Source organism: Sceloporus occidentalis, unplaced genomic scaffold (genome assembly GCF_023333645.1).
Source record: "Sceloporus occidentalis isolate IW3139 unplaced genomic scaffold, rSceOcc1.0.p SCAF_2, whole genome shotgun sequence".
In the NCBI taxonomy this organism is placed as follows: domain Eukaryota; kingdom Metazoa; phylum Chordata; class Lepidosauria; order Squamata; family Phrynosomatidae; genus Sceloporus; species Sceloporus occidentalis.
This window is the reverse complement of record NW_028316982.1, coordinates 224,217,755-224,289,843: the sequence shown is the minus strand read 5'-3', so window position 1 is coordinate 224,289,843 and position 72,089 is coordinate 224,217,755.

Sequence of the window (72,089 nt, the reverse complement as noted above, 5' to 3'; positions counted from 1 at the left end):
TCCCCGCTGGATCAGGGTCTCAGTGGCCAGAGCGGCAGCCACTGAGGCCCCAATCCGCCGCTTTCCAGGCCGCGGGGAAGCTGCAAAAGGCCACTTCCCCGAGGCCAGGAAAGGGGTGTCCTTGGCGCTTCAAGCCCCAAGGACCCCCTGCGGTGGTGGGGAGGAGGAGAAAGGGGCCGCTTGGCCCCTTTCTCCCTTGCGTCGCTGGGCGCAGCCATCTAAAGGCTGAGCCCAGCAATGCAAGACTAGGAAGGAGCTCCGTTTCAGAGCTCCTTCCTCCGCCGACTAAAGGGCACACTAAGCGCCCTCGCGTGGTGCGAAAGCGTCACGTCCGCGCTGCCTTGTTTGGAGGCAGCGCGTTTGTGATGCCATCATGGTGGCCGCCATGTAGATGGGGCACTGCCATCTTGTACGTCCTCAGGACGTATTAGGCTTGGGGGCATCAAGAAGTGACACCCCTTTTTAAACCTAGGACGTCCTGAGGATGTCCCTTATGCCTGTCTGTAACGCGCCATAGAATCATAGAATCATAGAATCATAGAATTGTAGAATCATGGAGTTGGAAGAGACCACAAAGGCCATCCAGTCCAACCCCCTGCCATGCAGGAAATCACAATCAAAGCATACCCGATAGATGGCCATAGAACCTCTGCTTAAAGACCTCTAAGGAAGGAGACTCCACTACACTCTGAGGGAGTTTATTCCACTGTTGAAACGCCCCTACTTTCAGGAAGTTCCTGCTAATATTGAGGTGGAATCTATTTTCCTGGAGCTTGTATTCATTGCTCCGGGTCCTAGTCTCTGGAACAGCAGAAAAAAAGCTAGCTCCCTCCTCAATATGGCATCCCTTCAAGTATTTAAACAGGGCTATCATATCACCTCTTAACCTTCGCTTCTCCAGGCTAAACATCCCCAGCTCCCTTAGTCGTTCCTCACAGGGCATGGTTTCCAGATCCTTCACCATTTTAGTTGCCCTCCTTTGGACACACTCCAGTTTCTCCACATCCTTTTTAAAATTCTGGTGCGCAGAACTGGACACAGTAGTCCAGGTGGGGCCTGACCAAAGCAGAATAGAGTGGCACTGTTACTTCCCTTGATCTAGACACTATACTTTTGTTGATGCAGCCTAAAATTGCATTGGCCTTTTTAGCTGCCACATTGCACTGTTGACTCATGTTCAATTTGTGGTCTACTTGGACTCCTACATCATTTTCACATGTAGTCCCATTCGTCCTATATCTGTGCATTTCATTTTTCTGCCCCAAGTGCAGTACCTTACATTTCTCCATGTTGAATTTCATTTTGTTAGCTTTGGCCCAGCTTTCTAGTCTATTCAGGTCATTTTGAATTTTGATCCTGCCCTCTGGGGTATTAGCTAATTTGGTGTCATCTGCATATTTGATAATTATGCCTTCAATTCTGTCATCCAAGTCACTGATAAAGATGTTGAATAGCAGTGGGCCCAGGACAGTTCTGGGACAGAATAGAAGGAACCCCACTGGTCACTTCCATCCAGGATGAAAAGAAGCCATTGCTGAGCACCCTTTGGGTTTGGCTGGTCAACAAATTACAAATCCATGTAACAGTTGCCTTGTCTATCCCACAATTGTTTGCAAGAATGTTATGGGGAACTTTGTCAAAGGCCTTACTGAAATCAAGATATACTATACCCACATCATTCACTTAATCTACCAAGCTGGTAATTTTATTAAAAAAAGGAGATAAGATTTGTCTGACATGACTTGTTTCTCTGAAACCCATGTTGACTTTTGGTGATTATGGGCTTGACTTCTAGATGTTCACAGACTCTCTGTTTAATTATCTGCTCTAGAATCTTTTCCGATACAGATATCAGACTAACTGGACAAAAATGGTTAGAATCCTGTTCCCCCCCCCCTTTTTTTTTTTGAAGTCTCGTTAGCTCTATTATGAAATCCACCATTCTGTTGCTATTTGTTTTACATTTACTAAATTAAATGCAATTTAGAAAGTGCAAAGTTTAAATATTTAGTCCAATGAGTCCTTCTGTGTAGGTTAATAAGCATTGTAAGTTCCCTTTCAGTTTGAATGTTGTGGTTTCCAGTGGGCATGGAAACTATTAAGTTACTTAGTTGTAAACAAGCATATTCTTCTGAGGATAAAAGGGAGATTGCTTCCAGTAACTAATTTTCATTTCAGCTTGTCTCCACCTGAAAAACATTTCTGCAGTTTCTGTTCACTCTGTCATGAAGATTTAACACAGTGTAATTTAGGCAAGCAATGCTCTTGTTTATTTTTTATCCAAATGTTTGTTTTCTTCCTGAGTAATCACATGTCTAGTGTTGCTTAAATGATGCACAAACATTGACCACAAAGACATTTACCATATATGGAGTATGAAATGCCAGATGTCCAAGCTGAGTTGGATAATGGAGTGTACCAAAGAATTTCAAAAGAAAATCAATCTGTACTTTATAGATTATAGCAAAGCCTTTTCTTTTGACATTCTGTGATGTGTTCCATTATCCAGCATATGTTTGCAATATGATCCCTAGTGCCTCTTTCTTTCCTGAAACCAGCTTGGACAGCTAGCATTTCTTGCTCCATGTTTTGTTTGTCTTTGTTGTAGAATTTTGAGCATCATTTTGTTTGAATGGGAAATTAATGCAATGGTCCTATAGTTACTGCAAATTCCTGTTGTCTCATTTCTTGGAGATTCAAAGGCATATTGGGCAATTTCAATCTGTAGGCCATTGTTTTGTTTCCTATATTTGTCAACAGATTTTAGTTAGAACTAGAATAAATTCTGTCTTTGTATGCTGAAGCAGCTCTTTTGGTATGCCATAGGTTGCTGGTGATTTATTCCTTCTAAGGGCTCCAATTTCAGCTTCACTTTTTAAAACTGGAAGTTCACATAGGAGAAAGCAACTAATTGTAATTAACAGTAGATATTATATGTAGGTGGATTAATAAATGTATAGATGCAAAGACACATATACACAGACAAATGTATAAGTAACTTAATAATCTATGATTTGTATACATGAATATGTACAAAACTGTACTTGACATATTGTTATAATTACGTTTTTAATTGGGATGATTGGTATGGATTGATTTGTTTATCACTGTGGAAGTCATAAAATAATTTAAAGCTATTTTTAAAATGTAGAAATGAAGTGGACAGTGGAGACAGAAGATGTGTTGGAAAATGACTGGAGTATACAAAATAATATGACACAGCTCCAGTCATCTAGTCATTCTCAGATGGTAAAATAAAAAGCTAAATAAGATTGGAAAGCACTTCATTGTGCTTTTAGTTTGTAGAATGAAAGACGTATTTAACAGTGAAAGAGTCCCACAGCACACAATTGCACATTGCCTTGTGTCTGGTATTTTTAAACAAAGTCCCATTGAAACAGAATGATAAGAGAAGGATAATTACATATGTCCTTAATTACATAGCATACATTGTGAAGATAAACAGCATTTGCTCATTTTCAAAAGAAAATAATCATAATTACTGTATAGCCTTCAGAATACTTAATTGCTTTTGAGTAATTATCCCCCACCCCACCCTGTATACTATGTTCAGTTTAGTTTCCACAACAAACAACACAGAATAATAAAAAGTAAAGTTGACAATCACATTGTTTTTGTTTTTTAAGTTCTAGAATTTTGGAACTGCATTTTACTTTGTTTTCATATTTCTAATATTATAATTCTCAGTTCTTGCACACAGATTTATATGAGTCTTGCCTTTCACTTTAATATCTAATAACACATTTTCAACTTTCAGTTAGTTGTGTGGATAGAGCCAGCATGGCATAGTGATTTGAGTCTTGCTCTATGACACTGGAGACCAGGATTCAATTCCCCATTTGGCCATGAAATCCACTGGGAAACCTTGGGCAAGTCACACAACCTCAGCCTCAGGGGAAGTCAATGACAAGCCTCCTTTGAACAAATTTTGCCAAGAAAACCCTGTGTGACTTGAAGGCACACAGCAACAACAAATAGACTATAGAGTTGAAAGTGACCACAAGGGCCATCCAGTCTAACCCCCTGCCATGCAAGATGACACATTCAAAGGACTCTTGACAGATGGTCATTCAACCTCTGTTTAAAAACCTCCAAAGAATGAAACACTGTCACATTCTGAGATTCTTAATCTTAAGGAAGTTCTTCCTAATGTTTAGATAGAATCTCTTTTCCTATAGTTTGAATCCATTGTCACATGTCCTAGTCTCTGAAGCTGCAGAAAATAAGCTTGCTTCATTCTCAACATGACGAACCTTCAGATATTTGAACATGGCTATTATGTCACCTTCATCTTCTCTTGCCAGCTCCCCAAACCTCCTCATAGGTCAGGGTTTTCACACCTCAACATTTAGGTCACTCTCCTCTGGACACACTCCAGCTTCTCAACATCCTTCTTGAATTGTGGTGCCCAGAACTAGACACAGTATTCCAGATGAGATCTGACCAAAGAAGAATAGAGTGGTATGACTATTTCCTTCATTCTAGACACTATACAGTATACCTATTGATGCAGCCTGGAATCATTTGGCTTTTTTAGCTACAGTATCACACTGTTCAGCTCATGAGTCATTTTCTGCTTGTGGTCTCCTAACCCTTTTACTATCTGTAAGCTTCATTTTTTCTATCGAAATGTAGTATCTTGCATTTCTTCCTGTTAAAAATCTTTTTTGTAATTTTGGTCCAGCTTTCTAATCTGTTAAAGTCAATCCTAAACTATTTAGATAATTGTATGATCTTGGTCACTTCCTTTCTTTGAATTTAGTGCAATCTCTTCTGTTTCTACTCATGCACAAGTCCCATTGATATTTAATCCCATGTAAACAGGAAAAAGCTATGGATATATGATTGCTTCTTAAACTGATCTGACTAGAAGACAAAATGGCTTGTGAATTAATTTGAAATAGAAACCTCATATTTTCACATGGTTGTTATTGTCTTTGTTGATGTTGTTGTTGATGATGATGCTATTCTAAAAAAGACAAACTTTTGGCCTTCCTAACTTTTTTCTGTTGCAAACTTGCTGAAGTAGTGGCATGAATTCAGTTTTTTTTTCCCTCTGTAGTTTTTTTTAAAAAAAAATTACATTTAAATATTTCGTAGTACCAACTTTTGCTCACTTTTCTTTATACCATATTTTGGGCATCCTGATATAGTGTGCCTTATAATTATAATAATACAGAGAATATGAGGCAGGATCAACTGCTTGAATAGTTCTATATTTCCAGCAGTGGCTAAGTCAGGCAGCAACTTGCTCTCAAAGTGCTATTGACAGAAACTGAAAAGGCTTTGAAAGCAGTTTGTGGTATGGAAGTGACACCTGATATTCTAGGACAAATCATCTTCAAATCCCCACTAGACCTGCCTAACCCATTTTAAGTAACTTTTTGGATCCAAGCCACATTGATTTTTTCTTTTCTTTTCTTTATTTCATTCTAGCTTGGAATGCCATTCATTTTCAGATTCAAGGACTTATAAAAAGGACAACATTATACATGTATATTCTGAATTAGCTCTGATCAAATTTAATAGAGCATATTCCGAGGTAAGTAGGTTTGAAAATGCAGCTTTAATATGCCTCTTAGTACTAAATCCACATCTTGGAATTGTTTAGCGCAGCTGGTGAATTCTTTGCCCCAAATCGATAATTTATTCTAAAGAACAATAAATTTGTTTGCCATGTTTTTACCTCCTTCTTCATTCACACTGTGACTACACCTTAGTGCTTTTATGGTACTAGTTCTAGCACATTAGTTGTAAAGGATCTGCTATAACAGAAGGAATCTTTCATGGATAGGTTCATAGTAGATGTCAGCCAGACCTGGTTTATGTATTGCTCTTTTATTAGTAGTACTACAATGAGCAGTATTACCAGGAAAATGTGTTTGTGTGTGTATTTAAGTGCAGTGAAATTGTTGTGAAAGTAACCCACCATGGTATTTTAAATAAGGGAACAAAGATGTGTGTGTGTGTGTGTGTGTGTGTGTGTGTTTTAAGAGTTTTTTGTATTTTAGATTATGAGATTATGATGTAAAAAATTCCACAAAAAGGTGCTAAGGAGTTATTCAGATGGTAAAAATAATCCAGGTAGAATCTGTGTTGAATCTTTGTTATTCACCTGCATTTCGAATGCATCTGATTAAACTTTTTTGGGGGAGGGACAAAAACCACACTTTACCTGGAATAATCAAAGTTGGATTCTTTCCCCTGAGTTATTCTAAAAGATTTAGATTCTCAGCCATAACTGATGCAATTAGACCCAGGATAAATCGGGATAAAACGCTGCATGACTTGAATGTGCTTCAAAGACATTCACATAATCAGTCCCATCTTTATTCAAATGTTGACATGTATAAGCAATCAAGCTCACAGAGAGGTGCATAGATGTGGTTCTATAGTGTGAATAACAAACCTGGAATGCATGAGTGAGATTATTCACATTGTCATGTTTTTTTAAAAAAACACACACACAAAGTGTGAATGACCCTAAAATTAGCAATGGTTTGAACAATTTTGATTGGGAGATGGATCAGATACTGGGTTAGACTTGGTTCATTGGCTAGATTTTCCTCATCCATATAGCATAGCTGATATCTTAAAGGAAATTGCTATCAATTATCCCTTACCCACTTAAAACTGGACAGATGTAGTGGTGTGACTACAGGGGTGCAAACTGCACCAGGTGACATCTCAGAGTAGGGTTGAAACCTGGTCAGAGCATCCTCTTTCTGCAGGGGGGGATGTATGCCATGAGTGTGCCTCTTGTAGCTTCTCTTCTGCCATAGCTCTCTCCCCAAGGAGAAAGCAGGACCAGTGGAGGAGTTAGACAAGGGACTACCATGTCCCCAATGGCTGGTCTGCTGGCCTGTCTCTCTCCCCAAGGAGGAAACCAGGTTGGTGGTGGCAGAGGAGGGTGAGTGCACCCCTCATTGCTTTTTCACCAGCTCTCTCTTTTCTTCACCTCTCTGCAAGAAGAAAATTGGTGGAGGATTATGAAGAGTGAGTGAGCAAGTGAGACAGCTGGATGGGAGGGAGGCAAGGGAGTCTGCCACTGCTGCTGCTGGCACTGCCATTCAATGGCCCTTGCAAGGTGTGGCTGGGCAGCAGGTGACTAGGTGGCAGGGGAGGGGTGGCAGATAAACAAGGCAGGATAGGTGGCAGCTGTCCCCACCAGGTGACACCACATCCTGTGCCAAAACTGTCATGTAAACTGAATTCAAGGGAGAAGCTATGTGTGTGGGAGGCCCCATTAAGAATTATGTTCCCCAAAATGAAATTTTCCTCTAGTCCCCAAATTTCTAGAATTTCTCATGAGACATTGAAAATTGGTTCTGTATAGAATTCTTATATTTGTTGGGTTTGCATTTCCTTGGTAACTGTGCCTGCCTCTTTTCTTTGGGCGTCTGGACTCTATTTCTCAATGCTCTACTGAAGTTACTGAAATGCTAGAAATCTGGGGACAGAAGGAAAATTTCCACCCACCCCTCCAGAGCTACACCTCTGGTTGGATTGCATTTTGTTAAATAAATGCTGTCTCCCAAAATCAGTAGCTGATATTATATGGCATTAGCTGCAAGCTTCCAGGAAACCCTAACTGAACTCTGCTAAGAAGTGAAATCCAGTAAATGCAATTTTCCACTGGCCTTGCCACTTGCCCTGCAATTAATAGCAATTATAAAACATTGGTGTTTGGATAAGAACTATTTAATTTCTCATCATGTCTCTCTAGACCTTGCTGCCACCAGTTGGCTGAGGTGTGGATTAATCTGTTAGGGCTTTTATTTTGTCTCATATTTTACATTTTTTTTTTTTAAAAAGAGTTCTTTCCACTCTGAAGAGATGAAGATATATGTGAATGTGTGTCCTGGAAAACTGAATGAAAGGCTGTGAAAATGGACCAAAATGCAATATGCTAAGATGCTAAGATCAAAGTGGACTTTGGTTTTATAGGCTTCATAAAACTTGTTAAAGGGAAGAGGCGAGAAAACCATAACATAGTGGAGGTTATGCCTTGTTTTAAAGGTGTTCACCAATCCAGGGGCCCTTTCATATTATGCAATTGTAGTGCTATGATTCCATTTTAACCAACATGGTTCCATTATATGGAATCCTGGGATTTCCTCTTTTGGGAGTGCTATTAAACTTCTCAGACAGAGAGCTCTAGTGACTCACCAAACTACAAATCCCTGTATTCCAAAGATTTTTGTCCAGACACTTAAAGTAAAATATAGTACTATAATTATGCAGTGTAAATGGGCCCCTGGAGGTTTTAAAGTGCAATATTTCAACTTTTTTTGCTATTTTTTCACTGGAGTGTGGGGACTGGGAGGTGATTAGGTCCTGGGTCCATAAAAGAGGTGGTGGCTGCATGTGGTCCATCAGCTTTATGTTCACCACCACTTTCTTTAAGAAATGGAGTCTGTAAGAAAGCAAGTAGAAACCATAATTCAACAGCTTTATCTTTGAATATACAGAGATTCAAAGGCAGACTACAATATACAAGTATGCAAAGATGTCTTCTCTAGCTTCCTCCCATATGTGTTTTAAATTTTGGTTACTAACTCATTAATCAAACAAAATTCTTACCAGTCTCTAACTTGTACCTATATTTTCTTCCCCTTCAGTCTTTTAATAGACCTTGATGTCTTATGCTGTATGGCTCCTTGTTCAGTACTTTATAATGGTGAAGTATCTGAGGCTTTTATTTATAGGCTGGAACAAAAATTCCAGAATGGAGTAACCTTCCAAAGAAATGAAATGTATGTGATTTGAAGTAAGCTTACTCTGTCAATTTAATGTTTAAAAAGGATAATTAATATAAATGTCTTAAGGTACTCCTTGACAGTGACTTTCAGTCAGCTCAGTATTTCACAGCAAGCACTCCTGAATATTCTCAGAGGATGGAAATTTTTCCATTTTGAGCAGCTTATTGTACAATATGTTCCTTTATTCAGTTCAGTAAACCAGTAAACCAGTCAGTTAATGGAGGGATATTAAATTAATACTCTGGCTGACTAGAAGTCAGATACAGAGAGTGAGACCTCTGGATCAATTTGCTATGACATTAAGTATTGCTCCTTCTGTTTCTGTTAGTGTCCATGGGGTCACATCAAGGAGAGTCTATAGCTGAGGTGGGCAACTGTCAATTCTAAACTCAAGATCATTTTTTTTTAAAAAATGGGTGATACAAAAAAAAATTTTTTTTGTTGGTTTTTTTTGTTTGTTTGTTTGTTTTTGTTTCTGGGTCACATTTTGTCTATTGATTAAGAGCCAGAGAAAGATAAGATATGCAAATAATTTAGGTTATGAGGGTCTTGGGGCAAAGCATAACTAATGGATAAAGAGAGAGAGAGAGAGAGAGAGAGAGAGAGAGAGAATGTCAGAATAGCCTGATGAGGACAATATTCTTGAAAACTGCCATGTTTTCAACAATTTTCATACAGTGAAAAGAAAAAAAGTTGTCAAATTATATGGTCTTTCCTATGAGAAGAAAAAATATGAAAATTGACACACCCAGGCCATTCAGTACTAGCCATTTTCTTCTGAAGTGCGACAGCAGAATACAAACAAAAAACCCTGAATGTTTGTTACAGATATATAAATATTCAGTGATGTTAAACAAGAGAAGTAATATTTACTTTTTTTACCATGATAATAGTAATAAACACCAGAGTGATTTTTTAAATAACTTTTTTGGAAAAGTATAAATTCAGATATGTGTTGGCAGGAATTCAGTGACAAATAATCACAAATAATAATAAATGACTTAGGGTTCATGCAGAATTCATAAAGAGTGTGTACTGTGGGGAAAATCCCCTGTTTTTATACATTGCATCCATTTGTGATATAAGAACCTGGACACATAAAGATCCCTAATTTCCTCTTTCTCATAGTCACTTCAGACAGGAAAGGTAAATTGTTCGAGGGATGCATTTGCACTGCATAAATAATGCAGTTTGACACAACTTTAGCTGTCATGGTTCCATCCCATGGGATTCTTGAACTTGTAGTTTGTTGTGACACTAGAGCTCAGTGACAGAGGAGGCTAAATCCCCAAAAAACTAAACTACAATTCCAGAATCCCATAGCATTAAGCCATGGCAGCGATACTAGTGTCAAGCTGCATTAATTCAGCAGTGCAGATGCAACCTAGGAGAAGGATTTGGAGGAATCTAAAAATCTGTTTTTAGACCTCTGTGCTTGCCCTTTCTTTTGTATAGATTCCTTTGGGAGTAGAGGAAAAGATATAAATACATTCCATGGCTCAGTTTGGTTGAGAGACTTAACCAGGAGCCAACTACTCATTTCTTCACCATCAGTATGCTCTTGTGAGAATTGCTTCTTCATCATCCTTATTCCCTATCTATTTTATTAGTAAATGCTTTTCATTAATATAGTGGAATAGACAGACTTAACCTGGATCTATACTGAATAGCTTTAATAGACTAATTGAAATGCAAGAGGAAGAGGATATACTACCTCTGTAGTGCCAATTTCATACCATATAATTTACCACTCTTACGATTTTGACTTGTCAGCCTCATACCATATACTCTGAGTGCTTTCTTTGACTGTACAGAATAATTGCAACCATTTTTTTTAATAAAAAATTAAGTTTCCAGCGTTTTGGTATTCACACAACACAGCTTTCTAATGCATGCTTTATCAGAGAAAATGTATATTGAGTTGAGGAAACAAGAATCAATAGGTTTAAAATTAGTACTGACACATCAGATATCAAATACTGATGAAATTCTCTTCCAGTTCTTATAGAGAAAGTTAAATCTCGATTAAGAAATAGGGAAGTCTTCCTCCTTGAGAATAAGAAAGGGATGGGCAAGTTATATCATCTGTTTTCTTCTCACTGTGAGAAGGTTTTTGAAAAATGAAGTTTTCAATCACTCTTCGCAGTTCAGGACTTATTCTGTGAAGAATAAAAAAAATTGCATAGAAAATAGTAAGAATAGCATGCACTGAAAAGAAAATATTTTCTGAGTAAAATTCCCCCCATTCAAATTTTGTACAAAATAAGCCCAAAACTATGAATGATCTCAACAGACTGTGATTAACCTTGACAGGATTTTCTGACACTCAAGAAACACATTTTTCAAATATTTTCACTTAGTCTTTCTATCCCTAGGAATGATCCACAAAGCATTCCACTTAATCTCGATGGGCAGGATTTGGTGGTAGATTTCCACTTGTCGAGTGATGGATCTGGTGCTCCCCCTCCCCACTGTAGTATCCTGCACCCACTCCCTCCCCTCCACAAAAACAACTTTGAAGTTCTGGGAAACTGTCCAAACTAGTTTTCAGAGGGAAGAAACAGTTTTGCTGCAACTGCCAGCATAATACTGAATTTAGCTGCATAGACTGAACTTGATGCCAACAAACACAAAAGAGAAGATTCTCAACTTCAGACATCCTAACCAAATGAGATCATCACAAAGACATAAACAAATAACAAAAGCAATAAGAGATGTTAAGTAAATTCCATTACAAAATATAATGAAAAATAATCTACACTCGTTATCCAGAAATCCTGGAGTCCCCACCAACAGTGATAGTGTATTTGAGGGAATTTATTAGTTCAGTAGGAGGCCTGTGAGAGGTTAGGTAACCTTGAAGATTGTTTCACCTGTATACTAACTGCAGGAGGACTCCAGGTTTAATGAATAAAGAAGTTTTTATTTAGAAATATTCAAGAGTGCACACAAATACACAGTAGCAATCTAAGACACCATACAAGAAAAACTGATATAGAGGTATGGAAACTGGATAGGGTTGTAGAGAGGGTCCTGCAGAGCAATTCACAGAAAGTGGGATGTGGCTCAGACAGTATGTGATGATAATATGAGAAGAGGAGGCTCTGGATGGTTGGAGGGAGCTCCAATCTTGGCTTGCCGCAATCGCAACCACAAGCATAGACTGGAGATGTGTGGGGTAGATATTTATATCTTGCTTGATGCTCAAGGGATACTCAATATTCCCACACAAAGTTTAGAGTTTGATTGCTTTTCCATGAAGTTGACAAAAAAGGCAATTTTGATAGATGGTCTGAACTCCAGATTTAAAAAAAAGCCATAATAGTGATTGGATGTGGGACTATCCCAAGATAAATGGATAGGGAAATTGTCTGGAAACATGGCAGGGGGCAGTTGGGAGATATGGTCTTACCATCCCTAGTGCAATGGGAGTTCCTTTGTCTTCAGGGCAAGAAGATATGTGAAAAGATGGGCAGGGGGAGGACGGAGTGATCAAAACCATTTAACCTTTATTTAGTATTACCTAGATCCTTGACATGACTTCAGGTCAATGTGCCCATGGGAAACTTCCTAATGTTCCAAAAGTCATCATGGCCTCTTAAAAACATGCCTGACTTAGATATGAAAATATGAAAGTCCATATACATTGGGGCAGGGTTGTAGTATAGGCTAACACTGTCCATACAAATATCAATAACTGTAATTTTAGAACTTACAACACGTATCATCATTATTATAGAAATCCATACCAAGGCCAAAAATAGAGGCTCGGATGGCATTTCACAGTTTACAACAAGGTGAAAGTTAATGTACATAGAACATTAACAGAAATTATAACAAGACAAAAGAAATCGGCTCCAAAGAAATGTAGTTTTGAACAGTTTGAAAATAAATTAGAAGCTCTAATCTGTAGTTTCTTACAATAAACAATAGCTAACTGTTGCTAATGTTTGAATTGACTAGTCAGATTATCTGCTGTGAGGATACATTACATGATTGCTGGAAAAATCTGTAACAGCCTTTAATAGTTGGCATTATATATGATCTGTTACCATTCCTCTAGCATATTTGATTGCAGATTGGAATAAGGATAGGAAGCTGAATTGTTCTTAGAGCCTTAAAGTCAGGCTTTGGGGACTTTTGTACAGCACAACTCTGTCCAATCTATATTTTGTATTCAAGACACTGATGAAATGCAGATGAAATTGTGAAGCCCATTTGTAAACCCATTGACACTATGTATGTAGAATCTCATTTTATAGTCCAAAATGGAGAAATACATCTCAGGAAAAAATAACACATAATTCAAAATTGTACTACATCTGAGTATTAAAATTTGGCAAAGTTATATTCCAGACCAGGTAATTATGGATATTGGCAGTACTACACATGAAAATGATCCTTCCATTCTGAGGAAAGAGCCTCTATGCACATTAATGGCATATGCAGGTGTACCTACACCCTGAGCCAAGTTGGGATAACAAGGCAGTACTCTAACAAGCTTTTATACTGCCAGTGTTTGTTTGTGCCCACCTACTGCCAATCCCTTTGGATTAGCTGCAAGGCTTGCATTAGCAAAATTGCCCAGGTGGCCTCCCTACTTAAATCCCATTTATTGACTTACAGAGTCTAAGTGTGATGAAGTTCATCCTCCATTTTTAGTCATCTTCTAGTTAAAACTGAGAAGGCATTTTGTAAATAATGTTTGAATTATTCAGTTGTGCTTTGAAACTCCTGTCATTTTATGGTGAACTGCTTTTGGTGCTACAGGAAGCCAAAGGTGGCAGGGTTTGTTTGGATTTTTTTTACAATAATAAGGAGCCTAGCAACTTCTCAAGAATGCTGAAAATATAAAAACTAGACATAATGAGTTTATACTATGAAGATGACCCTTATACACCACTTGTTCTCAAGGAAGGTCTGTATTTTCATTAAAAATATAAAGGATAATTATAGCTTGAAGTGCCAACATCTCTAAAAGATTCAAACCAGTGTGCAGAGGAAAGGAAGATGGCTTGCATATAGAAATTTGTCTATATATACACCTGAGGTTACTCTGTTGTTTTTGTTGCTGTTTACATTTCCAAACAAATAGTTGGTCCAATATTTTTTAAAGGCAATAGAAAGTGTTAAGGCCTTGGGTGTGCCCATTGTTGGGGACAACTATGGTTTTCCTGCCCCAAAATGTATATTGCGATTTTTGCTTCAGATTGGCACTCTGTCAGACCTTTGATATGGGGCCTGTCTGCATAGACTGAAAGAAACAGCCCCACACCATTTGGAAACTTATCTCTAAAGATGATGCACTTGGCTGAAATGGATCCATGGCACACTCCAGGGCTTAACAATGGAGCAAAATAAATCCCTAATTACTCTGGTTCAAGTGGAAAAGGGCAAACTATCACATCAACATCGCACCAGTGCGGAGATGCAGAGGGGACTAAGTGGTGGGCAGAAGCACCCTAAGCTAAGTGGGCTACCAACACCATTGCTGTCACATGTCCATAAATCAATCACTCAAATGCAAGAGTGGTTAGCAGCACCATTAAGTGAAGTCTTTGGTGTTTGGCACAAGCCCAGTCCCTATCCATACACATAGCTTGGAAACACCTTGAAATATGGTCTGCAAATTGGGTGGGATTGAGGCTTGTTTACTCTCAGTCACTTTCTACTATGACATACATTCCTGTAATTTATGCTCCTGGACTCGTTCTTGAGTTAAATTTCTTGCTACTCCTACATGGACTCTGCTTTGATTTATGGCTCCTAATCCCTGACTATTTGTTAGCAGACACTTCTTGTGGGTTTGTTTGTTTGTTTGTTTGTTTGTTTTTTGGCTATTGCATTTTAGCACTGTGTTCTGTTGCATCATAAGATTAGGACAGTGGCAAATAAGCAGCTACAAGTAGAAATATCATCCTAGTGAGAAGTGTAAGTCTAAGTCTGGGAGAAACTCAGCCTACCTTTGCATAACCTTTCTTAATGTATTCTCTTAAAACAACAACAGCAACAGCAACAACTACTACCACCCCCTCACAGCCCATTCAGTGAGATGGAACAGGAAGAAAGAGAAAAGGATGTGGCAGAAAGAGAATGAAAGAGGGCAGCAGAAAAAAAAGTGGCATGCTCATGTTTGTTTCTGACTGTACCCACTTCTTGGGTCCCCAACTAGTAAATCCCCATGAGGAACTTATCATTTTATGGGGGGGGGGGGGGAGGCTGCTGCCTTGTCAACTTCACTGAAAACAAGTGTGGAAAGATAAAAGCCATTGATTCACTGGTGTTATCCATCCCTAAAGTATGTAAGTAATTACATAGGTAAGTGATGGTCCTTTAGCTGTATGCACCCCCTGCCTATTTTTATTCCCACAACAAATTTATCACTATGGTGTTCAGCAACTGCAGGAAAAAACATTATTTTCTTTTATTAAAGAATGTAGATTCAGATTCTAGTGGGGCTAATGTGGATCCCCACCCCGTGTAATTGTCCACTCCTGTACAATATGGGAAATCACTGTTCTTAATGTAAATCAGAAGTTCTCTCGAGGTTAATAGACCAAAATAAATCTTCAATGACATTTATACTAAGTTAGCACCACATTTATAGATAAAAATGAAATGGGAAATAGTTTCAGGAGCTAGTTCCCCTTGAAGATTAAATACATTCTTTTGATATCTGCAAAATAAATACTAGTAATAGAGGGATCAATGAGCCAGGCCTCTTTGCAAAGCAGCACACATATAAATGAAAGTCAGCTTCTGAATGTGCAGTTATCTCATCAAGAAAGGTGTCACAGATGGACTGTTGGCAAATCAATTATAGATGTAAGGTCCGTGATCCAAAGGTTTTGCTCTAGCATGATGAATCTTCAAGGTATGATAGATGATAACGATGAAGGAAAGATAAACTGAAAAGATAAACCGAATGAAACCAATAACGTGGTAGTTCTGATGTCTTGTCATTTTTCAGGAAGCAATATAGTTTGCCCTCAAAACATTCTCCATGAATTAGTATTATAACACACTTGATTTTGACCCAAAGCAAATTATACTCAGGAATGCAATCTAGTTAGACTACAAGCAGATTTTTCTTTTTTTAAATAATAATAATAATAATAATAATAATAATAATAATAATGCATTTTGTGTGTTTGAAAATTATTAATGTTCAGAATAAACACATATCCTGGTCTCAGGATAATGCCTCAGAGTAATCATTTAGTAATATTATTTCATACAAATGAGTAGAAATTCACTGTAGCAGGGGCAATGTTGGGGAGTGAGAACTTACTATATCAAGACACCCAGCTGGGCAGCAGTAATGAGCTGGTGGCCAATGATGGAGCTGACATTGGCAGGAGCAGATTTTCCTGGCAAACACTGTGCCTAACCCATGTTAGCCCATAGCATCTGCAGGAGCCAGAAGAAGGGGATGGAGTGAAAGAGAGGTAAAACAAAGTGATAGGTTTTAAGAGGGAAGAAGGAGGACAATGCTGTGAGAGAAGAGAGAAAAGACAGCTGAACATGCTTAAATCCACAGATGGCAAGCCCACCTTGGGGAGGGCAGGCTTTACATGGGGGAGAGCAGTACATTCTCTATGCAAAAGAACCAGGATCTGTGGATGTAATGTGATCATATCCCATCTATTTTTGTATACCCATGTTTGCCCTGAGAAAATGAGAAGAACATTTTTGTAATTTCATTGACAAATTTCTTATTTTTCCCCAGCACACTTTGCTATCCTTACCTCAGTCAATGATGTAAGTTGGTTGGTGAGACCCCCCACTCCGCTATTCTGCTTTTTAAATAAATAAATAAATAAATTCATATCTCCTTGTGGACTCCCCAAATCTACAGTCTTTCATTTGTCCCCCCCCCCCTCCATATTGCCTTGGCTGTCAAGTGTTCCCCAGGTTTTAGTAGCTAGCTTCCACATTAATAATAATAATAATAATAATAATAATATTTATTTGTATACCGCCCTATGGCAAACCAATCCGGGAGGTTGACAACAGTAAAATGTAAAATATAACAATTAAAAACACTTTATCCCTCCCCCCCCCCCCATTAAACATGAGTGCTTTGTAGGTTCTTATCCCTATCAGTAATAACATTTATTCGGTCATTGACCAGTATAAAAACAAAATCACACAAGCAGCATATCAATATAACAATAACAAATTAAAATATAAACTGATGGTAGACTGTACATGTACAGTATCAAACAGTTCTTTCTACACAGTAATAAAATGACCATTTGACAGTTGAGGCACAGTTTACAAACAATATAACAAAATTTAGCCACCTTAAGCCACCTATCCCTATCACAACTTCTGGACATGTATGCTACATATTTCTATGACATTCATTTGGAAGTGTTCAGTTTCCATGGAAACTCCAACAAATGTAGCCAATGGGACAATGATGAAATGTGATTTTTTTAAAAAAATGCAGGAGGAGGAGTCTGATTAAATATTTACCTGTCCTGCAAATATAATTAATACAAAGACTGCCTTTAAACCCATTAATATTGATGAAATTTCACTGACCACCCTACACTCTTTCAAGCATTTTCTTTTTAATAATAAATTGGAGGGGAAACAGGAGGAGGAAGAAGAGGAAATTTGTGACAACCTTGTTTTCATATTTTGCTCATTTATGTGAATCACAAAGAATTTGTGTCTCATATCTAAGGACCTTATCGCACACACAATTTTCAACATTTTTGGGACTGAAGGAGAATGCTCGTGTGTGGGCGCGTCTGGCAGAAAATGGAGTTTATCGCACACGAAGACGTCCTCCAAGAGGCCCTGTTCCGTCCCCCGGTGCACACCCGTTCATGTCTAGTCCTGACGGGCGTGATTTTTGCCTGACGGATTACCTTCCGTCAGCAAAAAATGGCACCCATGTTAACAGTAGAGATAGAAATCATATGATCTATTATTTGTTTCCCAACCAAAAAAATGGGTAAACCTTTTCATGAAGTGTACCCAGTGTCGTACTCAATGATCCTTAATTCTTTTTCCTTTCTTGAGCTTTCCTCCATAGACATGGGGTAAAATTTATTTAACCCCATATCACCCCACTCCACCATCTAATATGTCCCCAAATCTGGAGTGCAATGGTTCTCAAACTGGAGAGCTGGAACCCTGGGAGGGGCATGAGAGTTGATGAAGGTGGGTGGGTGCAAGACATGGAGGACCTGAGCCCTGTCCCTACTGCTCCCAAACCTTTTCTGTCCTGGCATAGAAGAGAAAGTCAATGAGGATGCTTGGAGTATCTGCCTAAGGGAGAAGAGAGCTATTTCCTCATAAGATGTTAAAACAGGAATATATATGAATACATAAACAAAAATACAAAAACAAAACAAAAAATGGACACAGTGCAGCCTTGCTTTATGCGGGGATGCACCTCCCCCCCCCTGCATAAGGCAAATACCATGTAAACTCGAGCCCCATTCCATTGAATGCGGCTTGTGTTTGCAGCACCATGGCGTGCACGTGCCACGTGCACACACACCATTCCCTGTATTGCAGCGTGGCTTCCGCGTAAAGTGGAAGCTGCATATGGCATGCCTGCATATGGAGCAGGCACGCTGTACACATATATATATATTCAGATACAACATCAAGTGGGGTGGGGCAACACCTGGATGTAGATGTAAAGGTGGTCACAAGGGTAAAAAGTTTGAGAACTGCTGCTGCAGTTCATTTCCCTCAAAAAGATGATTTCATCTGATAAATCATTAATTTCATCTGATAAATAGACCCCATCACTGCTAAAAAGGCAGGTACATTTGAAGTGAATGTCTGCATGAGTGAGGGGAAAAAACCCTCATGCTCCTCTCCAGTGTATTTCCAATTTCCCTATTCACCTTCCCTTTGTCCCAGTCCAGGCATCTTGAGTCTTCCTCCCCTATATGATATCTCTGCATAAGTCAGTTGCAGGCCTTAAAAATGAAAGAACAATTAACATAAGAGTAGACTGGCCCAGTTGCATTGTTCCTAAGCAGCAGGCAAATAGAACTCTTAGGCAGATCTCCAACTGCTGATCTTTTGAGTTCCTTCAGGCCTGTTACAGACTGCCAAAATAAAGCTGCTTTGGGTCTCTTTGGAGGTATGCTATTTAAATGATGCATGGGTCCTAAATGTCCGGAGGTCGCGCCAAAGCCACACTCCATTCCTAAGCACTGTAGTGCAGCTTTGGTGCAGCTTCCGGATTCTTAGGATGCATGCATCATTTAAACAGCATACCTCCAAAAAGACCCGAAGCAGCTTTATTTTGGCAATCTGTAACAGGCCTATGTCTATATTTCCATTAAAGCTGAATATAGGCAGTGCCAATGTTAAAAGTGTGAGAACAAAACAGTTATTCCACAGACCCAGGCACTGTAGGAGCTTCCCAGTTACCCTTTTAAACTAGGGGGACAGCATCCCTATGCTGGAAGTGGAAAAAAAACAGCGTAGAAAATTATGAGTCCTCTGCTTTTTCAGAGGAATTGATAAATCTAGTCAAAGCTCAGCCTTGTTGCACTGCAAAAGTTCAATGAACCACCCCTTCTGCTTCTTGTTGGATTTAGGCATGCAAAGCTGACTGCTAATGTGATCACGCTGTACATGCATATCCCTGCACTTGGCACAGCCAGAAAGGTAGTTCTTAAATGACATTTGTTGTTTTTGTGCTCCTTCAAGTTGTTTCTGACTTGTATCAACCCCATGGGTTTCTCTTGGCATTATTTCTTCAGAAGAGGTTTGTCTTTACCTTCTTCTGACACTGAGAGAGTGTGGCTTGTCCAAAGTCACTTGTCCAATTGTAGTGAGGGGGGAAGGGGAGGGTTGATCGGGCAGAGATACAATCAGAGGGAATGGAGGACCTAGAGGAAATGGAAGGCAAGGAGGCGAGACCCTTGGGGAGGGGTACAGAAGGTAAGGAAGAGGATTGTGCATGGTGGAGCAGAGTACGTGGAAGAACTGGAGGCGGAGAGGCGGTCAGAGCAGCCCCTGGAGAGAGGGGTGCCCTGTGACTCTCCAGGAAGGCACGGGCTGCTCAGGGTTGGCCCACACATGGAGGTAAAGTTACAGAACCATAAAGAAAAAGGGGACTTTAGATATCATCAGGAAGGGGAGTGGAGGAAAAAGGAAGGAGGAACTCTGGAAGGGGAGTGGTGGGACTCAGAAAGAGAACTTTGGGAGCAGGGCCTGGTGCCTGCGGAGCGAGACAAGTCGGAGCTGGAGGTGTTGACGAAGTGCTTTGGGCCGACAGAAGAGCTGGGAGAAGAGTCACTGTGAAGAAACGGAAAGTTAATTGAGACTGTGTTTATGTTTGGTGTTTGGGCATTATTTTGTTAAGTTTGAGAAGTTCAGTAAAGTATGAGAGCATCCAACCTGGGGTTGAGAAGCCACGTGGGACCCAGATGTCGCAGGGTGCACTAGCCCTGCCTACACCAATTCATTGGGTTTCCATGCTGAGTGGGAATTCAAACCCTGGTCTCCAGAGTTGTAATCTGATGCTCAAACCATTACATCACACTGGCTCTTAAATGCCACTACTTAGCTGCTCCAAAGAAGACAGCCAGGGATGCAGCATGAGATAAAGAAGTCTTCAACTTCATACTGACACAGCGAAACTCACATGGTAGGTTCAGTCCTGAAGCTGCTTCTTTGTCCTCAGCATCCTCATCATTAAGAATCCCAGGTCAAAATTTTGCAGTGGTAAAGATCACTGAAGTGATCTTTCTGTCAAATAATTAAATACTGTAACCAGTAAAAGGGAGTACATCCCACTAGACCAGTCTTTCTCAAATAGTGGGGCGGGCCCCCCCAGGGGGGGGACGCGAGGCTCTGTTATGCAGAGGTGTACTTATAACAATTTTATAGACAAATGATACTATTTACAGTCACGCGGGGGGGGGGGCGCAAAATGTTTTCTTCTTCCTAGGGGGGGGCATGACAGAAAATAATTGAGAAGCACTGCACTAGACCCAATGAAAATAACCTTTGAGTAAATGGAATTGTGTAGTGAATCCTTGCCATAAGCCACATGTAGAATTTTGCCCCCTTATTTCAGTTTTATTTAGCTTAAAGCCAACATTCACTTCTTCTTTTTAGCTGAAAATTGTTTTCTCAATTTCAACCTGCTTAAATTAGCTGCCTTGTGCTTTCACTAGTTTCCCCATGACATTCTCCACCATTTGAAACCTTTCCTGAATTTAAACACTGATGTTTCTTGAAATTTACATCCTTCCTTCTTTGTCCTTGCTCTGGGCTTTCAATCCTTTGCTTGCATCTATGCGTCCTGGCATCTCCTTCAATTTTCAATCTGTCTATGTGTAGGTAATCCCAATTTCATACCTCTGTTTTCTCCCACGGAAGCTGGGCTGCAAATGGCTTTGTTCACTGAGCAGCTGAACAATGTTAGCCACTAACAGCTGTTCAGCCAATCAATGTCAAAAGATTTGCTGTCATAAAGGCAATAAAATATGGATTTCCACCTAAATCTGCCTACAGTATTTAATAAATCACAAATGTTCTGAGGCATGTCAGAAAAGTCATGTCATTATTTTTTGTTTAAAAAGTAAGTCTTAATTGAAAGTGCAAAGTTTCCTTCCAAATCTTTATTGAGCAATTCACATTGTCATTTCCTCCCCACACACACATATTTTAAGAACTTACAATTTAAAGTAGCTTAAATAACTGCAATTTGTTTTTTAACACTGGAAGGCAATCTAGAATAGTGATTCTGCTTTCTGCATTCCATACTACTAAGTCCTCCCTATCACCTTCATTCCACTCTCCTGCTTTGAAGTAAAAAGCAACAGAAAGTCCATGTAGTGAATCTAATATAATTGAAGCACTAAGTACATTCTGTTATATGGATAGAGTGGGATGAGTGACTGTTTTAACATGTTTTTGAATATTCTTTCTATCCCAGTTTTTCAGTGGCTACTTCTACCCTATAGAACTCCCCCCTAAGGGGGTCTCGGTTGACCCTCTCTGCTCACTTTTCAGTGGCAGAAAAATAGATTTTTAATTAATTAATTAATTAATTAAAATTCTTTGGGTTTCAACTGGTTGGAGCAGAAGTATGTTTATGCTGTGAGTTCTACAGCATACTGTACCTCAATTATCAAAATCTCTGACAAAGGCCCTTTTTACACAGTCTTTTTATAGCTGTACCCAGACACTTTTTTTCTTCTTGTCTAGTTGAAAGGTGTTTTTTTTTTTTAAACTCTGGACAGATGGTGAAGGAGAGCTGGAGAAACACAGGCCTATGTTTGGCCACCAAAATGGAAATTAGTGATTTTTTTAAAAAGTCATCCCTAGAGCAGTTTGGAAGAAGCTTTCAAATGGTCTCCAAAAGGTTGAAAACGCTTTTTTTAAATTTATTTATTCACAGTTTACTTGATAGGGGTGCTTTCCTTTACATGGGCATGTTCTTAGTTTTGAATAAAAAGTTTGCTGAAACATATATTCCTTTTGTTCTGTAGGAACCTATCCTTATTCTTTCCATGTTGTTTCTGCCTGTGGTACAAACTTTTCTATCAAAAATGTAACATCCAGGAACACACATTAACCAAGATATGCTTGTACTTTTACTGTGTATTGAATGTGTTTCTAATGGTTTAAATTACTGTTTTAATTGGATTCATTGCTTAATAATTATTCTGCTCCTGTGTCATCTTACCAAAATCTGTACTGAATGTGAATGGGCACATTCATCATAACGTTCAGAGGTAGCATGACTCTAGATATGAATTACTAGGAAAATACAGGGGAAAAGAGCTTTTCCCAGAAGCATCTGATTGGCAACTTTAGGAAGCAGGATTGTGGTTAAATGAGCCTTTGGCCTGACCCAGCAGGGCTCATCTTGTGTTCTCAGTAATAATACTTCTAATTTGAAATAGACTAAGGAGATATTGTGTATGTGTGAAACAAATTTGAAAGGAAAGTAACCCCCATGTGAAGCTTCATGATCTGCTACCATTCAGCAGAGCTTTGGGAAAGTATTGCTATTGCAGGAATTATGTTACTAGGCTTTTCATTCCTCATTTTTTTGTTTTTGAATCCTATCACCCTGGGGATAAGTCTCACTCATTTTAGTTCTGAGGCAGTAAATCTCCCAGTATTACAGAACTGAGACCATATAGATTGAACAGAGACAATTCTGCCCCTCCCCCCTGCTCTGTAACTCAACACATTTTGCAGTAAAGAAGTTGGAATTAATTAAAGGTGCACTGAAATGTCCAGCAGATATTTTAAATAGCATATGACAATTATTCCAAGAAATATAGGCTTTGTGGCTACATTCAGCCACCAAGCTCAGAGAAAATGAGCTTCTCTTTTGTGAAAAGTTTATCTGAACAGTTCAGCAGGGTGTGGATCAGAGACTGCTGAATACCGACAAGAATGTGTCTAAAGAAAGAAGCAAAGGCAGTGAAAGCAACTGGGAAATAATTCCTTTTAGGCCTAAAAATCAGCATATCTTAAAATGCACCACACTCCCATAAATAGTTATTTGAGGGGTGGGTATTTACAGGGGGTCAATTGCTGCCCCAGTAGAAAAAAAACAACAGTGTGAGAACTGCCTCCTGTGCAACTGAAAGCAAAACCAGAAGTGACTGCCAGTTTCAATTTTTGGCTGTTCAAGACAGATTCTTATGGGCTGGGGTAGAGCATGGTCAAAGTCGGTGGTTTCCAAACTTTGGTTCCCCAGATGTTTGGGACTTCAGCTCCCAAAAATCCTGATCGTTGGCTAAGCTGACTTTGGCTTCTGAGATCTGAAGTCCAAAACACCTGGAAAAACCAGTGTTTGGGAACCACTAGTCTAAGTCTTTACCACTTATGGAGACCTCCAAATAAGGAAAACTGTTTCAAGGTATCAAAGGACATCCCTTATCTCAGCTGATTTTTGCCACAATCCTCCCTTTTTATGAATGCATGGATTTTGGGGTCCTCTGGGGTATCATTGGAGTCACTAGGCTCCCAAAGCTCACCTGAGAGCCCCGCATAACCCACAAACATATCTTTACCAGCCTTGGGTTATTTTGAAGTAAATCCTAATGTGTCCAATAAAGCATGTAAGAATAGCGAGGACTGAAACCTAAACCTAAGAACGATCAATTGGTATTTATCCCTCCCATTGTTATTGCCTCTCAGTTTTGGAGAAAAAGACGAGTAGGGGGAAAGAGAGTTGCTGGTTCTCAAGATGCCAGCTGAAATCTCATGCATTTGCTGTGCTTTATCAGGTTTCTAGGCAAGGAAATAAATCTCAGGGAAAGCAACACTGGAGTAGTATTGTGTTCAATTTTTGTTTATGAGCTGGCTTTTCCACCTGGCCACCACATCCACTCATTACCAGGTGGCAACATGACTCATTGATACAGCTTGAAAGTGTTTAGATGCATTGCAACCCTAGACATGATAGTTATAAAATTATGCATATTGTCAAAGTTTTGGAGAAGAATCTACTTTTCTCCCTTGATAATATTAGAAATTTGGTCATTCACTGAAGTTTAATAATGCATAATTTTGTGAAAAGGAAAGAGTAATACCTCTTCACACAATGCAGTTAAACTATAGGATCACAAAGATATATTGTAATGGTTGCAAACTGTGAAAACTTTAAAGGGTTGGAAAAATAAATCAAGGGCATTCCATCAGTGTTCATGAGGGCTACATATTCTCATAAGTATTGGAAACAGTGGGTGCCTGTATAGTAGCTGCTACTGAGGAGCATGAAAAGATAGATGCTGTTGCATACATATCTAAAATGTGGTCTTATGCTAGCTACAACACTGACCATTGTGTAAACAGAATGTTTGACTAGTGTGGTCCCAGATAGCTTCTGTTTTTATTGCAAACTCACTGGGTCAGTGGCTGTTTAAAGATAATATATATGGATGTCATAATATATTTAATAAATAACTAAAATATACAGAAAATGCCTCCTCACTTTCTCAGCTTAATTCCTGGCATACACTGATATGAAACGCTGTGTGTTCATTCAAAGGAAGGCAGGAGAAATTGTGATCATTTTCTAGCATAAATAAATAAATATTAAATATATAGATGAAGGTGCTACATTTAGGCAAAGAAAATAACACCTAGCTCAATAGCAGTACATATAAAATGATCTAGTACCCTCAAACTGTACTCATGCCCAGTAACCGGGATAGCCTTGGCAACAGTCTCTCAGAATAAAAATGCTGCTAGTGAATACCAGATTACAGACTGGTAAAATTGCTGCCATTCAGGACCTGATCCTGGATGAGTGTGCTGCCATGACGTCTATCACAGAGACCTAGTTGGATGAGGCCACTTTGTCTCTCTCTCTCTGTGTGTGTGTGTGTGTGTGTGTGTGTTGTTGTTGTTGTTGTTGATGATGATGATGTTATCATTTATTTGTATAGGACCATACACCTACATGGCCCTTTATAGAAACAATCAAGTCAAAACATTAAAACTTGCCAAAGGCATTTTATTTCTCTCAGTTTGTCCACCAGGTTGCTCTGTGCAACAGTAAGCAAGACCAGAGAAACAGGGAGTTAGAGCTGCAGTGGCCTACCAGGATTCCATGCCCCTGACCAGGTGCTCTATCCCACAATTATCTGAAGTTATGCCACTGGGACAGATTATTATTATTATTATTATTATTATTATTATTATTATTAACTTTATTTATAAAGCACCGTAAATCTACACGGCACTGTACAAAACCAAGTAAAATCAAGAATATAAAAGCCTGCCTATGGCGTACAATCTAAAAGTTAAAGCAACAAATTAAAAACATCATATGAAACAAGTTAAAACAGCAATATCCACTATTGAGTCAAGCATCTAAACAACCAGGACACAATCACAGACTCCCTGGGAATGCTTCCCTAAACAATATGGTCTTTAATGCAGCTTTGAAGCTGGTTAGAGACGTGTTGAGTTGTGCTTGTAAGGGGAGGAGCTTCCAGGAGTGGGGGGCGGCAAGCGAGAAGGGACGAATCCGGGACGGGTCAGTGAAAATCCTGGGCTGGGGCAGGAGACCTTGGCTACCAGAATGGAGGGAACGAGTGGGGATGTAGGGAGAAATTAGTTCAGAGAGATAGGGAGGGGCCAGCCCATGTAGGGCTTTAAAGGTGAGCAGGAGAAGCTTGTACCGAATGCGGAAGGGAAAGGGGAGCCAGTGAAGGGATGACAACAGAGGGGAGACATGGTCATACCAGTGAGCGAGTGAGATAATACGAGCTGCTGAGTGCTGAACAGAAATCAATTGGTAGAGGTTAGAGAGAGGAAGCCCTGCCAAGAGAAGGTTGCAGTAGTCAAGTCGAGAGACCACTAGGGCATGGACCAAAGTCTTTACTGTAGAAGCAGAGAGATATGGACGGATTTTGGAAATATTATAGAGGAAAAATCTACAGACCTTGGCTGTGGCCTGAATCTGAGGGATAAATGACAGAGAGGAGTCAAAAGTGAAACCAAGACTGCGGGCTTCCTGAACCGGCTGAATAGAGATGTTGTTGACAGAGATAGAAAAGGAATATTGAAAGGTGGGCTTAGGAGGGAAGACAAGAACCTCCGTCTTACACATGTTGAGCTTCAAACGCTGATGGCACATCCAGTGAGAGACAGCTGTCAGACAAGATGAAACTTGCTGCTCAAGTCCTAGCGAAAGGTCAGGGGTGGAAAGATACAACTAGGTATCATCGGCGTACAGATGATAAGAGAAACCGAAAGAGCTGATAAGTTTACCAAGAGACAGTGTGTATAGAGAGAACAAGAGGGGACCCAAAACAGAACACTGAAGAACTCCAACAGATAGGGGAACAGAGGACGAAGTTTGGCCACCCAATACCACTGCAAAAGATCTATCTGACAGGTAAGATTTAAACCAATCGAGAACGGAGCCCGAGAAGCCAAGGTCAGAAAGTAAGTCAACTAAAAGACAGTGGTGCATGGTGTCGAAGGCCGCAGACAGGTCAAGGAGGACAAGGATGGAGTAAAGGCCATTCGCCTTAGCCCGCAGGAGATCATTCGAGATCTTGGTAAGGGCCATCTGCCGTGGGCGGAAACCAGACTGGAAAGGGTCCAAAATGGAGTTAGTTTCAAGAAACTCAAGACAGCGAGAGTAGACGACTTGTTCCAGAACCTTAGAAAGAAAAGTAAGAAGGGAAATTGGACGATAGTTAGACAAGGAAGAAGGGTCGAGAGAAGGTTTTTTCAAAATAGGGGAAACTAAAGCGTGTTTAAAGACTGAAGGGAAGGAGCCAGAAGAAAGAGAGAGGTTAAAGATGTAGAGGAGGGAGGGCAAAAAAGAAGGAGCTATGGAGATTAGAAGACGAGAAGGGATTGGGTCAAGAGAACAGGTTGTGGGTTTGCAAGAGTTCAGCAGCATAGAAAGTTCATCCAGAGAAACGGGAGAAAACGCAGAGAATTTGTTAGTAGGAGGAGTCAGGAGAATAGTGATAGGAACCAAATCAGAAAGAGTCAACTCCGACCGAATGGTAGTGATCTTTGTAAAGAAATAATTAGCAAAATCATAAGGAGAAAATAACTAAGAACAGGAGGAACAGAAGATTTTAGTAGTGTGTTGAAACAAGAGAACAAACGCTGCGGGCGCCTCTCGTTGGCTCAGTTCAATAGTTTATAATAATTCTGTTTTGCCATAGCTAAGACGCATGAGAAGGAAGGAGAATGAACTTAAAATGGATAAAGTCGGCCCACTCCCTGGACTTTCTCCAGAGACGTTTGGCCGCTCGAGAGCAAGATCGGAGGAACCTAATGATGGATTATGAATTGTGTGGCTGTATTGCCCAGCCTGCTATTTAACAGATTATCTTCCTATGCAACCAATATGGTGCAAGGGTTGGTGTTTGAGTCTCTTAAACTTGTAGTTCTATGAGATTGAAACTATCACTTTGAGACTGCCCTGTTGGGAGCAGCCCAAGATTTCGTGTTCACAATGACAACCATGGGTTTGACCCAAGTAGTCCGGTCCGACTCATGGTGCTGAGCCTTTTTTCTGTGGTGGGTTGAGTGAGCCTCTGTAGGAATGGGGGACTTATTAAGATGGTCCCCCACATGAGGGCTATGGATCTGAATGGATTCTCTTGAGGGATTTCCTAATGCCTTGGCAAGCAATTCTGTCAGTTCTGGCTGACTCTTAGAATAGGGAAAAGTCCAGGCCAGTGGACATGACTGTTCACAAGCGTCCTATCTCACAGAGTGGAACCAAACCATTCCCTTGGTTTTCCAGGGAGTTGATGGTGATGAAAGAATTCAGAAGCAAATAGAGTGACATTGGTAGAAAATTCAGAGTCCATCTACTAGAACATAGGTCTAAAATAATCTGAGGCCTTACTCTACAGCAAAACAGTCACCAAAGATAAATTTCTATCCTTTGTCCTTATTGTGTATGCAGAGAGCAAGCCAGTGGAGCTATTTAAAATTATCAGGAGTCTTATACACTACAAAGAACTTGACCATCATTTTGTGAGTAAAGTTGGTCAGATGTACTCTGACTTGGATGCTACAACTGATACAGATCTAGTGTGTGTAACTCTGCCTCCTACTTGTGCAGTGATCATTGATACTTTTCCATTTGTGCAGCCTGAGGATGTGGACAGGATTCTTGGACTGGTGAGAGATGCCACATGTGTGTTAGGTATTTGCCCTTCCTGGCATATTAAGAAAGCCAGGAAGTGATTGGTTAAGTGGGTAGAGGAAATGCCTCACTGAAACAAGGCAGAATTACAGCTTGTCTTATAAAACCATTGCTTAAAAACCATGCCTGAATTGCACCATTCTAGATAATTATTGGTCAGTCTCTAACATTCCATTTTAGGCAATACAATCAGCCCTTCTTATACACAGATTCCAGCATACACGGTTTGAAAACGTTCACCAAAAGTATAAATTTCAAATATCAAACCTTGATTTTCCATTTTTTTAATAAGGGATACCATTTTGCTATGTCATTATATTTAATGGGATTTGAGCATACACAGATTTTGTTATACAAGGGGGATCTTGGAACCAAACCCCAGCATATAACAAGGGTCCACTGTATTCTGGAGCATGTGGCGGCCTCCCAGCAATAAGGGATTCTGGGTGGGACAGAGGCCACTATAGTCACCTTGGTTATGACCTGTGACAAGATTCAGACAGGGGTGCGTGTCCCTGTGGGTTCTGCTGGACCTGTTGGTAGCTTTTGATACCATCAACTATGGTCCGTCTTGCTGGGAACATGGGAACACTGTTTCATGGTGGCTTTGATCCTTCATGGAGAAGGAGGTGCTGGAAGACTTCTGTTCAGTTCCATGACCATTGGTTTGTGGAATCCTGAAGGTCTCAGTTCTATCTCCTATGCAATTTAACAGATACAGTGCACCCTTCCACGTAAAAGACATAGTGTGTATGCTCAAGCCCCATTACAAGTAATGGGGCTTGTGCTCACAGCAGTGTGGGGCGGTGGTGGTGCATGCGTGCCCCAGGTGCACAAGCCATTGTTTCTTCCAGTGCATGGCGCTGCTTCTTCCGGTGCTGCAGAGTATAATGCTCCCACGTATGATGCGGGCACACTGTACACAAAAATACTGGCAGATGTTTTCTGGAGCTTGGATGTTCAAAGTCATCAGTAAGCATATGACACCCAGCTCTATTACACCTTTCAACCACAAGCCAAGAAAGCCATTTCAGACCTAACCATTAGGTTAGGACAAGCTTCCTGATAATCTCTTCAACGGTGGGATCGACTGCCTCACATGGTGGTGGACTTTTTGTTTGACAGTCTTTGAACAGAAGGTTGATGCCCACCCCTCAGGAGTGCTTTAACCATGGATTCCTGCACCAGTGACATGTTAGCCTAGGTGATCCCTTCCAATATTATGATTCTATGGCCCGTTACAAACGGGCATAAGGTACGGACTGGGTCTGTATTAGGATTGGAAAGGGGCATCACTTCTGGATGCCCCTAACCCTAATACAGACCGAGTCCATACAAAATGGTGGCGCCCATTCCACACGGGGGCCACCATTTTTACGTAGCGGACGCGCTGCATCCACACGTCATGCAGCGCATATGATGCTGCGAGTGCACCATTGGTGCCTCGTGGCATCACATCCACGCCACAAAGAGAAACGCCATTTTGGCGCTTTTTATTTGCAGCGCGGAGGAGCCTCGCAGTTTGGACGCTGGGGCTCCTCCACACTGCAAATGAAGGTGGCGGCAGACCGCCCGTTCTGGGCGGTCTGTAACGCACCTAAGATTCAACAATTCTATGGAGTTTATCACACGGGGGAGAAAGTATCATGCTCCCTTTTTTTTTTTTCTGTTACCATTGTACAATTGCCCAGTATTTAAAAAAGCAATGAAACAGTAACGGGAGATGATCACACCTAAACCAAAAATGATGCAGTTCCACTTTAATTACAGAAGAATAGTGTTTTTAGTGTACATACCTGAAGCGTTATGATTCCATTTTTGTAGTGTCTGCACATGTGTAGAAAAAACCTTAGTGAATTGTCACAGTTTTTGCCCGGGTCATAGCTGTGATTTTGCACTTCTGGTTTACCTCTATTGCAGACTTCTGGTATCTAAGTCCTGAGACAACATTGTTGAGGGATGGAGGATATTTTTGGGATTATTTTGGAGATGGATACTGATACTTTGGAGTTATTGGTATGTGTCCTCACACTTATGGTGAATCGTCTGGAAGGGTGGATAAGGAGGGAGAGAGAGGGGCAGTGCCGAATAGCAAACTGGGAATGAATGTGCAATTGCACAATTTCAGAACTGAAGTGCTTTGTAAGTACATACCTGTGCTGCTTATGTTTCGTTCGCGCTTTAGAGACGTTATTAACTATTTAAATCATTAATAGAATCTGATGGGAACATGACACTTTGATAACTTGGTGACAACGTGATCATTCCGAAGTCATGTGATCATCTTCTCCTCAGTTGTGCAATGGTAACAGGAAAAAAAAAGGGGAGCATGAGGTTTTCTCCCCCATGTGATAAACTCCTGTGAGTTCTAACAGCCATACATAGTAGAATTCATAGGAGTCTCCTTTTCAAACTTCCTTCTTTTCTTTCTTTCTTTCTTTCTTTCTTTCTTTCTTTCTTTCTTTCTTTCTTTCTTTCTCTCTTTCTACAATTGTTGCCATTGTTTACATCCAGTGGGAACACTTTTATCTTTCAGAAAGCTAAGTTAAATATTCAGCAGACAGAGACAGTATCAGGGGCTTTTCTAAAACTATTTCTTAGCTTTCTTTTAAATAGTTAAAAATGTAGCATCATTCTTCAGATGCATTGTGGGGGCTCACGTCAAGGAAGATCACTGAGTCTGCAATGAACTTTTAAAAAAACAGAAGAAGGCAAGGATTTTAGCTACTGTATTTGACACCTAAAAGTAATTTTAAAAATGAAGTTCTCCACAGATGCTTCTAAAAGTAATAACAAATTGTGCACACCACTTTTTCCTCTTTCCCTTATAAAAAGAAATAATAATATAAAACTTTTACCTAAGACAATAAATAGTAGGGTTTGTGGCATGTTGTTCAGCTCTTATTGTATTGTATTCCTAATGCTTTTATGTGTTTGGATGCTTTTCAGTGATGTAATCAATTGAAACCTGGAACATTCTGCAGACAAAACATTGCTTATGGCCCATGTACTTGCACATCCCCACCAGAAATGATTCAAGACCCTTGGTGACTAACACCTAGGACAAATGGAAAATTTACCACTTCAGTTATTTACTATTACCATATACACTTGAGTATAAATCAACCTCATGTATACGTCTTGGTCAGGTTTTGGGGGCAAAATTAAAGAGTTTTATATGACTTGATGATAAGTCGGGGTGAAACTTAGGAAGACAGCCAGATTGAGGAGGAGTTGAGGGCAAATGCCCACTCTTTCTCCCCCTCCTCAGCCTGGCTGTGCCCTCAGGACCCAGCTGGACTGGGGAGAAGGCTTGAGGGGCAAGCCTATTGACCCATGTATAAGTCAACCCAGGTTATTTGGGTCAATATTTGGGCATACATTTCTCAATTTATAGTTGAGTATGTATGGTATATGGGGTGAAAGCGCAGCAGATAACTGTCCCACTCCACTATTTTCTACAAAAATTAAGTTAAAATTATCTCCAATAAACTAATCTTCCAGCCCTTTTCTAAAAGTTCCACAGACACACCTTTCCATAGCATGGTTTTATGAGACAGGTATAGTTTCTCTTTGACACAACAGGTGTAAGAGACTTATGGTCTGGAGCAATGAGTGATGTTTTAGATGTGTTTTAAAAATCAGAGCAGCATGATTTTGTGATTTCCCCCTTCAACTCATAAGGTGCCCCCCATGATCATAGCATATTTCTGCAATAAGATCATAAAGACAAACAGGAATGAATTTAATCATCTTCTTCAGATGGAAAGTCGCTGATCTAAAAGCTAGATAAATTAACTATCAGTATCCCATTTCTAATGGAACAATCAAGCAGAGGTTTTCTAGGTCATTTTTTTTTACTAGAATTTCTTGATTTATACAGGACACTATATAGTAAATTGACCTCTCTCTATAACCTCAGCAATATACACTTCTTCCACAAATCACACTTTACTAGTTCTCAAAACCCACAACTGCTAAATCATTCCTTCAGAACAGTTTTTTTGAGTCCTCTAACATTAGCCACACAAACTGAATTAAGGCTGCTTAACATCCCATCTGGGTAATCAGTGCTGCATGTGGGGAGTTCTTTGTGCTGCAGCAGCTTACCATGTGGATCTCCCAATATGATGAGGTTTGTCTTTCCACACCATCACAATCACAAAATATTTCAGTTGATATAGACAACTGTGTAGTGATTGATGGTAAAAACTGTTTGCAGGAGCTACACAGGCTCTGTTTCAAACAGCCCATCCAAGGTTAATTCATGTGAAAGTTAGCAAGAAACACAGTTAAGGAAAGAGTATAAAAACCTACAGTTTTTATATATTTTCCTTTGCTGCTTTATTATTTTCTGTAATGATCAAAACTATTTTAATTCATTTTATTGATGTTCAAATATAAATAGTAGGAATAATAAAGAAGGGGCTTACTTTGTAGAGGCTGTCTATTTTTTGCTTCTACATAAATGCTTGTACTTCTTATAATATTGTTATATTATGTTGATTCCACAATGTGTCCATTATCACATTGTAAACCCAACTTTATAATAGATAACTCAACAATGGAAGTCCCTGAGCATCTATAAAATGTAAATCCATTTTGACATTTGTGAGGATTTGACCAAAATGAAAAATCGCACTAACCACATAATAATAATAATAATAATAATATGGTTTATTTATAATCTGCTTTTCCAAAATTTGATCAAAGCGGCATACAAATGAACTATAAAACATCTCAATAAAATCAATTAAAAACAGCATTAAAAACAACACAGTAATCATAACAACAAAAGGGCCAGTGCTCCTGTCCCACAAACTGGAAAATGAAAGTTCTGAAACTGTTATTGCCCACAGTTTGAAAGTTTGGGGGGGAAATGGCTTTGGTGTCTTTGAACCAGTAGCTTTGAAAGTCTCTGTGTCTTATGGGCTAAAAAAATGGAAAGGAATAACCAGGCTGATCCCAGTTTTTATTAAAGTGGTGAAAGCCCCACTGTCCACATGGCACACTCTGAAGGCAGTCCAAATGCCCATGGGTAATCTGCAACACACAGCATCAAACTGCAGCTCTGAAGTTTTTTTCCAGCCTCCCCCTCCCAAGCATGCTTAGCCCCACATGAACATACCACCTGAGACCAAAATTGTCTCATTCTTTCTGTCCAGCTGCCATCCATTTTGATGCCTTGTGTGACTAGTTACATAATGGCACAAGTGATACATCATCTGTACAGTTCATCAGTGCACCCAGTGACACATTGAAAAAGCACAGTCATTGATGCCCCCTGTACACATTCCCTTTATCCCCCTCCACCCTATGTCCCTCTGTTGGACTGTTTGGTTTGTGTATGTTTTAATTACATCCATTAGTGACCTGCCATGTTTGCTGCATTATTGTCTGTGTGACAGATTGATGGTTCAGCTGGCCACTCGTGTGCTTGTCTGATCAAATGGAAAAACTGTTTGGACAGCAACGGCACTGGTGGCTGCATCTCACTGTCCCCAGGGCACATGCTCCAGACAGCTTCCATACACTGCCTGGGTATACCCTCATTCCTACACTAATGCCATGCTGTTTATATGCATTAAAGTGGAGTATCAGAGCTTCTTTTTGCTATGGTTTTTAGTCTCAGAGCATGGCTCCATGTCAGTTTCCACCCAGTTTGTCATCATACATCATCTGAACAGACATGCTTCGAGTCAGTTTGAAGTCACTATATTTTGCCAGTGTGAACAACCCCTCAGTTACTATTTCCATCTATCTCACTACTGAATGGTAAAGCTAGAAAAAGATTAATAGTGGGCCTTTAGGCACGTAAGGAATATGTGCTAGGGTTGCCTTGGGGCGTCGCTTACATATGCCCCACAACCCTAGTACTATTCCGTACGTCAAAAGGGAAGTGTCCTGTACACACGGGCGCTGCCCATTTTGACATGACAGATGCTTAGCGTCCGCACTTCGTGACACACTTGTGATGTCACGAGTGTGCTATTGGTGTACCAGAGCATCACAAGTGCGCCAGAAAAAGAAACCACTTTTTGCGGGGGTTTTCTGCCAGCAGGAAACCGCACGGTTTATCCGCTGCAGCTTCCCACCGGTGGAAATGGAGGCACCGGCAGACCGCCCTTTTTGGGTGGTTTGTATCTCGCCAGTAAGTGGTTTGGTGACAATGGAGAAAACAAACTGAGCAGGCTTTTCTTTATAATTCTATTTCATCTATAACTGAGATTCAAACACCGGAAGTTGAAACAAAATGCATCCATCTTCGATGAAGCTGAAATCCTTATACTACCAGGGGCCATAGGATAAATCTCTTTCAAGGACCACAGCATAGATTGGATCTCCCTTGTCACAGAATCATAAGAGTTAGAAGAGACCACAAGGGCCATCCAGTCCAACCCCCTGCCATGCAGGAAATCTCAATCAAAGCATCCCCAACAGATGGCCATCCAGCCTCTGTTTAAAGACCTCCAGGAAAGGAGACTCTACTACACTCTGAGGGAGTTTGTTCCACTGTCGAACAGCCCTTACTGTCAGGAAGTTCCTCCTAATGTTGAGGTGGAATCTCTTTTCCTGTAGCTTGCATCCATTGCTTTGAGTCCTTGTTTCTGGAGTAGCAGAAAACAAGCTAGCTCCCTCCTCAATATGACATCCTTTCAAGTATTTAAACAGGGTTATCATATCACCTCTTAACCTTCTCTTCTCCAGGCTAATTATCCCCAGCTCCCGAAATCGTTCCTCATAGGACATGGTTTCAAGACCCTTCATCATTTTGGGCACCCTCCTTTAGACACGCTCCAGTTTCGCAACATCCTTTTTAAATTGTGGTGCCCAGAACTGGACACAATATTCCAAATGGGGCCTGACCAGAGCAGAATAGAGTGGGACTATTACTTCCCTTGACCTAGACACTATACTTCTATTGATGCAGCCTAAAATCACATTGGCCTTGTTAGCTGCCGCATCGCACTCTTGACTCATGTTCAATTTGTAGTCTTCTTGGACATCCAGATCCCTTTCACACATAGTTTCATTCAGCCAGGTGTCACCCATCCTATATCTGTTCATTTCATGTTTTCCACCCTAAGTGCAGTACCTTACATTTCTCCATGTTGAATTTCATTTTGTTGGCTTTGGCCCAGCTGTCTAATCTATTAAGGTCATTCTGAAGTCTGATCCTGTCCTCATGAGTATTAGCTACTCCTCCTAATTTGGTGTCATCTGCAAATTTGATAAGTATACCTCCAATTCTTTCATCCAAGTCATTGATAAAGATGTTGAACAGCACTGGGCCCAGGACAGAGCCCTGTGGGACCCCACTGGTCACTTCTCTCCAGGATGAAAAGGAGCCATTATTGAGCACCCTTTGGGTTCGGCCGGTCAACTAGTTACAAATCCATGTAACAGGTACTTTGTCTAGCCCACATTTCACTAGCTTGTTTGCAAGAATGTCATGGGGAACCCTGTCAAAAGCCTTAGTGAAATCAAGATATACTATATCCACAGCATTTGCTTTATCTTACAAGCTGGTAATTTTATCAGATAAAGGTCTGCACCTTCGAAGATAGTGATCTGATTTCAGATCCTCTCTCCTAGACATATGCCCTTCACTTATAACTGTTCATATTGTACAGATGCTTCTTTGAAACATTTTTCCATTTAATTTTTTTTAAAGAAAACCCTAGTAACAGCTTAATAAGTGACTTCAATACATATGAGTGGGTGAATCATCGTAAAGAGGGGGGGAATGTATTTTTTACTCTTTGTGAGAGAGTGATGAATCACCATTTACCATACCAACCTATAGAAAACAAAGAAAACCAGTGGAATGTACAGAAGATTCAAAAACTTGACTCATATTTAATTAGCCTTTAAATAAGTTATCCTAGTTGGGTTAAAAAACAAAAAATGAGTCAATTTCTACACAAAAGAACCGTTCCTTAACAACAAATAGGCCACTTCTCTCTCTTTTTTTGCAAGTACAACAATACACATTTATTTCAGAACATATACAATAGCAAAAATGTATCAAGATATATTATACAATCTCAAAACATTTTAGGATAATGCGTTACTTTCAATATATTATAACCAAGATGATTTCAATGCTATAATACAATTACAGAAGTTCTGTCTGCCACACCATCACCACTATGATGTAATGCCATCTGACAGCATCATCATTAAGAAAGTATTCACAAATGAAACAAATAGGCCACTTCTACAGAACAGACACTGCTGGACTTGGGTCAAGAGCCAAGTTGATCATTAGACAGGCACCTGAGACAGACTACTTTGACAGTCAGGAAATGCTATAAAGAGGTTATTACTTTGTTATTAATGCATTATTATTGCTAGTGAGAGGGAGTGATACTTGGGGTTTTGCCTCAGGACAGTTCAAAATAACTTACATGGTTTGGGGTACAGCTCACCTTGTCACTGTAGAGGATGCCATTTCCTGACTTTCAAAATTATCAAAAATGCCCAGAAAATTATGAGCAAAATTATCTTGGTCCAGCTCTATTTATGCACAGTATTATTTATTTTATATACTGTCCTTGGACCCAAGGGTCCTCACAAAAGATTCTTAAACAACAACAACAAGTACAATGTTAAAACACAATTAAAAACACCACATTAATATAACCAGTCAAAAATGTAAAATCCTTAAAAATACTAAGTATATATATATATATATATATATATATATATATATACACACACACACACACACACACACATTAAAAAAAATACAAAAGCAAACATCCCAAAAGAGGGCACCTTGGGGATGTATTGGTAAATTTCAGTAACAGATTGTTTGCAGCAAAGCGTCAGAAACAGGAGACCAGCCAATCCTTCCCACACATGTTATCAGCTTAGTAAAACATGAGACAGAGGAGTTTATCAGATGAGGGACATGATGTCATTGTCCCATCATTGTCCCGTCCTTCCCGCCCAATTGTGGGAAGGACTTTCACACACGAGCTGCATTGACCCATCAGGAAAGCACTTTCAGCTGTCATTTGCAGTCTTTTGTATTAATGGAAGAACCTGTTAATACCACTGAGCGCTTTTCAGGCAGCTGCAGTGTGATAGTGATCACTTTCATTCGGTGTGAAGTTGAAGACAGCATCCATAGTTTTTTGTGGGTTTTTTGGTCTATGAGGCCAGGTTCTAGAAGAGTTTATTCCTGATGTTTCACCAGCAGCTGTGGCTGGCATCTTCAGAGAATGCTGGCATTGGAAGAGAGTGGGGTGTATATACTGTTGGTTGAGAGGAAGCAATTTGTACATTAATCTGTGTATTGTTCTTTTGTTGAATGGCAAGGCCTCAGGTTGTCTATTTAATTAATGATCCACTGTCTGCTAGGAATCTCACACTGGGTGGTTTTCATTTGCTTGGGCTTGATTTTGGTGTTTTTCAGGACTTGGTGCCCAATTTTGATTACTCTAAGGGTTTCTTATTTCCTGTTGAAGTTGTCCAGGTGTTTATGGATTTAAATGGCCTCCCTGTGCATTCTGAACTGATAGTTGTTGGCATGGTCCAGAATTTCAGAGTTTTTAAACAGCATTTTATGCCCAGAATGGTTTATAATGTGTTGTGCTACTGCTGATTTTTCTAGCTTACCCAGTCTGCCGTGTCTCTCGTGTTCCTTGATTCATGTTTGAACACTGCATTTGGTGGCCCTATGTCATTCAACATAACAGGTCTCTACCAAAGGAATAGAACAGTGATCAGCTTGTTATGAGCTGATGGTGAGTAGCAGTGCCACAGGATCAGCCTCAGTTATTCTAATAATAAATCAAAATATGTAACATAGCATCCAAGAGTCATATTTGGTGTATTATTGGATTAACCCTATTCCCTTTTCCAGGAAGTGGAATTAATGGTGTGCTTTAATAGGAGCATTTCATAAATGTTCATATCTTCATAGTTATAATCACTACATTCCATGCTGTGTGTAAAAACCTGTACATTAACAGCACACTTTTTGTATATGTCTTAAAGACATACTTTATTTGCTTTCTGTTTTATTCAACTATTCAGCAAAGGGTATATTAGCACAGATCATTTTTGCACATCTAAAATGAAAAGTACACATTGGGAAGATGGGTTCAATTATAACAGGAACAGCTTGTGCCAAGATGCAGCTCTATTGTTTACTTGCTAGAATTTGAAGCTGATCCCTCTAATTGCATTTTCAATAAACGGTTTCACATCTACATTTTCTTCCATGGAATGGTTTAACAACTTTTATAAACATATTCCAGGTGCCTCTATTTTTCAGGAATGGTCCCAGTATTTTACTTTTTTCCTAATTGCCATTCATATTTTGTTCCACTCTTGGTTTTTTACAAATGCTTTGTCAAAACCTCACTATCATGAGTTGCTAAATCCTCTTAGAGGATCAGGAAGCTGTTGAAGATACTAGAACTGGATGTTGTACCTGGTGCGAGCCATAATTTAAATTTTAGATTGTAAGCCTGAGGGCAGAGAACTATCAAATTGACAATTTGTAAGCTCCCACTTTGGGAGCTTTTCTGGCTGAAGGCAGGGATATAAATACTCTAAATGAATACTCTAAACAAACAAAGAATTTTTTATTCATCAGTTAAGGCATGCTGGTGCTGTTGTGAGTACCTGTATATACATTGGAGTCAAGATTCATTTATCTTGCTGGAGGTTCCTAGCATCATTCAATGTTGATTCTGCTCCTGAACTACTACTTTTCTTTTTCTTTTCTTTTTTTCCTAGTCTGAAATGTTAATTAGCTTTAATATTCCACAATCCTTTTCCTGTGACAGTTGTGAGAAATAAAGGAAGTCCAGTTTCAGCAGTGCCATCACAGATAATCCAGCTAAGCCCACAATTGTTGTTTTATGTGCCTTCAAGATGTTTCTGACTTATTGCACCCTAAGCGGGTGGATTTTCTGGGACGTGAGACATGCTGGATTCCAAGGAAACATCTTCCTTGAATTGCAAACAGATACTAAGGCCTGTTACAGACAGCCAAAATAAAGCTGCTTCGAGTCACAGTGGAGGTATGGTGTTTCAATGATGCATGCGTCCTAAGAGTTCAGAAGTCGCACCAAAGCCACGCTCCAGCCCTAAAGACTGGAAGGTGGCTTTGGTGCAGCTTCTGGACTCTTAGGATGCATGCATCATTGAAACACCATACCTCCACTGTGACTCGAAGCAGCTTTATTTTGGCTGTCTGTAACAGGCCTAAATTTCCTTCTCTTTGAAAATCTGCCAGTAACCTCATGGCCAAAGGGGGAAGTGCCTGCCTGCTGACAGCCCTCCCTACCATCTGCCCTAAGACCAGAAACAGAAAATGCAGGCCTATGACTAACATCTTCCATTTTTTCCTCCTGTTTGGCTGATGAAGAAGCCAGTGTGACTTTGAAAGCTTGCAACATGTAGTTGTGCATTTTGGATGGCCTATCATTGTTTGGATATTATTGTATTTACTTTTTAGTACATATTTATAAAATATTATATTGAGTACACTTTATAACTGAACAAAACCAATTTTAAATTACTGTGGGACAAAAGAAGACTTCCACTCGAGCACTGGACTTGGTCAGTCTACTTCTGAGTTTAGGTACATACATATTGTTGCACTGTAAATATATAAAAAACAAACAAACAGCTTCATTTATATACCCTTTCAGACTGAACTAACAGTGTCTAAGCAGCTTACAACTGTAAGCTAATATAGTGTGCAGAAGCATGTTTTAAAGGAAGCAAATTTAGAAATAAAATCATCAACAAAGTGTAACAGAACTGGAGATGATAATGTTAGAAAAAGGTTTACATATTAAATTAATCAGATCTTTAGAATCTAATTTAACTGTATTTATACGGAAGGAAGAATGTTTTTAACAATTACTTTTAATCTAATCACTTTAATTTTTAAATTGGAATTCAAATTTATGTAGCAGTCTCACACTAAAAACCTCATTAGAATAAAGGTGAGAAACGCTTTTGTTAATTGTCCTCAACTCAACCCCAACTCATGGCAACCTTGCGGGTGACATACCCCAAGACCCCGTATCTTTCACTGTTCCTAGATCCTGCAGATCCATGGCCGTGACCTCCCCTAATAGAGACCACCCCTCTGGCATGCAGTCTTCCTCTCCTTCTGCTACTCTCTATCCTCCCTAGCATTAATGTCTTTTCTAATGAGATGTACTTTCTCATGATATGGCCAATGTACGATAGTCTCAGTTTGCTCATCTTGGCTTCCAGGAAGATTTCAGGTTTGATCTGTTCAAGGACCCATTTGTTTGTCTTTTTGGATGTCCATGGTATCCTTAGCACTTTATTCATCGTCCAAGTTTTCCATCTGTTCATGACTATACAATGGCTTGGACTATTCTAACTTTAGTGTTCAGCTGTATATCTTTACAGTTCAAGATTTTTTCCAACTCTTTCATGGCTACCTTCCCATTCCTATTTCTGATTTCTTGGCTGTGGTCTTCACTCTGATGAATGTTTAATACATGGTAAAGAAATTCTTAATATTTTGATTTATTCATTATATAGGTTGAATGTGTGTAGGTCCTCTGTGATCATTATAATAAAAATAATATATAATAAAATTAATAATAATAAATAGTTTAAAAATAATTTAAAAAGATAAATTGATAAGGAGAATCCTGGATTGATGAGCAGTAATTTCACTAGGATTGGTTTCACTCATAGTGTTTAAAATATGTATCTAATGTACATATATACAGCCCATACGCTGTGAGATGAATATGACACATGAGTTACTGCACTGATATCTGAGTCTAGAATCTTCAAAGATCATCAAAATGTTTCACCAATAATTTTATCATCATCACCATCAGTTTTGCCATGATCACCACCAAATTGTGTTTGAGTCATTTAAATTTGTCATGAGGTCAGATCCAATTAAGTTAGACGTGGTATGCCACAGACCTAATCTGTCTTCAGCAGGGGAGGCTTTAAGCTGCCCATTCTTTCTAGTCTATTCTGGCCCTAAGTCAACAAGACAAATGTAAATATGATTAAATTCTCTTTCTCTCTCTCCAATTTATGTCCTATCTTTCTCATGTCATCAGACCCAAGATTGCTTACAACTGGACAAAATATCATTCCTCTTCCAGAAAATTGGGATCAGGTGCAAACAAACACAACTGCTTGAAGCCAAAGTTCAATTTCAACATTTTGTCAGTGGATTCATGAATGGATCCTTTAGTACACCCTCACCTGTGCGCTCAATTGCATGTGCTCATTCTTGCTCACTAGGAAGAACTGGGTTTTTTCAACTCCAATGTAATTTTAATTTTATATACTCCTGATGATGTGTCCAAAATGGATTCTCCATTTTTAACTATTCTCTTTTAATTTGATAGAGAAGATGTTGCTTCCCAAAAAAAGAAAGAAAAAAGAAAGAAAGATTGTTTGAAAAGAGTGAAAAAAAAGTTCTTATGCTTATATTAGATTTGAGGCTGTCAGAGCTTGTATATTGCTGTAATGTCATTCTTTTACTATGTGTAGCTTCCCTAGAATCAAACAGTAAAGGAAATAACTACAGGCAGCTGAGAATGGTGCAAAGTGAGGAAGAGATTATGTCAAGGAGGGGAGGCATATTAAGCAATTCTAAAGCAGTCCCAAAATGAGGAAGAAAGTTGAACTCTTCCTTTGTTTGGGACAAGAAAGATTTGGGAAACTGGATTGCAGCAAAGCTGTATTTGATATTGTGATGGCCTGGCAAAGATTAATATAATTATGACAAAAACAAAACAGATGAAGGGGCTGTTCAAAATTAACCCCAAGTATAGATGTTTGCATTTTTTTAGATAAATGGACTTCCTTTGGCTTTTTTTCTTAGGTCAATCCAATAATGTCAATAATAATTCTTTGGAATATAAATTATTGTCCACTACAGTTTTAGGATTAAAATCCAGTCAAATGCATGGCATGCACTGCAGTCATTTAGAAATAAAATCCATTAAGCCAGAAAGGACTTTTTCAAGATAAATCTGTAAAGGATTAAATAAATTGCACAAGTTGCTAATTTTGAAATACCATTTAAAAAAAATCGGCAACATTCTGAAAGATTGCTAGGTTGCATTGCCTATGTATGGATAGCTTTTGCGAATTTCAAATATCATGTGGCTTCAAACTGTGGCATTTTGAGATCAGTAGAAATGACTTTAATAATGTTTAGTCAAATTAGTTTCAACCAGCAGGTCAGGAACACAACAATGGTAATCACATATGGACGAAGTGATTGCATATTCTCAGGATCTATTTTGGTGAGAGGTGTTTTTCCTACCTTCTGTGCTTTAAAGATTTGACACAAGGCTTAATGTGCATACTTGAAAGTGACTTCACATTATAGAGAAAATTATGAAAAGGACACATTCTGAGCTAGGAGGGTTATGAAGCCCCTTGTGTAGCTAAGTAAACAGGATCATTATTAATTTGGCATTATCTCAGTCTATTGAGTATTATTTGTAGCTTTTCTTTTCTTGCTGTTAACTGGACTGTGAAAAGAAAGAAAAATCTTTTCAGAGTAAGGAAAATCTGTTGCCCTGACAACAGCAATACAGACCAGTATATGAAATATAACAAAGAGTTTCAAGATATTTCCTTACAGCTCAGTTGTACTCATTATTATATCTCCTCACTCAAAGTTACCTACTAGAATGACCTGGCATGTGTGTTCTGGTCATTTGGTTTTTTTCTCCAGTCAAAGAAAGGGGTGGCATGTAGAATGATCAGTGAACTAACAAGGGACCACATGCAGTTTTGAAAGAATTTTAGAAGCAATTTGTTAAAAGCTCTTTAAAAAATTATTTAAAGGAACAAAGTAACAATTTTACCCTAAAAAGTGGCGTGTTTCCTTATTCTTTTAACTTTATTGTTCATATACCCCTTGAGATATATTGAACTTTATCTCACAGACCCTGAAACGGGCCTGTCGTGTTCTAAAAGGGAACATGATGGGGATGGGAGGTGGCATAGAATGCTGTTTACCACACAGGGAGAATGCTGCTGTCGCTGCCAGACATTCCCATTGCATTCCGGATGTGTTCCCCAGAGGGCAATTTTCAGGAACGCTTCTCAAGCATTCCTGAAAATTGCCCTCTATAGGATGCATACCAAATGTAATGGGGACCTCCAGTGGTGGCAGTGGGGTGGGGTGACTATTTGTTGTTAGATGTTTTCACATTGCTTCTGATGTGGAGCAATTCAATCGTGGATATATTTTTGCGGGGGTGGCAGGGAGTGGGAGGTTACCAGATTTATTCAAATGAGGTTTGTAATTGCATTCCTTTTGGGCTCAGAGAGTTTGACTTATCCAAGGTCTTCAAGTGGGTTTCAAGGGCTGAGTGGGGTTAAAACCTTAGTCTCTCAGAGTTTTGAGAGCCAGCACTGTGTTGTGCAGTAGTTCCCAAATTTTGGTCCTCCAGATGTTTTGGACCTCAGGTCCCAGGATTCCTGACCTTTGGCCAAAGTGGCTGGGGTTTCTGAGAGCTGAAGTCCAAAACACCTGCAAAACAGTGGTTGGGAATCACTAGTGTAGTGGCTCGAGCATTGGACTTGGAGTTAAATTTCTGCTCAGCAACAGAAACCCACTAGGAATCAGAAGCAACTTGAAGGCACATAGCAACAACTACTGTACAAGTCCTAGTCCAGCACTTAAACATATCACACTGTTTCCATTTTCATCATTTCTTAAGCTGGTTATTACTGATGGGAACTAGAGAGTCACACATTCCTATGCCCTTGTTTCTGTCTTGATTTTTTGGGTAATCTTAAAGGTATTACAAAACTCTTTCTTCTTATTATTGCTGTTATCTTGTTATATTTATTTATCTTGTTCTCCTTCATCTCATTCACCTGTTTAGTCATGGGATTTACAGATATTATGGAGAGGCAGGAAGATGCCTTGGAGCTCTTGAACATGCACACAGAAAGAAGATCAGTTTGCCTTTGCTCCTAGTACTAACAGCCTCTGCAATATTTCCCATGCTTCAGGGCTTAACCCCAATTACTTGGTTACTAAATCTTCAGGAGATGCTTTCTTGGGGATACCATTACTCACTGTCATGCCCAGACTGGCTGAGGACTCAGAAGAGGACTCTGAGCTAGAGCTGGAGTCTCAGCTGCCCTAGCTCTGCCCTGAGAGTCCCAGGAATGTCTGTGGCCTCAGAAGAGACTCAGCCGCCGAACCTCCAGGCAACAGAGTCTATAGAAATGGTGGACATGGAGGAAGAGGAGGAGGCTGATATATCTACCTTCAGTCACAGAAGATCTGAAAGGGCATGCCTCTGGAGGACTTGAAGGTTTTATGTGGAACACCAACTCAACAAGAGACAGTTGCACTCATGACAGCTAATTATATAAACCTGGGAAGGATGCCAGAGCCTTCGTCAGAAGCGATCTGAGTTTCCTGGTCAAACCACTCTGTTTTCTGATTCTCAGTTTGTCTTCCCAGCTTGAATCTTTAACTCTCAGACTGCCTGATCATCTTGCTTCTCTGGAACCCTTGGCTGCCTTATACTGCTTGGTGACGCTCTTGGCTTGACCCTTTGGCTTACACTCTGACTGACCATGGACTTTGTTACTGTACTCTGCCTTTGCCTGTAAGTCTGCCATTATAGACTTACTTGAACTCCACAGACTCTGAGTGGTGTTCCTTTATTTATCTGGACATTGCTATCAGTGTCTGACTGCTTTCTCAGACACTCACAGAGTTCCACTTGACAGGCATATGGGCAGGATATTCAACTGTGTTACTCCCATAATTTAGAATGCATGCACCTCAAAATAGTGATCAATTCCCAGTCACTGTTTGTAGGAAGGATATGTAGATGGATCTTTTCAGTTTGGACTTGTAAACTATTTGTCCATTATTAAATACTTCATATAATCTTAAAAATAATTCTTTCTTAACTTGCATTAATGCATTATAAAACTGTCAATCAACTCAAAGGCTATTATCTTCCTCTATATGATGTCAATTGAAAATCACTACTTTTTTTGTATTTTAATAAATATTATAATTGATGCACTTCTGTTGCTTCTTATTAACGACTTCTGCCATCTGGACCAAACCCTGACATTGCTTAGCCCCAGGTATCCCACTTTAATTTATGAAATATTGGACATTATGATTTAAGCGCTATTCAAACTGAAGAAACAATGACGAGCTACTGTAACTGTATTCTTTCTTCCTATTGCTTTGTTTTGCAAAATTCACTAATTTTCATTGCCCTGATAATGGTTAACAAATTTTACTGAACTGAGATGATAGCTGAGCTCATGATATAATCATGAAGAAATTAATTATTCTACACTTTCAATACATGTTTCTTCCCATGTAATGAAATATCCCAGTTAAAAAGAAAGCTTTTCTATCTTACGGTATAGCACTGCCCATTTGCTTTCATTTCAAAGGATATTATTTTCTGCTCGGTCATGTCATTTGAAAATCACTATTATTATTATTTTGTTTCAGTAGCTGTTTAATTTTAATTGTGCCACATAATGCAGGTAGATTGTTAGATCCAAAAATTCTGTTTTAAAGCTGCAGTTGATGGTTTCCTTTTTGTTAGAAGCAACCACAATTTCATTTTGGACCACATACACCCTTTTTTCAGATTCAGACTATAACACCTTAATTTTCAAGACAGGCAAATTGCTCATAATCCTATGTGTAACTAATTTGGAATAAATGGATTGATTTCCCAGATGTCAACAAAAGTTATTATGAACTTCCAATTAAATCTAAATTAATTCCCCTGGGCTGTGAAGTCCTCATCATGGATTTCAGACCACATGAATCAAGTTTTTTTTTCCATCCCACTTCTCATTATTCCCCTTATTATGAGACAGAATGTAGGGCTGTGCCTCTAACTTTGTCACCATTTTTCTCTGCTATGATTTTTAACATTTTCTGATAAAGAAGCTAGTGAAACTCCAAAAGCTTGCATAATGTAATTTTTGGTTTTGAGTTGGCCCCACAGAGGTATCACTGTTCATGGAGTTTGAATTTTGTTGTATTTTGCTGCTCAGTTAACACAGCTACCCTTTAATATATTTTTCCCTAAGTTTTGGAGACTGTTTTTGTCTCACCCCCACTGGCATTGTTAAGACAGGCATCTTGCCAGAGGCACAAGCCAAAGGGTAAGAGCACAAGGGCTTTTGCCCTGTTGCTTTTAGCTTGGGAATACAGCCTGGGGGCGCAACAGAGTCCTTCTTTGCTTACTGAATCCAGCAGAACAAGAAAAACTGCTATGCATTGGCCTTGGTAAGCTTTTGCCAGAACTAAATAATAAAATGGAGCACTTATTGAGTAACATCCCGTAAGACCAGCTTTCGCTAAGTATTGGGAATTCTTAAGGCTAAACTGGCCTGTGCATTTGTTTATGATTGTTTGTTCTGGAAGTAAGACAAGTCAATGGAGGATAAGCAATAGGGAGAGACAGATCACATAACACTGGTCCTACAAGAACTACACTGGTTTCCAATTTACTTAAGATTCAAGGTGCTTGTGTTGACCTACAATTCAAGGTGCTTGTGTTGACTTACAAAGCACTTTGCATTGTACTTCCTCTCATATGATCCTGCCAGCAATTTGAAATCTTTATAGGAGCCCTTGTTATGTTTCTGAACACCTCATGATATTAGCATGATGAGTACATGTAACAGGGCATTCTCTTTAGCAGTTCCTTGACTGTGGAACTCCCCATCAAAGGAAATGTCATGAAGGGATGTCATGTTGAGAAGGGAGCAAGCTTGTTTTCTGCTGCTTCAAAGACTAGAACATGGAACAATGGATGCAAGCTCCAGGAAAAGAGATTCCACCTCAACATTAGGAGGAACGTCCTGACAGTAAGGGCTGTTCAACAGTGGAACCAACTCCCTCGGAGTGTAGTGGAGTCTCTTTCCTTAGAGGTCTTCAAACAGAGGCTGGATGGTCATCTGTCAGGGATGCTTTGATTGTGAATTCCTGCATGGCAGGGGGTTGGACTGGATGGCCCTTGTGGTCTATTCCAACTTTACGATTCTATGATTCTATGATTCTATGAAATTAGGCTGCTCCTATCTGTGTTAAACTTCTGGTGGGTAGCCAAAAGAGTGCTGTTCCACATGGCATTCAATGTTTAAAGTTGCTTGGGTTTCCTAGCTGTGTGGCAACCATAGCTGCCAGGGAGGGAACTCTTCATTGGCCTCCATAAAGGGAAACCAAAATGTTTTGTACTTGGCCTAAGGTGCCAAGCTGCACCACACATAGAGGATAAGGGAGGAAGCTACTTCAGAGTCAGTCACCCTCATGTGTCCTTTTGACTTTTGCATGCTGCAGCCTATACACCTACCCTCAGTGCTGTATAAGCACTGCTGCTTGGTTCAGGGCAGGAAAGGATTTTTCCCCTTTATCTGTTTTTTTCCTATCCCCATACTGTAGCTGTTGAGACATGGACAATTGGTAAGGAGTGGCATTGATTAATAGGCTCCAGTGTGGTAGGCAGAAGGGGGAGACGATATGAGATCAGCATACACATTAGCACCCCATTGTGCTGGAGGGTGGGCTCTTGAACTGCCTCTGTGGGGCATGAGACCAGGGGGCTTTTGAAGGAGTCTGCCCTTGGGGCCAACCTGGAGATTTATTCCCTCTTATAAAGTCATGGCACTTTGGTGGGAGCCCTTCAGGTTTTGCCTTCCATTGATGACCATCTGAGATAGCAACAAATTTCTTTGGATTTCTCTTGAGGTTTGGCATGGGTAGGTGTCACAGGTTGACATCTTGGCCTCAGCTGGACCTGCATCAGGTTGTTCCTCATGTACGTGCCACCACTTAATAATATTGACTGTGGCAAGTTGTGGAGACTGGAATTTCAGATTGCTAGTCCACTAATACAGTGAGCCCACTGTACTTATGCTAGACCAATCTCCAGTAGGAACTTGGCCAGAATCTCTTTGTTGACATAGGTGGTTCAAGTTTAGCTTACTGAGTAATTCTGAGAATGGTAGTCCAAACAAGCTCTACAAAAGTGATCCATAAAAATCTTCTGATAGAAATATTCTGATAGAACATTTGCTCTAGCAAAAGCTTCTGTCCATTAAGTAGGAAGAGAGTATTCTTTCCATATCCACATGATGTCCCTTTCCCTTGCAGTCTCAGTATACATCCTCAATTTCTGTGCATACACAGGAAGTTACCTTACAGCATGTCACACCATTGATCAGGTAAGGTTCTTTCTTAATCTTGCAGGGAGAGTTCTACAATTTCCAGATGATCTGCTGCTGGAGTTCAAGATACATTGGCACAGCACTGCTGTTGAACTAATATTAGGAATGTGTGAATACATAAACCTGAAGCTTAGTAATAAAAATTTATTCGGTCATTGACCAGTATAAACCTGAAGCTTATCGAGCTTCTCTGGTTTTCAGTCTATGCTTCATTCTTCTCAGGCTTGTATTTGATTGCAAGTCTCCTCCCCACTGTTACAGAAATTTCTATGCACATTGTTGAAACATTCTTCTCTTTTTGTGCACTGTTTTGAAATGTGCACATTTTCTCTCATTATTTGATGTTCGTTTGTGACTATTTTTGAGTAGATACATTTTCCCATACATATTTTTCAGTGCTGTGCAATATGAATTTTGTTTCATCTTTACACATGCTTTGAAGCAAATTTGGAAATAGAATTAAGAGGTATATCCTATATTGTTAAAGAGCTATTTAGTGCATTAGAAGACTAATTTGAGTATTTTTCTTGATTTAAGTCACTATTGGTTCTGACCTTTTTTTAAAAAAAAAATGGATGAGGACAGGATAGAGCTTTAAGAATACACACTTTCCAACATTCTTTCATTTTCCAAACCAGGATTAGGAATTATGTGGTCCTTCTAATATGGCCAGCAGATGTTACCAACATAGTCAATATCTGGAAAGCCATGTAATAGCCACCCTTGATGTAAATATATTGGGGGGGGGGGAGGTTAATCTATAGGGTAAAGATGGATTTAATCTTGCATGGCTCTATTATTTTATTCATCAGAACAGACTACAGTCAATAAATCATAAGATTCGGAATGGGAAAAGCAGCTATGAAATAAGCAGACAAAATCTTAAAGTGTAAAGATATACAATGGAGCACTAAAGTTAGAATCATCCAATCCATTGTATTCCCTGTTACCATGTATGGAGGTGAGAGATGGGCAATGAAGAAAGCATATAGAAAGAAAATCAACTCATTTCAGATGTGATGCTGCAGAAGAGTGCTGAAGACAGCCAAAAAGACAAACAAATGGGTTCTTGAACAGCTCAGGTCTGAATTCTCCCTGGAAGACTAAACTGAGACTGTCATAATCCTATGAGGGAGTTGATCAGGCAGGCCCAGCTCCATCAGGGCTAGCCTGGAAGAAGAGACTCCCCCCTCCATAACTGTCATCTTCCAGCCTATGAGGGAGTTGACCAGGCAGGCCCAGCTCCATCAGGACTAGCCTGGAAGAAGAGACTCCCCCCCCCCATAACTGTCATCTTCCAGCCTATGAGGGAGTTGACCAGGCAGGCCCAGCTCCATCAGGGCTAGCCTGGAAGAAGAGACTCCTCCCTCCATAACTGTCATCTTCCAGCCTATGAGGGAGTTGACCAGGCAGACCCAGCTCCATCAGGACTAGCCTGGAAGAAGAGACTGCTCCCTCCATAACTGTCATCTTCCAGCCTATGAGGGAGTTGACCAGGCAGGCCCAGCTCCACCAGGGCTAGCCTGAAGAAGAAGAGCCCTCCCTCCAGTCCATCTGCCTTGGTCCAGGCCTCAGAGGGAGAGAAGAATGCTGGACCTGATCCTCCCCCCTCACCATTCCCTTCTCCTTTTGTGTTGTGTCTTTTTAGTTTGTAAGCGTGAGGGCAGGGAACCGTCTATTATCCCCTCTGTTGTAAGCTGCCCGAATTCCCAGTGATATAAACAAATCCTATTATTATTATTATTATTATTATTATTATTATTATTATTATGTGGCCAAATCATGAACGTGTACAACACGTTAGAAAAGACAGTGAAGCTAGAAAAGGTAGTAGAAAAAGAGGAAACCTGTATGTAAGATGTGTGGATTCAATCTAGAAAGTAATGGGTATGAACCTGCAAGGACCTGAGCAGAGAGATTGAGAATAGGGAAACATGGATATACCTCATCAACAGGGTTATCATGAGTCAAAGCCAAACTGAAAGCATAAACAATAAGAAACAACAATTATTTTCTTTGAGAATGGAAGAGTGTTGGAGAGGGCACAACCAGATGTCTGTCCATGGAAAGGGCACACATCCATCACACTATTAAAACGAAGACAACAGCATTTAATACTGTTGAAACTGACAGGTATTAACAGCCAGTCTCAGACTCCCAAATAATGAAATCCTTCTTACCTCACTAACAAAAACACTGTACCTACTTGACAGCATCCATTCTGTACATTGGGATGGCTATTCCACAATAGTATTTCAAAAGGTACTTGAGGGACTATTTCACAAAGGGTAAAATGTGTTTGTGACTCTTTCAATGACTGCACTAAAAAGCTCTAAATCTCATGCTGGCCATAAAGTGTTTATTGAAGAGCACTGTGTCTGAACTGCTGTATTTGGAAAGGGGATCATATTCTGAAGTAATGATAAAATAGAAGACAGTAATAATATTTGAAAAGGGTAGCTTTGTATGTTCAAGAGAAAATAGAGGGCATTGATGGTGTAATAAGAATGGTGCTTGCTTTCAACATAAGGTGAAAAGTGTTTAAGAAGGCCACTGCAGTGAAAACCGTTTTTGGGGTGAGAACATAGCTTTAGAAGCATTCAAAAAACCAACCAAATAAAACACAAGTATGCTAAGAGCTGTTCATAATTAATCATTCAGACAGAAGCAACAAATTTATATCTGCTTGGATAATTATCTTTAGCCAGCTATAATGTTAACCAGCTCTGAAAATCGAATTAGAAATGCTGGAGGCTCTGGGATGCTATTTCAAGGGAATGGTAATTCAGGTTATATTTACATTGCAGTGCTACAAATTATTTCATTGTTTCCATCTTATAGTTGCATTTACTTATGCAAAGGGCAAAAGAAACAAAAGTAGGCCATCTCTTTGGGAGAAAACAGCACAAAGACAATAAATCACGACGACCACCACCACCACCATTATTGTAGTCTTTCAAATCCCTTTGTGAAGGAAAGAATCTCAAATTTGGCACCTATACATAACATGGCTCTCTGTAATTAAGCTGGCAAAATGAATCTATACCATGTGTTGTCTTAGAAGCATAAACAATAATTTCATTAGGATGAGAATACTGCCAGCCCATTGAAAGTCTAAACTCTCTAAAAGTAAACATATACCCTATCTCAGATGCACAGCAATGCTTAGGTCTAAATGCAAGTGGTAGTCTCAACTAGAGTAAACTCTGTATATATATATATATGTGTGTGTGTGTGTGTGTGTGTGTGTGTGTGTGTGTGTGTTGATATTGCTGCTGTTGTGTGCATTCAAATATTTTTTCTGGCTTATAACCCTAAGGTGAGCTTATCACAGAAGTTTATTGGAAAGATTTGTTTAGAAGGAGGTTGCCATTGCTTGCCTCTGTGGCTGAGAGCATATCACTTACCCAGTGGGTTTCCATAGCTGAGCAGGGATTTGAACAATGATCTTGCAGAATCATTATTCAATATTCAAATCACTACACTATGCTAGCTTTCTTTGTTGACTTAACATTTAGCAAATGATTCAATTGGTGTATTCTGTCTGGGATCAGCAATTCATTTAGGAGAAAACCTGTCTTTTCCATGGCTGTTGGGTTTTTGCTTGTTGTCATTTTTAATGCAAATCATTGGGCCATTATGGAAGGTGAGAGACATAAAGAGTAATACTGAACTTAAACCAGAAATATTTTTGTTAAATATGTTAGATGAAAATCTGGAAAAGAAGTTTGGTAAAAGTATGTTTTATATGTTATCAGCTGCAAGGATAGTATATGACCAACACTGGAAGAAAGAAGATATCCCAACTACTGAAATATGGACACTTAAACTTCTGGAACACTTGTAAGAAGCTTGGAATATGAGATGACAAATAAGTATTTAAAAGACTGGAATTTATTTATAGATTACTTTAAGGAAAATTGGGGAAAATCAGTAACATTAAATATAGAGGTGGAGTTTTAAAATGTGAAATTCGAATAGAAATCTAGATAACAATAGATAAGTTGAAAAACTGCAGATCTAAAGCTCTGTGTTAAAGAATCTAATCCGTGAAGCTTAATGAATGCAAGTTGAAAAGAATTTCTTTTTATCAAATGATGTCCAGAGATAAAGGTCTTAGTTTAGATATAGTCCTGTAAAATAACTTAAGGCCAGCAGTCAGGAAGTAATGAATGTGTATACTGTATGTAGGAGTCTGTTTTATGTCTGTATGTGTTTATGTCATTGTTTATATTTGTTTTTGTTTATGATGTGAGATGTACTAGTTTTGTTTTCAATGTGAACGTATATACACTTATTCCATTCTGTTTTTAAAAATGCATTAATAAAAATAACTTTAAAAAAGGTTGGGTCCTAAGAGGGACTTTGGGGACTGGTATTGGCACCATATAACCCTATTATAAAGGAACTAGACAGCAGAGAAATTACAGCTGAAAAAAAGTAACTCAGATGGCATTTACAAGCTTTTCTCTCTTGAAAGGAGAGTAATGATAGGCACAATGTGATGAGAATTAAAAATAAATAAATAAAAGGGAAGTCTTAGTGGTTATGGACAGATGCTCTCTGTGTACTCTGGTAACTCCCTTCTTTTAACACTTCATCTAATTAATTGTACCTTTTGGTGTCATATTGGGGAAAAGGTGCAATATTAAATAGACAGACAGAGAGACAGACAGACAGATAAAATTGTTCCAGATATTCTCAAAGCTATCATCTTCAAAATTATCCAATAATTCCCTCCCATCCCTGACCATTTATTTTAAATTACAGTGGGCTCTTGCTATCAACCGGGGTTTGGTTCCAGGAAATCCCCAGGGATCCCAAAATCCACTGATGCTTAAGTCCCATTAAATGCAATGGCATAGTAAAATGCCTTTGCATAAAATAGCAAAATGAAGATTTGATTTTGTAAATTTATATATTTTAAAATATTTGCAAGCTATGGATGGTTGAATCCATGAATAAGGAATCTATGGATATGGAGTGTATTTTGGAACTGGCTGACTTCATTTTGAAACAAAGGCCCTCTCCAGACGGGCCCTTTGCGGTGTGTCCACAATGTGCTAGGGTTGCCTTGGGGCGGCGCATGCACACGCACCACAACCCTAGCATGTCGTGCATGCACCGCTGTTACACAGTGCCTTACACACGGCACGTGTAACCGTTACGTTGCAGTTGCACACTTCCATACGGAGCTGTGCAGCTGCGACGTATATGCACTGTCTTTGGCGCTTTGCGGTGCAGCAAAATGGAGACACTTTTTGAGCTCCTTTTCTGCTGCGCAGCTGTGTCGCACAATCTGTATGCTGCAGTGCAGCTGTGCAGCAGAGAGAGGCACCGAAGAGGCACGGAGGAGGCGCCTCTTCTGGGTGGTCTGTACCCCACCTGAGATAACTGTAAAGGGCAGAAGAAGAAAGACATAGGTGAAATAAACTTTCCAGAGATTCTGTATAAACAGAGAAATAGGCAGACAAATCCCATGTGCAACAGATTCTATGGAAGAAGGAGAAATAGTCCAAACCTGTCAAATACCTCAAGTTTCTCATTGGACATTTACTGCTTATCTAAAATAAGCAATTTCTCATTCTTCATTGTGAAGCAGCTAAACAAGAATTCCTACATAGGTCCAACTATTGAAGAGGTACAAGGTTTTTTTTTTTTCTTAATCCATTTCAAGTGTTAAATCAGCTCATCAATACTATGTTGTCTGATGTCACTCCACAATAATTTTTGAATAGGATTGTGATAAATGGTTTTTTAAAAAAACTTTCTGTGCTATATTTTCTTTTGATCTCACTGTCTATAGTTCTTCTCACAGGCTTGAGTGCTGTATATAAATCTGCCAGCTTCATAATAATTCTTTATGCATCTGATTAAGCTGACTGGGCCCATTAATTCTGAATTTTGTGCCATAATAAACATGCTAATGTTGAAGCTGCCACAGGACTCCTTGTAGAAAAGCAGTCATTTTCATCTATTGAAACGGAGGAACTCATCTGTTCTTAATGGAAGGCAGCTCAGATAGAAGAATGGTTATCAGAAACATGGCATCACGGATGTGTATACCTTGTTATTAGCCTTTTTTTAGTGGAAGTGAAAACTTTTTTTTAAAGAACTCTGCATATTAAGCTAAGTATTGAGTTTACTGAAATACTTCAGAAAAGTCTGCAACCACTTGCAAGAAAAAATTGGATTATCATTTAGCACTTGTTCACCCTTCTATAGAACAGGCAGGATGTGAGCACTAAAAAAAGCATTTTATAAAATAAGATGTGAATTATTCTACTGTTGGTTGTAATGGTCAATAAAAAAATCAATAAAATGAAAATAAAGTATATTTGGTCATGTCATTCTAAAAGGAAAACTAGAGTATCCCTAAGTAATTTTATCTTAAAGAATCACAACCATAAACCTATTTGATCAGTCAGGTAGAAATCTAATACCTTTTCCAATTTCGATGAAGAATACAAGCTCTCTATGCATTTGAACTAACAAATGAGAGCTAGCATGGATAGCTGACTTGAACTTTGCATCTACAGCAGTAATTATGGCTCAGTATAGAGATGCTGTGATAATCCACCAGCTTCAGTTTCTGATGTGGCTATGGTTGATCATCTGTTACGAGAAAGTGTGTGATTTAGTTTCATGGAGGAAAAAGCCAGTTAGTGGCTGAATACAGAAACAGTTGCTCAAGCTATGCAGAGATGGAGAAACACTGATACTGAATTCATTGCAGAATGGAAATGTATGTGTAGGTATTTGTCAGCATTGTATTATTTATAGTGGGATGAGCATTTATGTACATTCGAATGTACATAACTACTCACACATCAAGTAACATGTGCCAACTTAAAGTAGTAAGATGGACCGGGAGGAAGAAGAGAAACAAGAGCCCAACACATGGAGAACTCAGTTTAGATGCTGAAACTACCTAGGCCAAACTACACAGATTTTTCTTGGATTCTGAGATGGAGGAGGACGAGGAAGATAAGAAAGGGGTAGTGAGAAGAGAGGAAAGAGGAAGAAACCTATTTCTACTTAAATTGTAATTCCCCCCCAAAGTTATTCATTCTTTGATCAAATTTCAGACTTTGGTGATAATAAGATACTACACAATTTCCTCTTATCTGTGAATATACCCAAATGCACCCTGTAAATGCACCCAGTTTCATCTGCAAGGTAGTCCATTTTCAATATCTCATTGTTTGCCTACAGATTCTCATGCATACTCAAATGAAGTATGTCTTGGAAACTATAGAATGGTGTGATGCTATGCACCATGGCACTGCATGTTATGTTCTCCTATTTTCACATGCCCACAGCTATTTACATTTGGTAGTCAATATGAGCCAGTGGCAGTGCCTGTGATCCAAACACTCACAGCACAAGTGCTTTAATTTAAGAAAGGATTAAACCAGCTAGTATCACTACTGTTGGGAAATGTGTATAGTAATAGTGGATCTCTCAAAAAGAATATATAATTGGCAGGGTCGAAGCTGAGAAATAACCAGTCTCACAGGCACAGGATAAGGCAGAGAAAGAAACAAGCATTATTACAAAACTTGTCCATAATTAAATATATAGTCTTCTGGAGGTGGGAGAGGAGACAGGGAAAAAATGGCTTCAGTTTAGCATGATGTTGGAGGAGAAAGCAGAATTTGGTAAAACAGAAGCAGTAATTAGTGAAAATAGGCATGCAAAGGTTGCTATCTCTAACAGGAACATGGGGATAAAGGACAGAGTTTTGTCCCTTGCATTTCTCCTAAAAGTATTCAGCACAATTGAGTATTAAATCTAAAAGTAAAAAAACTTCCTGGTTAATAAAGTGAAAGGGTTGTTTTTCATTGTCAGAGCTTTCTGGTTCCTAAGCCTTAAAGACAACATTTTTTTTTCTTATAAAGCCTGAAAGGATCAAAACTGTTGCACCAGTTCTCTTGAAAAGTAAAAGAATGCAAGTAATATGAATATTTCACAAATGATTTTTATGTCTCTGAAACAGTGTTTGGAGTACAGTGTCGTATCAATATTCAAAAAAGTGCAAAGCCTGTGATAATATTTTCACAGCTGAGAGCACTGTGTTTCAACAGTGACAATTCATATTGGCTCAGGGAGAGTACTCATTTTTCCTAATATACTCAAAGGTCATGTAAAAATAATTCTGCAGGAGTTAGAGACAGAATAGATAGATGGATAGATTAAAATGTACATATGGGAAAACAAGATGTATCAATATGGATGATTCTAAATGAGTTTGTGAAGGCTAATATTGATAAGGACTTAAAATTTTATTTCTAGGTTAGTAAGTTAAACAAAAGAAGGAAATCCACAATGTCAGCTTTGGTATAGTGTATTTTAGCTATAAACATTTAAGCTATACTTTGTCAAATAAAATGAATACTAAATATCTAGGTAGTGAAATACTACAATTTTGTAATTTCTTTCTATGAATAGAACCAAAATACAGTTGGCCCTCAATATCCACAGATATTTTTATCCATGGATTCAAATGAATTCCAGATAGCAAACCTTGATTTTTGCTATTTTACTAAACCACTAGATACAATGAGACTTGAGCATCCATGGATTTTTTTTTTTTTTTTTTTTTTTTGGGTGGGGGGCTGGAACCAAACCTCTGTGAATACCAAAGGCCCACTGAATGTTTCACACAAAATCTGTGCTGCAAAAATCATCCTCTAGTTTGCATATTGTTTTGGCTCTTACTACCTCTGGATGATTAATGTCACAGTGAAAGGAGAAGCCACAGCTAGGAGACTTCTCTGGACAGATCTATGAACCATCACCTTTAGCAGCTTTGGTTCTTGGTTTGCTTTCTTGTCTCCTTCACATGCCCAGCATATAGCAATAGCAATAGCATTTACATTTCTATACCACTTCACATTGAACTAAGCAGTCTTTAAGCTGTTTACAATGTGTAAGCCAATTGTTCCCAACAAGCTGGGTATTCATTTTACTGACTTACAAAAGGATGGAAAGCTGAGTTGACTTTGGAGCCCTCAGGCTCAAACTCACAATGTTGTTGCTGCAGTACATGCATTACCACTGTATCACCAGGGCTCCATAGCGTAAAGCACTATGAAGTATCTTTGCATTTTCTTTTCCCTCTTCCTCAAAGTATGTGTCTGAACTTCTGTTTTTCTCTTAGCCACTTGCCTACTCAGCACCTACCAAAGAGTTCTTTCATACCAATCTCTATCATAATCTTTTATGAAGTTTATTCTCAGTTTTGATATCCCTTACAGAAGCTGGGCAGAATACTGTTCCCTCAGCCATGACACCATATGAGCTCAGTAAATCAGTGTCAGAGGCTTCACTGCCAAAAGCACAAAACAACAGATAGTGCTATGCAGCATGTTGAAAGTATTCACATCCACAGCTGAAGGCAATAACACCTTTGTGTTCTCTCTTTTTCTAACATTGTCATAATTGATGGGATTTTTTTTATGATGTAAAATGAGCATTTTACTTTGAACCATGTGAGAGTAACAATTTTATTGCAACAAAAACTACTGTTATCATTAGTTTGATATTTACCAAAATAAAGTGGCATACTTTTGTGGGAACCCATACCATCTACCAGAATTGGCAATCCTTTCTCTCTTCCCTAAATCATGGGTCCTAAATCATGTCCTGGCCCTTTCACATTAAACAGTTATCACACTCTGAAATCTCAGGCAGAACTTAAAGACGCTGGTATAATATGTCATTGGTACTTACATAGACAGTTGTATGAAAGATGGAAAATGGACAAGAAGTTAAATGGGATAGAAAATAAAAAAACTCAATGGGAAGAAACCACTTTAAAGGGGGAAATGAAATTGATCTCTAGATATTATAAGATGTTACAAGAGTGGGATACAGAGGATGAAATAATAAGACATTCCATGGTAAAATGGGCACAAAATGTGGGCCATAACCTGGACTATGAAGAATGGGTCAAAGTTTGGATGAAGGGTCTAAAAAACATGACTTCACAGGAACTTAAAGAAAATGTGTACAAAATTATCTACAGGTGGCACCTATCCCCCCAAAAACTATCATATATGTATAAAAATGTAAACCCTGTTTGTTGGAAGTGCCAGGAAAAGATTGGTTCCTTTTTTCATTTGTGGTGGACCTGTAAAGTAGCAAAGCAGTTTTGGATTAACATTTATAAATGTATAAGTATGGATTTAAAAATCAAAATTCCCCTTGTGCCTGAGGTCTTTCTGTTAGGCATGATTAGCAATTATCTTAATAAACAAAATGGGATTTTTTTGTTCTACGCTTTGACCTGCACAAGAATCGTTTTTGCAAAGTTCTGGAAAAATCCAAAGGCACCATCAACAGAACAATGGCTAATTAAGCTCTACGAGATGGCAGAAATGGATAGATTAACTTGATGGATGAAAGACAAGTCGGAAGAATACATACAACTACACTGGGACAACTTCTATAAATTCTTAAAGAGTAAATGGAAATGTATTTTATGAAGTTGAGAAACTCCAAATATAAAATATGTTAACAATGAAAAGTGATTTGGTAAATATGATAACCAGGGCATCTGAGAATGAATGTTTCTTTACTCTCTTAACCTATACATCTTTCTCAAAGAAAATTAAGGGGAATTATGTAAATATTTGATTTAGATAGAAAGTAGAGGAAATGGAAAAATAAGTTCAGAAAAGAGGTGTACTCAATGTGAAATGGGGAAGAGATAGCTAGGCATAGAAGTAGAAATAAAAGGGGATTTAGATACCCTGATAATTATATTTGTACCCACGAGTACAAGTTAAGAACAAATAAGAATAGGTGAAGGAAACAGTAGAATTATTTTTCTTTTTTAAGGTTAACAAGAGAGATATCAGAAATTGAGTAAGTCAAAAGAGGTTGGAAGAATTTATAAAATCAAAAAGGTTTGCTTTTCTAATTGTGTATAAAAATAAGTGATATGCAAGTAGAATTTATACCAATTGGTTGGAAAATGCAATAACATTGTATCTATACTTCATATATGTTTTGTAACCTACAAATAAATAAATAAATAAATAAATAAATAAATAAATAAAAACAAAATTTAACCAAAATAGTTGTGTTTCTTCACACAATCTAAAATCCAAGCATGATGAAAATAGGTGGCTTTTTGGAATTTCTGCTACTCAGTGACCATTGAGGGAGAATTCAAAGTAGGCAGATTCTTAGGAGATGGAATAAACCAGCTTCTTCTTTTTTTCCCCTCTGGAGCCTAATACCACTAAGTATATGTTAACAGCTATAAATGTTGAAAAATCAAATTTACAGAGTAAGGCTTATGGTTCTATAGATTCTGCTGATGGATATTAACCCCAAACAATCCTAGCCAGTATAGACAGTGGCAAGGAATACTGGGAGGTACTTACCCAAAAACACTTAGGGCCAAAACAGACCATCAAAAAACTCCTGCTTCGGGGTTGCATGGGGGCATGGCGTATGCACGCTGCATGCCCCGACACCACCCCCAAGCCACAGAGTGGGCGATGTCACGGCATTTCTGCCATGTGGCATTTATACATGCCATAGAAAAACTGAAAAGCCACCACCGTGTCTGCAAAGGCAGCTTTTTCCTGGCATAAAAAGGAGCAGCTTTCTGCTGCTTCTTTTTGTGCCAGGAAAATGCCAGGGTGGGGGTGTGGTGAGTTTTTTTGGAGCCTCTCTGTTTCGGCCCATAGACAAGCACACTCTAATTCCTTCTCTTTGACTTCTGCATTGCTGGGTTTCCCTTATATCTTTTACCAAATGTCTGCTGATGAAGTTGGCTACACACCACATAAGCTTATGCCAAATAAAATGTACTAGTCTTTAAGGAGACATGAAGCTCTTGTTTTTGCTGCAACAAATCAATTTGGATACTCTCACTGCTTTTTTAAAAGCATATCCCTAAAAACATTTTAATTTTTCCTATGTCTCAGTTCCGTTGATTATCTTTAGAAAGTAACACAAACTAAGGCCTAGGGAAATGAAAAGAATACGTGCAGCTCATATAGCGTTGTGCTATCTTCCACTTAAGCAGCATGCTTCTTAGGGGTCCCAGACAATGCATAGAGAAATCAACTGGGACAGTTGTTAAACAGTCACTACTGAATCTTAATTTGCAAGGCTATAGAAAGGTTCTTTGGATCATTCCTCATGTTTATCTCTATGAATTATTTATTGAAGCTATTAGCAATCCCGTTTTCCAGTACCATTCAGAAAATAATAATAATTATCCTCATTGAAATAATAATGTTGCTTGATTGCTTTGGAACTTTAAGAATATAAGTCCAACATTTTAGAACTTGTAGACTAGGTCCAAATGACAATAGGCCATAGTTGGAAATTACAATGATAACTGACAATTATTTTCTTTACCCTAGTAATAACATTTTATACATGTGTAAGAGTAAAAACACTGAATTCTGACAAGTGAAAATAGAATTTAATGCAGTGAAATCTCACAATTAGAATCACTACTTTCACATATTAAAGGACAGTTCTGGCCTGGAAGCTTTAAAACAGACCAAATAGAAAACATACTACAGTAGAAATTCTCATAAATAAAATGTCTAATGCAGTATGTAGCAAAGAGAAAGCAAGTCACTATGGTATGCATACCTGCAGTTTACTCTCTTGGCTATAGGTTGAAGGATGCCACATACATGGGCTCTGAGTCATTCTCACTCTCAGTTGCACCTCTTCAGTGGCAAACTAGAATCTGGCATAGTGAGGAGATAGACACATGATGGCACAACAATTATTGCCATTTATTTGAGATGTGCAAATCAAAGACAGCTATGCTATAAGTGTTTCAGCATACTGAGTGCTATTATAATAACAGAATCTTAAGAGCTGGAAAGGACATCAAGAATCATCTAAACCCATCCACTACTGTGCAGAAATACACAACTATCACACAGGCTATAAAAGCAGAATTTTAACATGAAAAAAGCATCTTTGGCCAGTACTTATCACACAACACTGTACCCATCCTGCTGCTCCAATCATTAATGTAGTGTATCTTTCTATTGATAGGCCAAACCTTTCAATAGGCTCTCAGTCTTGCTACTACTACTTATTGCAAGGCTTCATGCAATAAGACCTTTCAGCTGCAGTTAGGCTTCTCAAGCAGTCACTTGGTATGAGGAGGCTTGCTTCAGCCCCTCTCCCTCTCCCCCCTTGCAGCAATTGTAGCAGCCAACATGTTCACAAAGCCACTGCTATACGCACATTCATACATCAGGTGGCTTCAGGAAATGGTTAGCAGCCATGATCTCTTGTCCCCCCCCCCCTTCCCAAAGTATTAGGCTCCTTTGTGAACATGCACACAGCAGACCCATGCTTTGGGAGGGGGAGGCCCAATGGTCACAGAAGCCATCACATTTTCAAAGCTGGCTGCTTTGTGCACATTCACACAGCTTCGGGAAGTGGTTGGCAGCCACAGTCATTCATTCCTACCCTTCCTCACATAAGGCAGTATTCGTCAGTGGAGAAAACAGATCATGTTACCACAGATCACCAAAGCACTATCACATGGAAAAGTGTGATAAGACATTTGTTTGCTTCCATCCTTAAACTAGCATGATGGTGGTGGGACAGCAGGCTGGTGTGATAAAGTCCTAAGGCACTCACTCACAAAAGATTGCCATCCAACCTCTGTTTACAGACATTCTATGAAGGAGAATTCACCACCCTCTAGGCAGTCTATTCCACTTATAGTTAATAAATTCTCCTTAGTACTTATGCTGAATCTTTTTCTTGTAATTTGAATCCACTGGTTTGTGTTTATATCTGCTCTCTTGATTTTTGTTCCCTGCTAGCTGGTTATGAATAGAAAATAATATGCAGAATGATACACAATTTTTACAAGACACACTAATACGCCTCCATGCATCTGTAGATACAAAAATATGCTCCTCCCTTCTCTATTATTTGCAAATCAATCAATGGTTAAGTAACACATTATTTTCCAGAGGGATATATGTAAATATCTCCATACAATTTGAGGAGACCTCCTGGCTGGTGACATATTCCACTGAGACAAGGCAGTCTGGCATTTCAAGAATACTCTCACTTCAAGTAAAATCTGGTACCAGCAGAATCGATGACAGACTCAACCAAATTTGTCTAACCTACTATTCCATGTTTCACATGGTATTTGCATACATGGGCCTGATCTATTCATTCTTTGAATGTGAAAATCTCTCAGTATCAATCTCATTGGGTTTCTCTGAATTTCATCAGGATTTTCTTTCTAACTTTTTTTTTTTTTGCATGGTTGTTTTTTCCCATTTACTCTTCTATTTTAGTGGGTCTAATGAATATGTGGTATGGCTGTTGTGGCACTGGATGCCTCCACCTGCCATTGTTTCTTTTGTGGGAGAAATGCGACCATGCTCAGACTGGGAGAGGTGGTAGAGTCTACCATACTGAAGGGTGTTTCATGCCTCCCTGACTGACCAGAGCTCAGAATGTGGATCAGCTACAGGAAACATTGCTAAGCCATGTGGAGAATGGAAGAGAAGGACATTTCCAATAATGGCAGGATTATGTATTGTATGTTTAAAGTGCTGTGTTTACTAAAACTATATTATTATTATAAATATTATTAGTAAATCAGAAAATTCATACAAGAGGAAATTAATAATAAAAATAAAAAAGGAAACAGACCTCACATCAATATTCTTCTCTTTTGAGAATTTGCAGTCAAGTATTCTCCAAATACTGCCTGCATGCTTGATTTTTTTTTTTTTTACTGTTATCAAATAACTACATTTCATTTTAACATTTGATACTGAATAATATCTGGTAGTACAGTGGGTTCTTGGTATCTGCTACTGTTTGGTTCCAGGACCTCCAGTGTAAGGAGGGATGACCGAATGTGAGAAGCATACTTGTATAATATTTGATGGCTGATTATGGATTTACTAGTTAATATATCACAGAATATGGAGAAGTGAAAAAATGTTTCATTTGAATATTTCCCCTTGCATCCATTTTCATCACACCTGCCAATATTCAAGGTGTTGAGAATGACAGGCAAAGATTCTTTCAAATAGCCAGAACACTGGTACATATACCACTGGTTCTAACATTCTTATTTCAAAATTACTCCTTTATTGCAATCACATTACATTATTTTTAAAAAGAGATTTGTCTCTGTAGTTCTACTGTATAGTAACAAACCACCTGCTGACAAGGATCAGTTTATTACTGTACCAGAATAACTGTCTGAAAATGTTAGTTGCTATGCAGCTTTTTTCACTTGTAATTTGTATTCATTTTTGCCATTTTCTGTTATTGATGATGAAGAATATAGAAGGGTACATCTTCATAGCAAGAAACATAATCTATTGATAATTACTGACACAACAGCACATTTCTTCCAGGGAAATTATTCATGACTATTTAACCTGGAGCAAGTAGACTGATGAAATCCTTAGCTCTTGCAGCCCAGTTGTCTGCTGGTGACATTTCATAAATCACTTAGCTTATTATTCTTGGCAAAAAATGTTCATAACTTTTCAAACATCTTTCCAATATTACTAATATTTATCTTTCCTTTCATGAGCCAAAAATTATACTGTCTGGAACCTTCATTCTAACCTTTGTAATGCTTCCTCTTGATTTCACTGTAGTATAGGCATACCTCAGTCAACAAAGCCTCTGATAAAGATGCTTCTATTTTTGGGTCATTTAGCATTAACCAATTTCTTCCTTGTCCTCTGTCTAGCTGAATGTTTCTTAACAGTCCCAGTATTGAGTGGAAGGAGAAGGCAGGTTGGAGAAACATAAATAAATAAATAAATAAGCAAACAAGCAAGAGATCGTAGACTTTTGGTGTTGTTTTCTAGCAGAGTTTTTGTCATAAACAATGTAATAAAGTTTGAGTTGGAGATGAGTAGGATTCTGGTCTAGTCAATCCTACTGTAGCTGAATGTGCCTATGTAAAACAGACAAGGTAAATAGCAGCTCTCTCCAGAATCCCTTACTGAACATAAGTGAAGAGAAAAATGGAGATGGGGAAGAACAGATAAGTCCCCAGCACCAGTTACCCCAGATTTAAAAATGGATCTTCTTGGCTGTCAAAACTGAAATCATAAGAATGAAAGGATGTTGAAAGAAAAAAATTATCCCTGGATTTATTTAGGAAATAGCCCACAAGTGGTCTCTAGATGGTTCAACATGTTTTCATTTATTTAGGCAAAGCTTACTTGACCTAGTTGTTCATTTGAACATGTTGACCTAGTCTTTTTTTGTTGTTGTGTATTAGCTTATCTATATTATTTCAGTATTATTTCGGCCTCTGGTTCCACATATTCTATTAAAATATTAACACCCAGGAACACATCTGCTTCATTCACTAGGGTATATCTGAATATACATCAAAGTATGTACCTATTAAGAAGTGGGAACATGGAGCGTGAGTTTATGATACATTAAGGAGATACACGAGAGCTGTATTTCAGCAAAAAATATCAAATGTCCAGTTCACCTACAATATATTGCTTTTACAGGGTTGCTTAAGAACCCTTGCTTGAAGGAAATTGAAACAAAAGAATTGTTCTGACAATGCCCTTGAGGGAAAAGAACAGTGGTGTTCTTGTTAAAAGTAGGTCATTTTAACATACCTATCAAGAAGAAAGACCACCGTGACCACTGCATTTTGAAACTTAAAACTTGGCAAGTCAGAATTTGAGTGGATTTGGGCCACTTCCACTATAATGTAGGTGAATTGATATTAACCACAAGTACTTCTTCATGAACTTCTAAAACTATGCACTCTGTTCCTCGGCTGATGACTCTTCCTGTCAGGTGTATTAGGACTGAAATGATATGGCAGCAACTGCAGAGTAAAACAATGCTACAGCATTGTTTTAAAATGACAGTTGGGAACTCATTGTAACTGAATCTGAAATTAAAATACAATGCCTTTAAACAGTTTGTGAATGCAGTACAGTGTTGTAAGCCGACTGCATATGTACAGCACCCCTGCCAAGATTCAAGAGTGTATATGTGTTATGTTAATAAAATTGAATCTCTTTCACTGTCTGTCTCAGGGCAGAAGTGCTAGCTGAGAAATTCACTTTTATCATCAAATCTTGTAGCCAGCCCCAACTTCTGGCAGCAAGAGGCTCCATTATTTACTATCAACAAGTGTGTTGAGAATATTGATTAAATTACTAAATATCCTAAGGCTTTCTCTGCCAGTATGTCATTGTGCAGTAGGCAAACAATGTATTACAGACAGGAAATTATAATGATAAGAAGGGTCAGCTTTGGAGCATGAGTGATCAACTCAACACTCCTGTGATATATATTTTTAAGTGTGTGCTTGTCTGAGACATTGCTACCTTTGTTTAACAAAGTATTAGCTAGTATCTCTCAGGAAGGTGAGATGCACACCCTTTGTTTGAAAGGTCCTTTTTGTTTCAGAAGAGCTTCCTGACCTTAATGCAATGGAATATTGTAGTACCTTCGAGACTAATTGAGAGGTAACCAAGTTGGCCACATAGCAAAGTATAACATCCAAAATCCATATAATATACAAAATCTACAAAGAAGTGATAGCTTTATTCAGCCAGCCAAAATTCACAAAATACATGTTGCAAGCTTTTGAAGCTCTGCTGGTTTCTTCATCAGACAAAGGTGTTTCAAATGATATAAGAGAAAGAAAAATATGATGAGCTGGAACAGGCCCACCTGAAAAGCTGGCTTCTGCATGGTTTCAAATAATATAAGTTGCCTCCATCCTTTGTACGACCACCATCAGTCCCTTTATTAGGCAGATAATATTGAATTTGGTGCATTAAGAAAACTTTTAGCTGCTGTTTAGGTTAAAAAAAAAATGCCAAATGTGTAAGCTGCAACATGCATCTAATGAAGTAGATTCAGTCTATGAACACTTATGCTATAAACTTTTTCTGTCAGTCTCAAAGGTACTACAGTATCCAATTGCATACTAATCCACACTAACATGGCTATGTCTTTGCATGTAGATGTATTAGTGTGTCTTTGACTTCCTGACCATAACTTTATCTTGCTAAATCAAATCCTTTTAAAAGGACCCAAATTCAAGAGGCACTTTGTTTCAGAGTTCAGGTCTACTTGATGCTTCAGTCAAGAGCTCTGAGGGAATGCTTTGGAGACTTCTTGCTAAAATCACTGCCTGAGTCATGTTCCTCTCTTGCTGAAATCACTACTTGGTCTACGTTTTGCTCCTTTAAAAATGAAATTACTCTTTTGGACACCCCCTTCCAAGAATGCAGATTTTGAAGAGATAGTTTATTCTCTCTCTAATATAGATTTTTATCTTATTATTAGTACCAAATCCAACAGGAACAATGTTCCCCAGACCTTTTTCAGTAAAGTTAAAAAAACCAACCCAAACCGAGGAAGCTAACTTTTCATCATTCATAAAATGTTTCTTTCAGGGTGTACTTTCCTTGTACATTGCAACTCTGCAATCTGCACTCCGCTCTGTAGAGTGTGTATGTGTGTGTTTGTGTGTATGAGCTAGGGAATTATTACGTTACCTCTGCTTTTTAAAACCCTCCTCTCTCTCTTTTCCTAGCAACTCATAAACTTTAGATTGCTTTACACATCACTCTCAGCTTTGTGTTTTCTCATTTGAGTTAATATTTCTCCATTTGAAAGTAACTGTGTTCTCCTAGATAATATATTTGCATTTATTGCCATTTATGAAGCTCTGTCACAGTATTTCCAAATGCAATTATTTTGTATATTTTAATTTTTTAAAAAAAATGTGTTAAAATTGCCTTTTAGATTGTTTTCTGTCAATGTTGATTAATGACTCCATTTGGCAGATGCACAACTGCCAAGGTCATAAGATCTGTTACAGATATGTACTCTGACAGCGTACTTTGCATGTGCTCTGAAAGCGTATCTTTTTTTTAAATAAGACATTGTAAAATATAGCTGAACTACTGTTTTATGTTCTAATAAAGTTATGCATTCATAAGTGTTCAGTATTTATGTTTATGATTGTGGCACTATTGGCACAATCACAAATGCTTCCCATCTACCTTAACAGCCAGCAGTCAAACCAGGCAATGGAGGTCTGTTCTGCTGGCAATTAGGGTGCATCAGGATAATGTTTCCAACCCATCTAACCAACACATTGTGGTGTGGCAATCAGAAGTAGGACCCCTGTTTCAACTCCTTGTCACACACCAACTCATTGGAAACATCATCCTGCAGCACTCCAATCACCAGTAGAACAGACCTCCATCACTCAGTACTGCTTTCAGCTGTTTTGGTAAGTTTGGAGAATCACATCTGTGGCATGTAATCTCAGCCTGATATAGTGACATTATAGTATTTTTTTAATTTATATACCACTATTCCAAATATCATAGCAGTGAACAGCAAGTAAGCTAATTAGCAAGTAATCTAATTTGCCCCCAACAGTCTGGGTACTCATTTTAGCGACCTCGGAAGGATGCAAGCCTGAGTTGAGCTTGGGCCCTTTTGCTGGTCTTGAACTTGCAACCTTGTGGTTTTGAGTGAATGGCTGCAATACAGGCATTTAACCACTGCGCCACCAGGGCTCCTTTGACAATATATTTTGCTTTTATTGCTCATAATCCCCAGGTTTACTAAGTGAGATTATAAAACTGAATTTCTGAACATGATCCTGTATCATTTTTATATCAAATATATAGGCAATAGCTTTGTTTGTGCTTTTGAACAGAGAATAAAAAGACATGGATTGAGATGGTGTGGGCCTCCTGCAGGCATTCACTTGAAAAATGAATAGCTGGATTATCTCACAATTGGTAGGCCGAAGGATTCATAAATATTACAGATTTTATTTCTCATATATTCAGTGAATGTGCATTATCCTTGTTATTAACTGGAGAAGTGTTTGATCCTGGAAGAATCGATCACCTATGTTTTCATTTTATTGTTTGCTATCAAATTGATTTGGATGTAAGGCAACGTTATGAATGAGTCACCTCTGACAATCCTGGTCATCAACAGGCCCGCTCATGTCATATAAACTCACAGCTATAGCTTCTTTGATTAAATCAATCAACCCACAGTGCCATGTTTCTCTCTTCCTACCACCATCCACTTGATGGAGCATCACTGTTTTTTTCCATGGTATGCCCAAAGTAGGACAGCCTCAGTTTATTCACCTTGACTTGGGGAGAAAATTTCACTACTGATCAATAAGATGGCCTTTTCTCAGTTTCAAATGATCTCTTTTAAAATGAGCTGATTTGTATTTCATTTGGAATAAGGCTGATTTTTCTCTCTCTTGACAATCACCATATTTTTAGTTCCATATCTTCTTTGATTTTCAATTATTGAAAAGTCTTGAGGCTGTAATCCTTCCCTGCAAGTTTAAAATCTCTTTAATGACTCTCATATTCCATAATTTAGCACCACTGATGGAAGGACAGAAATGACCTCTCCTTGCTCAGCAGCAGTAATTCAGATCTATAGCCCTTTTTCATGGAAATTGTTTAAATGTGTTTATAGATTTTTTTTAAAAAAAGAATCTTATAAAAGTTTCATAAACTGGGTGGATTATGTACTGAGAATACATTCCCATGCATACACACAAAGCATTCATTCATTAAACACATACATTCATTTTAGAGTGAGGAAAACTTTCAGTGATATCTGTTATCTATATAGAACATGGAATAAAAGGAGAGGGATCACCACAAAGCATTTTTCTCCACAAAGCTACCTCATTTTGCTAAGATTTATCAGAAGCAGAAGAAATGAGGCATGAGAATCTCCTGTGGCTTTAGAAACTATTCAAGAAAAAGTAGCAACTGTTTTAGCTGTAGGATGTAAGAGATTAACCCAATAGGATTTAAATTTAGTTCAGTTCATGGGTGCCAAGTGTTGGATCTCCTAAAACGCCAACTGAATGCACATACAGTGGAACCAAAGTGGGGAAAGGCAACTAGATTTAAAAAACATGGCAAAGCCTGATGATACATGATGATACAGGAAAATCGGTCACTTCTCAGAGTTAATGAAAATAAATTGGCTTTGTATATTTTTATTATATTTCAAGGGATGCTGAGGAACATTTCTGAGAACATTTCCAAGTCATAGGCCTCATTTCTTCCTAATGTAGTTAGAATTGCCAGAAATAATGTGTGATTGTGACAGAAAACATGGAAGGCAAGCCTCAAAAAATTTGATAATAGCATGCATTGCAAAGTAGAGCTTTGTTATTAAAACAATGAACAAGATATAAACTCAAAATATGACTGCATATAACAAAATGTAAAACAGATAACAGGAGATAATTTGTACAAGAGATTTAATTTGATTATCATGGCTGTTTTAGTTCATGAGCCCTCTGAAATAAGGGCATGTGCCATGGAAGAGAGTAGGAATCAGCACTCTCAGTAGAAGTCTCCATTGGTACAATGATCAAACAAGCCTGTGGCTATCTCTGTTACTCTGAGGTAGCTCTGAGGTTTCTCACAACTCTTCTGAAGAACCTAAAGTCTAAGATCTATTTGAGTCTGTGTTGCAGATAGAGATTATTATTTCCTGCTTACAAGTCCTAAAGGAAGACAAAACTATTTATGTCCACAGCACAGTGTATAATATACCAGTAAACAGCATTATCCTATCTTCCCTGGGAGGGCAGCAGAGGCCACATTATATAGCAGGAAGACACCAACCATTGTTTAACAATACACACAACTTATTTTTCTAACATAGAAACTTTGACATCAGAAAGAAGGAAAACAGTGCATATTGGTGGATAGAACCTGGGTGTGTTGCTAAATTCTCAACATGCAAGGAAATTTACACAATCCCTAGAGCTGTTGTAAGTAAATGCATTCACATTGTTTGTGGTGGAAAGAATTAGTTTAATAATAATAATAACAAAACTTTTATTTGTATACCGCATTTCCTCCAGATCAAAGCGGTACACATATCATAGCTGTAACATATTACAATACAATACAATACAATACAATACATCAAAAATTTCATACAGATTAAAAACCTTAAAAACAATATACCAAACAGTCACGCTATCAGTTTTGGCTAGGCATCCTGGTCTTATTGGGGTGTAATTGGAAGGATATGCTAACTGAAAAAGATGGGTTTTCAGTGCCTTTTTAAAGGCTTCCGATGTGGGGCTAAGTCTGATCTCTTCCTGGAATTCATTCCAATGGGATGGAGCTATTGCCGTGTAGGCTCTCTGGTGAGTTGATGTCAATCTCACTCTGGGGTGTTCGAGTAAATATTTCCCCATTGTTCTGAGAGTGTGGGGCGGATTATGTAGGGAGAGGTGTTCCTTCAAGTAACTCGGGCCCAAGCCATATAGGACTTTATAGGTAATGACCAACACTTTGTATTGCGCCCGGAAGCTAATTGGCAGCCAGTGGAGAGATTTTAGTACAGGTGTTATATGGTCGGATCTTGAAGTTCCCATGACCAATCTGGCTGCAGCATTTTGGACCAGTTGAAGCTTCCGAACATGGTACAAAGGTAGTCCCATGAAGAGCGCATTACAGAAATCCAAGCGAGAGGTTACCAGTGCATGTACTACTGTTTCAAGGTCCTTTCGGTCCAGACAGGGACGCAGTTGGCATATCAGCAGAAGCTGGTACCAAGCACTCCTGGCCATCGCATCTACTTGAGATGATAACTGCAGAGATGAGTCCAGGAGTACTCCCAAACTGCGGACTTTATCCTTTAGGGGGAGCGTGACCTCGTCAAGGATAGGATGACAAATTTCCCTGTCTGGACTTGGGGTACCAATCACGAGTACCTGTTTTCTCTGGATTCAGCTTGAGTTTGTTTTCCTCATCCAGCCGATTACTGACCTCAGGCAGGCATCCAGAGGGGAGGTGCCATCCTTAGTCACTGTATCAGTCGGAGCCATGGAGAGATAGATTTGGGTGTCATCAGTGTACTGTTAACACCGTGCTCCATGGTTCCAGATGATCTCTCCCAGCGGCTTCATGTAAATATTAAACAGCATGGGGGACAGAATAGTGCCTTGAGGGACGCCAAATGTAAGCTCTCTTTTCCGAGAGCAGCTGTCCCCCAGCCTCACCATCTGGAACCTTCCCGAGAGGTAGGATCGGAACCACTGGAGCGCAGTGCCCCCAATACCTAACTCTCTCAGGCCTTCCAGAAGTATACCATGGTCGATGGTATCGAAGGTCACAGAGATGTCCAAGAGCACCAACAGGGTTACACTTCCCCTGTCGATACCCAGATGGAGATCATCGACTAAGGCAACCATGGCAGTATCAACTCCGTGTCCCGCTCTGAAGCCAGTTTGAAATGGGTCCAGATAATCAGCTTCATCCAAGACTGCTTGGAGTTGAAAGGCGACTGCCCTCTCAATCACCTTGCCCAAGAATGGTAATAAAGAGACCGGTCTATAA